The 71,750-nt window shown below is 46.4% G+C and overlaps 1 protein-coding gene across 1 annotated transcript; it reads left to right on the top strand.

Annotated features, from left to right (window-relative positions):
- The first annotated feature begins 30,800 nt into the window (after positions 1 to 30,800).
- Positions 30,801 to 65,439, top strand: LOC117977952 (rhophilin-2-like). The gene is given in 11 exon segments (XM_055099354.2): positions 30,801 to 30,830; positions 31,665 to 31,789; positions 36,212 to 36,378; positions 41,675 to 41,862; positions 42,272 to 42,428; positions 44,996 to 45,115; positions 48,925 to 49,119; positions 51,099 to 51,186; positions 53,191 to 53,338; positions 54,476 to 54,631; positions 65,179 to 65,439. Coding segments are annotated over 11 exon segments (1,620 nt in total). The 5' UTR covers positions 30,801 to 30,815.
- The last annotated feature ends 6,311 nt before the right edge of the window (positions 65,440 to 71,750 follow it).

Genomic DNA, 71,750 nt, shown 5'->3' with positions numbered 1-71,750 from the left:
TGCGACCGAGCAAGACTCTGTCTCAAAAAAATAAAATAAGCCAGTAACATAGTTGTTCATTATCAAGTATTATATATTGTATGTAATTGTACATGCTATGCTTTTATAGAACTGGCAGCACAGATTTGTTTACACCTGCATCACCAGAAACACAGAAATGCATTACCCTAACATTACAATGGCTATGTCACTAAGCAATAGGAATTTTTCAGCTCCATAATCGTCTTATGGTACCACTGACTTACATGTGGTTTGTCATTGACTAAAATGTCATTATACAACACATGACTGCATATCCCAGGGCCCAATGCCTGGCACACACAAAGCTGAGTTTCACTGGTGTAATTCCCACCCTATCCATCCAAGAATCCTAAAAGTTTAATGAAAGGGGCTCTGCTCGCAAAACCCTGTGGTATAAGTAGCTGGGAGGAGTTCGCCCAACTTGGGGTTGCAAGGACTCTTTCTTCCCACCTCTTTGCTTTCCTTTCTCTCCCCCAAACTTCTCTGAAAACCCTAAAGTTGGCAGAAAAATGGAGAATGTTTTCCCTACTAACAAAAAGAATCTTCAAGAGTCTCTTGGGATTTGTAAATGGTTGCATTTACTAGTATGGTTTTTTGTTTTTTTGTTTTTGTTTTTGTTTTTGTTTTGAGATGGAGTCTTGCTCTGTCACCTAGACTGGAGTGCAGTGGCACGATCTCGGCTCACTACAACGTCCGCCTCCCAGATGCAAGCAATTATCTTGCCTCAGCCTCCTGAGTAGCTGGGATTAAAGGCACGCACCACCACGCCTGGCTATTTTTTTTATATTTTTAGTAGAGACAGGATTTCACCATGTTGGTCAGGCTGATCTCAAACTCCTGACCTCATGATCCACCTGCCTTGGCCTCCCAAAGTACTGGGATTACAGGCGTGAGCCACTGCACCCAGCCTTCTAGTTTGGTATTTTTCTTATTCAAGTAACAAGGAAAAAAACATAACTCCACCAAGAATAAAACAGAAAAAAGGAACAAAACTGATAGCATGACTGAAAAGGCCTGGGGTGGTACCTCACTTCAGGCATAGCTGGATACAGGCACTTATACAAGATAAGTCTCTCTAATCTCTCAGTGCTTGCTTCCCTTTGATTACTTCATTCTCATGCAATTCTTTCCACACAGTGGCCTGAGCAGCTCCTAAGTCACATCTGCGCAAGAAAGCAGAGGCTGTTCCCCAATAGTTCCAGCCAAAGTCCCAGGACTGACTTTCACTGGACCCGTTTGGGCCACATGCCCCTGCCTGAGCCAACCACCACATCCAGCCTGGCCAGACCTGGCTTTCATGAAGCCCCTTCAGGAAGCGGTTGGGGTCATCCCCTCCAGAAGGACATGGGGAAAACCAGAAAGTGGGAGGAGGGATGCTTCCTTCTGAAAAATAGGGATGCAATTACCACAGGAGGTATCAGATACAGGGCTGGCACAAACAAGAGCTATCCACGGCACCATCATGTAGGCATGCAGCAGGTCCACCATGAAGCAACCTGGCTGCTCCGCAAAATGGAATCACAGTTAATTCAGTCAATGAGAAATATCCCTCTACTTGGGTTCCCACCATTCACCCCAGGCCTGGCACGTCCCAAATTTCCTTGGTCAAAGGCAAGCAAATTACCCGCCTTTTATGCTGCACAAAAAGCTGAAAAGATTATCTTACTTCTCTGGCTCAAGAACTTTCTATGACTCCCTCTGGCTACTTATGTGGCTCCCCCACCCTTAATGATAGAAGCCAACATTCATGAATCCCCTACCACATGCCAGGTACCTTATGGACCTGCCTCCTCCAAACAGCATAGAAGAGGTTGGTACTCTTACCACACCCATTTTATAAATATGGAAACAAAGGCTCAGCAATTTGAGGTAATTTACCCAGAGCCAAAGTTAGGAAGTGCAGAGTTCAGATTAGCACAATATTGTTCCCGCCATTACCATCCCAGCTCCATTTGTTCATGTTTCAAAGTCCTACACCCACCTCTAGCTAGGGGCCAGTGGGAAGAGCTCCATGGCAGAAGAAGCCTCTAGGAACCCCTTCAGCTTCTGCAGTGGTGGGGCTGGGGAGTAGGTGCAAAAGATATTTAGCTTTACCATCCTCTCCCATAACATTTTTTTTTTTTTTGAGATGGAGTCTCATTCTGTCACACAAGCTGGAGTGCAGTGGTGCGATCTCAGCTCACTGCAACCTCTGCCTCCTAGGTTCAAGCAATTCTCATGCCACAGCCTCTGGAGTAGCTGGGATTACAGGTGCCCACCACCACACCTGGCTAATTTTCGTATTTTTAGTAAAGATGGGGTTTCACTGTGTTGTCCAGGCTAGTCTCAAACTCCAGACCTCAAGTGATCCACCCGCCTCAGCCTCCCAAAGTGCTGGGATTGCTAAGCAACCATGCCTGGCCCCATCTCCCATAACTTAATGGGGTAGGGAAAAGAATTCCTCCAAGATAAAATTAAAGTGACGTTAGGAAAGGAAGTAGATGTTTGGTAACCTTCAATCAGCAGCTGATTTCTCCCATTGGTGAGTCAATTAGTTTTCTATGGCTGCTGTAACAAATTACCATGAACTGATTGGCTTACAACAACACAGACTTAATATCTTATTGTTCTATAGTTCAGAAGCCTCAAATCAGTTTCACTTGGCTAAAGTCAAGTTGTAAAGGACTGATTCGTTCAGGAGGTTCTGAAGGGAAAACCCGTTTTCTTGCCTTTTTCTGCTTTTAGTGGTTACCTATATACCCTGGATTGTGGCCCTTTCCTCCATTTTTAAAGCATATCACTCCAATCTCTGCACAGTGCTATGGTTTGAATGTGTCCCCCAAAGTTCATGTGTTGGAAATTTAATCCCCAATGCAACAGTGTTGAGAGGTGGGACCTTTAAGAGGAGATTAGGTCATGAAAGACCTGCCCTCATTAATAGAGTAATAATGTTATCTCAGCAGAGGGTTAATTATCATGGGGATGGGTTCCTAATAAAAGTATTGAGTTCAGCCCCCTTTCTCTCTTGATGTGATAGCTTCCATCATGGGATGACACAGCAAGAAGACCCTCACCAGAAGCAGGCCCCTTGATCTTGACTTCCCAGCCTCCAGAACTCTAAGAAATAAACCTGTTCTTTATAAATTACCCAGCCTCAGATATTGCATAGCAATACAAAAAAGACTAAGACACTCAGGCATCATCGCATTGCCATCTCCCCTGACTGCTGAGTCCCTCTTAAAAGAGCACTGTAGGCTGGATGTGGTGGCTCACGCCTGTAATCCCAGCACTTTGGGATGCCAAGGTGGGCAGATCAGGAGGTCAGGAGTTTGAGACTAGCCTGGCCAACATGGTGAAACCCTGTCTCTACTGGAAAAACAAAAATTAGCTGGACATGTTGGCGAGCACCTGTAATCCAGCTGCTCGGAAGGCTGAGGCAAGAGAATCGCTTGAACCTTGGGAGGTGGAGTTACAGTGATCTGAGATTGCATCATTGCACTCCAGCCTGGGCACCAAGAGCAAAAATCTCCGTCTCAAAAAAAAAAAAAAAAAAAAAAAAAAGCACTGTGATGGGACACTGGGACCACAGGCAACATAGGATAAGTTCCCGTCTCAAGATGCTTGATCACATCTGCAAAGTCCCTTTTGTCATGGAAAGGAACATAGTCACAGATTCCGGGGATTAAGTTGAGGACACTTTGGAGGGGCCATTATTCAGCCTGCCATGGAAGATATCATGAGACTGAGTTAATACAAAATGCTCTGGAAACAGAGAAGGGCGGCCGGGCATGGTAGCTCATGCCTCTAATCCCAGTACTTTGGGAGGGAGGCGGGCGGATTGCCTGAGGTCAGGGGTTCAAGACCAGCCTGACCAATATGGTGAAACCCCATCTCTACTAAAAATACAAAAATTAGCTGGGCATGGTGGCAGGGGGCTGTAATCCCAGCTAGTCAGGAGGCTGAGTCAGGAGAATCGCTTGAACCCAGGAGGCGTAGGTTTCAGTGAGCTGAGATCGCACCATTGCACTCCAGCCTGGGTCACAAGCATAAGATGATTGTCACCTTCGTCTCGGTTAAAAAAAAAAAAAAGAAAAAAGAAACAGAGAAAAGCTGGCTAACTCTCCACAGTGGGAAAAATGTCCCAGGAAACCACAGCCTCCACACTAAATATTCAAATGAGCTAAAACCCATCTAATTGGCAATCTCAGTCTTATTCCTTTAAACGTGCAAACCACCTAAATTCCCAACACACCCCCTACTCCCGGCCAGCCAAGTCTCAGAATGCTTATATACCCTTCAATAGAAATTTTCAACCACCATCCCCATTTCCTAAGGAAATGGCTGTGTGCCCTCGAGCCTGCCTTGACTGAATCACCAGTGGCCTTTGAACCACGGCACTCAATTCATGGCATGGCCAGTGAGCTACAAAGTGTCCTAGCATCGACCAAGCAAAGTTATAAAAGCAGATTCAGTGGACAATAAGGAACATAAGTTTTAGAGTCAAAAAGAACTGGGTTGGGTCCCAGCTCTGCCATTTACCAGCTGCACAACATCAGAAAAGTTACCTTCATTCTCCAACTTTGGTTTCCTCACCTGTGACATGACAGTGGCTAGAGGACCTCATAGAATCACTGTGAGGACAAGAGCAGCCAAGGGTAAGTCTTCGCACAGGGCCTCCCCAGTCATTATTGGGTCATCAAGACATAACCGTGCCTTATCTCCACTTCCAAAACCCAAACAGCTCTCAAAAATGAGTCATTGTAGCTCATTTGGAAGAAAAGACTGATATGAATCAATATGCAACTACCTATAATCTTTCTCTATCCCTCTTACTGTGAATATTTGCTGTGGAAATATTAACATCTTTGGTCTCCACTGGGGTAGGACTCCACATGTGTAGGACTCCACTGGGGTGCTACAAATACACACAGTAGATATGCCTTACCACCTTCCTAAAATTGGGTAATTAAATTTCACAACTTATCTAGCCCAAAGGTTTCAGAGACTGTAGACCTGTATCTTCATGAGGGCAAGGATGAGAATATAACCTGGCCTGTTATTATGCACCAAGTTACCTGCTGTTCTCATGAAGATGTCAGCAGCCAGCCAGCCAGTCTCTACAAACTCCACCCCCAACCTCGCTATGCTCCTTTCCCTGGAACTTTCCAAGGGGCCCTTAGAATTTGCATTCAGCTCTCACAGGCTGAGACCAGGGTGACATCCTGGGAAACCTGCCTAGTGATAGCCAAGGTGTAGCTCCAGATGAAAGGCACACAACAACTTTAAATATAAAAAAGCCATTCAGGCTAGGCATAGTGGCTCACGTGTGTAATCCCAGCACTTTAAGAGACCGAGGCAGGCGGATCACCTGAGGTCAGAAGTTCAAGACCAGGCTGGCCAACATGGCAAAACCCTGTCTCTACAAAAAAATATAAAAATTAGCTTGGCATGGTGGCACATACCTGTAATCCCAGCTACTCAGGAGGCTGAGGCACGAGAATCGCTTGAACCTGGGAAGCAGAGGTTGCAGTGAGCCAAGCTTGCACCACTACACTTCAGGCTGGGCAACAGAGTGAGACTCCGTCTCAAATAAATAAATAATAAAGCCATTCAACTAAAGAACCGATTATCAAGCAGAAGCACAAAGCCCAGGTTCCATCAGGTTTTTAATTGTACATCAGTGACTGTGAAAAAGCAATTATTTCCATAATTAATATACAAACTATAAAAAAACAGACTCAAAGAAAAGAAAGATGACAGAGTGAAAGAAGGTACATTTCTTTCATGTTCAAACCACGGAGTTCACAACACAGCAGCACACACAGCCGGGCGCTTTGTGGTCTCGGCACCCTCGGCTTCCCCTTCAGGAGGCCGCTTTCAACTAGTAGAAGGCTGAAAATAAAGGAAAATGGAGAAATGTTCAAAAGAAAATCACTGGCTTCTTTAAGATTATCAAAGTTCCTCAATGTACTTCCAGTAAAGTGGGGGCATTTGATGTGAAATTCTAGTACCAAAAATTACTGGTTTTCATCATTGACAACTGAGTCCTCACCACAGCCCACAACTCAGACATGCTTATCTAATAGATATTTCTCTCCCTTATGGCTTCTGACCTCTGAATGATGTATACTGAAAGCAAGTAGCATAACCAACTTCCTCTTGATCATCCTTTTCTAAATATCAAGTTTAAAAGGACTACAATACCTCTCAGTTGAAGCCCCAAGTCTTGGTCTTTTGCGGGAAGACAACCTTTGTGCCTTAGTTGTTTTCCCATATACAAAATTGGGAGGAAGGCTGGGTGTGGTGACTCACACCTATAATTCAAGCACTTTGGGAAGCCGAGGTGGGTAGGTCACTTCAGGTCAAAAGTTCGAGACAAGCCTGACCAACATGGCAAAACCCCTTCTCACCTAAAAATACAAAAATTAACTGGGCACAGTGGCGGACACCTGTAGTCCCAGATACTCAGGAGACTGAGGCAGGAGAACTGCCTGAACCCAGGAGGCAGAGGTTGCAGTGAGCTGAGATTGCACCACTGAACTCTGGCCTGAGTGACAGACTAAGAGTCTGTCTCAAGAAAATAAAAATCAGGGGGGAGAAAACAGTTGGAAAAAGGACAGCTACCATTCAACAAAAACAACAACAAAAAAGCAGGACTGGAATTAACTTATACTCACAATGAACTTTAAAGAATAAAATTGTAATCAAGGAATCAACTACTGACCCAAATTTTAATTTTCCAACAAATTTATATTTGAGCCTCTAATAGAGTCTTTTGAAATTGCCTTGCAGGTGACCTTTTGGATGACAATCCCTAGCTGTGCTTATCTGTCTATTATGTGTTAGATATTAAACATAACCTGCATTTTTAAATCTAAGGGTGCTAGAGTGAATCAAGTTCAAACAGAGTTTCTACTACATTATAACTGAAACAATGTTAAGCAATTATTACTGAGGGAAATCTTGAATTTCATCTCTTTTCTTATCAGCTCCTTAAGCCTAGACTACATTTAGTGATCATCAGGAATACGAATACCTGGGCTAGAACCTGGGATAGACCTGTGGATTCATTTTCCTCAGACAGAAGATCTTGAAACTTTCTCTTCATGTCTTCATCCTGTGAGGGAATTAAAAACATAAGTAGCTGTGTCTGAAGGATAATAAACTAGAATGACAGGGCTAGCATGCCCCTGTGGAAAGAGGGAGGAAAAGATGTCCGTCCAAGAATCATCCCCTTGATGAAGCTCCCACAGCGAAGGCATGATGTGTTGCCCCCTTCTACCTTCTCAGAGGAGTCCAATTAGCAGTCAATGCTCCATCAATCCTGGCTGACTCACATCCACATGCCTAAAAGCTCTCAGTGGGTCAATCACAGCCTCTGGCAGTCAAGAGTTTCTGAATTAGCATCCCAGATCCTGAGAAAGGTGACAATCAGGGGGCCAGGGGCTGGGTCTGACTCTGTGCAGCTCCTCAAATCCTTCCAGGACCACTCTCCACCTGCTGCCCCTGCCATGAATGAGGCCAGTCACCCAGGCTGTCCTAACAACCAGCCTAGCACCCTAGGAAAATTCACCCAGCAGATGCCATACAAATTTTCAGAAGTACTTAAGGCCACAATATCCCAGAGCTCAGGTCTAGTGAGAAAGGGAGACAATAAACATAACAAAGCATTACAGCTGTTTCATGCTGCAGGAGCGGGAGATGAGGAGGGCACAGACAGTGTGTATACGAGTAGCTCCCACCTCTCTGGATGCTTACTTCTGCAGGGTTCAAGGATTTGCATTAGGAAACCCTGAGAGGTGATCTGATGCAGCTCTCCCCAACTTCAGCAAGGTGAAAGGAACATCTATAACTAGGAATGTGGCCTTTGAGTTCTGGCCAGAAGCCCAGCTCAGCCACTCACAGGTGGCATGTGCAGAATACAGACCCAGAGTTATCTGACTCCAATGCCTCGTGTACTTTCCCACCCAACTCCAGCCCCTCCTCCCACTGAGCCAAGCATACCACAGTGGGGAAAGAGAGAGGATACAGTAAAGTCCTCCACCATTTGGCAATTTGATGGATATGGAAATTTTACAACACTAGGTTGGGCATGGTGGCTCATGCCTATAATCCCAGCACTTTGGGAGGCCAAGGTGGGAGAATTGCTTAAGTCCAGGAATTTGAGACCAGCCTGGGCAACATACTGGGACTTTGTCACTACAAAAAAATGTAAAAATTAGGCCAGGCACAGAGGCTCACGTCTGTAATCCCAGCAGTTTGGGAGGCCAAGGCGGGCGAATCACCTGAGGTCGGAAGTTTGAGATCAGCCTGGCTAACATGGTGAAACCCCGTCTCTACTAAAAATACAAAATTAGCCAGGTGTGGTAGTGCATGCCTGTAATCCCGGCTACTCAGGAGGCTGAGGCAGGAGAATCACTTGAACTCGAGAGGTGGAGGTTGCAGTAAGACAGGATCACACCACTGCACTCCAGCCTGGGCAAAAGACTACGACTCTGTCTCAAAAAAAAAAAAAATTTAAATTAGCCAGACATGGTGGCATGCACCTGTAGTCTCAGCTACTTGGGAGGCTGGGGCAGGAGGATCACTTGAGCCTGAAAGTCATGGTGCAGTGATCATGCCACTGCACTCCAGCCTAGGTGAGACAGCAAGACCCTGAGGAAGGAAGAAAGGAAAGAAGGAAGGAAGGAAAAAGGGGGGGGGATGAAAGAGGGGAGGGGAAAGGAATGGAGGAGAGGGGAGGGGGAAGGAAGGAGGAAGAAAGAAAGAAGGAAAGAAGGACCAGGCACAGTGGCTCACACCTGTAATCCCAGCAATTTGGGAGGCCAAGGCAGATCACTTGAGGTCACTCTGTTTTGAGTTTCTCAGTGTATCTCTCCATTGCCATTTGACAGCAGCAAGCTCATCTGGATTCCTCTCCGCACCCTCTCACAGCCTTACTTAGGATCTCAATTATCTTGCAGTGTCACTCTCAAAAGTCCATCTCTTGGCAGCCCTTCAGTGAAGCCAAACAGAGTGGTCACAAGCCTAATCAGGCTTATATTTAAAACAAGTAATCAGGTCAGGCACAGTGGCTCATGCCTGGAATCCCAGCACTTTGGGAGGCCAAGGTGGGTGGATCACCTGAGGTCAAGAGTTCGAGACTAGTCAGACCAACATGGTGAAACCCCATCTCTACTAAAAATACAAAAATGAGCTGGGCATGTGGCAGGCACCTGTAATCCCAGCCACTTGGGAGTCTGATGCAGGAGAAGCACTTGAACTCAGAGGTGGAGGTCGCAGTGAGCTGAGATCACACCATTGCACTCCAGCCTGGTAGACAAAAGCAAGACTCCATCTCAAAAAAGGCAATAAACAAACATTGATTTTCTTCATGATGTCTACAATTATTCCAAAATATTAAATTAGCCAGGAACAGTGGCTCGTGCCTATTATCTAAGCACTTTGTGAGGCTGAGGTGGGAGGATCCCTTAAGTCCAGGAGGTCGAGGCTGCAGTGAGCTGTAATTGCACCAGTGCACTCCAGTTTAGGCAACAGAAGAAGTCCTTGTCTCCAACAATAAATAAAATAAAAATTAAATTATAATATCCCTTGAAAGCAAACAGAAGTAATCCTCTATTTCAGGCAGTAAATACGAGGCAGACAGTAGATGTAAGGGATGCTCCCAAAACTGGGCACTCTGTTAATGACAAAACAGAGACCAGAATCCACATTCCCAACACTCAGTCCAGCGCCAGAAACACAAAACCATTTGGTTTTTGCGAAAACACTGAATTTTCCCAAAATAAAACCCAAACTATCACTAACAGATGTTTTAGATGGTCAGTCTTCATCTTTGTCTTCATTCAATGCTCATTCCTCCTTTTACTGCAAAAACAAAAGGTGGCTAAAAGTGTATTCCAGGGAGATTCTGTGACGGAGTTGAACTTCACCTTCTCCTTTGTTGTTAATAAGTTTTCTTTGAGACAAAGAAGTACAAGAAAAATAGGCTATGCTTGCTCATAAATTTCAGGCAGATGCAAACCCTGTTCCCAGGCTCAACAGGCCAGCTCTGTTTTTTTGCTAGAGATGAACACAGCTCCTGTACCTCTGCATTTAGACCCAAGAGTTTCCCTATTAGGACACATGAAAAGAGCCAAAAGACATGTTTCTCTTTTTCATCAAAATTAAAATCCCCACATGCAAAGGCACCCTTTGTTTCCAAACCCCTTTCCTCTAGGGTCCTGCTGTTTCAAATCTGTGTGGTCTATTAAATGCTAAATCATCTGACAGATTTCTTCTGGGGAGACTATAGTTTCCAGGGTAACATCCAAAACACATATATGTGTCTTTTTTTTTTTTAAGTTTTTGTTGTTCTCAACCTGAGCTGGCCTGAGCAAAACTGTTAGGTGTAGAGGATTAGAACAGAGAATGGGGACAGTCTTCCCAGAGTCCCAGAAGTACGGGGCTGAGGCTGGATTGCACAAGGAGTTACTGGACCAGTAATCCCCAGAGAAACAGCATTTAGCTCAAGTAACAGCCTCTAGCTCAAGCTACCAGTTCTGTCCCCCATCTCCACAGAAAATGGATTGATACAGTTTGGCTTTGTGTCCCTATGCAAATCTCATCTCAAATTGTAATCCCCAGGTGTTGAGAAAGGGACCTGTTGAGAGGTGATTGTCTCATGGGGGCAGTTCCCCCCAGGCTATTCTCGTGATAGTGAGTGAGTTCTCACGAGATCTGACAGTTTCATAAGAGGCTCTTCACCCTTCACTTCCTTCACAGGCTCTCTCACCTGCTGCCATTAAGACATGCCTTCTTCCCCTTCCACCATGATTGCAAGTTTCCTGAGGCCTCCCCAGCCATGTGGAGCTGTGAGTCAGTTAAAGCTCTTTTCTCTATAAATTACCCAGTCTTGGGCAGTTCTTTATAGCAGTGTGAGAACAGACTAATACACAGACCAAAAGAAAATTAATAGAAAGGGGCATGGCTGTGCTGAATGGAAGTGCTCATTACAGAAGACCAGACATCTATCAGAAAAACCTGACCAATGCGGTAGCTAATTCCAAAACTAAAGATTAACCCAGAAAAGCCACAATGTACTTCCAACTCTTGGCGGTTCCAAATGAGGTCAGCATTTAATAATGGCAGCCCCTACCCCTAGCAGAAGCACAGCAGTAACACAGATGAAAGGTGCAGGTGACAGCCTTCACTAAGGACACATTTACTCATCTGAATGAACAAGCAGTGGGACCCTTTATACCCAGTCACTTGGGCTTGAGAAATAGCTGGATTCTCCCCAGGGAGGCTGCCCTCCTCCCCCACTTCCCTGATTTAAGGTTGAAGATGGCTGGAATGCACCCCACCTATGAAGAACAGTGGACATGGCTGGGGGTAGAGCCAGAACAAGCCCTCAAAAGAACACAGGCCAAACTGGAGACTCGGGGCAGCCAGGTGGAACCAGAACAGGACATAAAGTGAGCTTGTACATCCAACAGCCATGAGTAACATCAAAAAGGTTGTAGCCTGGCCAACACGGCGAAACCCCATCTCTACAAAAAATACAAAAAGTAGCTGGGCATGGTAGCATGCACCTTTAATCCCAGCTACTTGGGAGGCTGAGGCAGGAGAATCACTTGAACCCAGGGGGAAAAGGTTGCAGTGAGCTGAGATCATGCCACTGCACTCCAGCCAGGGTGACAGAATGAGAACTTGTCTCAAAAAAGAAAAAAAAAAAGACAGGTTGTAACCCATCCTCCAAGATACCCCCCATACATCTGAAACAATTGGATTAAACAGACTAAACATGTTTCTGTCCTCTGTCTCATGTCTCTCAGGCAGCAGGGATTCTCATGTATTTTATGCTAGCAGGCACTGTCCCACACCCACCTGAAACCATGGTGTCTTAAGGCTTCTTCTGTCATAAAACATGCCTTTGGATCCACTACCAACAACTTCTTGACAAGGTCCAGAGCTAAAGCAACAATTGGGCAAATCACAGTGAAAAGGATAAATATATTATCAGTAACAGTATGCCAGAATTAACAGGCCACCATCCAGAAAGAGCAGAGAGGGTCTGAGATCATCAGGGAGTCAGCAGACAGGGCCCCCTAATCTTCCTCATTCTCTGTATTCAGAGTACTGTGAGAAGACCAGGAATGACAATGACACTCCCTGTCTCCTGCTGCTGGGACATCAGTCACTACCTCTTCGTTGCCTGTTCCCTCTCTTGTTGCTAGACTCAAGGTCAAACTGATTAAAGCTAAACTTCTACCCAATTCTAAGATAACTGGGATGCACAGCAAACTCTCCCTGACATCTACAGATGGATGGGTGACAGTTACTCAGCCAGGGAGAGGCTCCCTGGAACTGCAGACTTGTCAGAAATAAAACTTGACTACTCCAGCAAGCAACAAATGCACGCTGGCCTGTATATTACAACATTATTATTCCTTAAATATTCTGACATTTAACACAATCACCTATGTTATGTTATTTGACATTTAATTTTCTACTTTCTCTTCAGGGAACTAAAGTTGCCAGGATAAATTATAAAATACAAGGTAACTAAAGACATCTAGTTTTTACACGCTTGCTTACTCAAAGGAAACCTTGTAACTAAAAAGTTACAAGTGCATTTATTTTGCTCATTAAAATAGGTACAAGGCACTTGTGTACATTATCCCTAACCCTCAAAAAACCTTTTAAGGTAGGGATTATTGAGGGTCCCTTTACACAGAAAGAAATTGGAGACAGAGGTTAAATAACTTGCCCAAGGCCACACAGCTAAGTAGTAGCAGACCCAGGACCTGAGTGCATGCTCTTAATAATTTCCAGTGCCTCTCAAATGGTGTGAAACTAACGATAGAAAATAAGAACAGAATTGACAGGAGAAAACACCATGGAATTTGGAGAGAAACTCCCACCACAGGACACACGCATTTTAGAATACCACAAATTCTTAACCCTTTCATATTCATACCTTTCTCTGAGACTTCTGCCCAGACTTTAGGAATGAAGTTGTGTTTTCCACTGGTGATCTGATTCTTCAGTGACACTTGAGTCCTATGCTCAGAGAAAGGTGGATACCCACTAAGGCTTAATAATGGTAGAGAGAGAAAGGAAAAGAAATCAAGTGGCATTCTCAGTGGCATTCAGATATAAAGATTTCTTTTTCAGCATAATGAAAAGTCTGATTTTTCTTTAAATCAATGGTCAAAAAGTGAGCTAGGCTGGGCACAATGGCTCATGCTTGTAATACCAGTACTTTGGGAGGCCGAGGCAAGAGGATCACTTGAGCCCAGGAATTCAAGACCAGCCTGGGCAACATGGCAAAACCCCATCACTACAAAAAATAGAAAAATTAGCTGGGCATGGTGGTGTGCACATGTAGTCCCAGCTACTCAGGAGGCTGAGGTGGGAGGACACTTGACCCAGGAGGCAGAGGCTACAGTTAGCCAAGATCAAGCCACTGCATGCCAGCCTGGACAACAGAGCAAGACACATTTGTGACTTCATCTAATCACCTCCTACCAGTCTGTGAAGCAATGAAAATATTTCTTACCAGATAAAAAGAATAACTCCTAAAACCCAGCAGTCCAACAGAAACAAGAACTTCAGGAGCCAAGCAGGTGGGGGTTCCACATAAGGTTCTCACGAGAGAGGTCTCTCCCAAAATCTTGGAGTGCCCAAAATCAGTAATCTAAAATTCAGTACAAAAGGGAATAATGTTGAACTTGTCATAAAATAAAAAGATTAACATAGTCTGCCAGTCCAAGAAGGCACGTAGGCTAGATCAATTTCTATTGTACAATTCACACCTGCCATTAATCTGGAATCTACAGATTCATGTCTTTGCAAGTTAAGACATTTAACTTTGCTTAAATTAAAATTCCTGAGCCTAGGAATCTCAACACTCAGGCTTTCCAACTTAACCTATGTCCTCTGTAATCTTACAAAAAGCTTATTACCTTTATCACAGACACTTCAGGATTCTAATTAGTTCTACATGGTTCTTAGACCCCACTGTCTCAAACATGGCTGCGCTATGGAATACCTGGGTAGCTTGGAAAAACATGCTTATACCTGAGTGCCACTCACAGCTTCTGAGGTAAAGCCTGGGTACCATAAATCCTAACAAGAGATTCTAAAGTGATGCCAGGCTTGATAAACAGGGAAAGGCAGGGCATGTGATTACACTCATTCATTCATTCACCTATTCTGCTCAAAGGGAGGCAGTGTCCCCAAGGTCTGTGCTGAGGAGAAAGCTGCTCTGCCTTCGAGATGTACCCCGGGTCTGTGCTGAGCAGAACGCAGCTCCGCCCTCGCGGTGCCCCCGGCCCGCCCGCCCGGGTCTGTGCGGAGGAAAACACTGCTCCGCCTTCGCTGTATCTCCGAAGTCTGTGCAGAGGAGAACTCAGCTCGCCCTCACGATGCAATCTGGGTCTGTGCTGAGGAGAACGCAGCTCCGCCCTCGCAAAGGCGCACAGCGCGGGCGCAGGCACAGAGAAGCACACAGGGCGGGCGCAGGCGAAGAGAGGCGCAGAGAGGCGCACAGGGCGGGCGCAGGCGCAGAGAGGCGCACAGCGCAGGCGCAGGCGCAGAGAGGCGCACATTTTATGAATAGCAAATCAATTTCTCCCTTTCCTCTTACATCGAGGCTGGACACACGTTTAAAGGGGATCAGTGTGAAGGGAAGTTGGTGAGGCTGCCTGGGAAGCCCCCTGCCTGCGTCTCCCAGTGGACTCCTTGGGAGCCCCCCCTCCCCCGCTCTGCCCAACAGCGCCTGAACTGTGGCCACTTGCACTCCTGTTGCCTCCCCAGTGGCTTGAACTCCAGAACTTGCCACCCTTCAGTGGAATTCCTGGAGGAGTGAGGAGCTCTGTGCTATGCTTGGCCACCGAACATGGGCCATTTCTCCTATTATGGTTTGAAATGTACCATAGTGTCTTGTTTGGTAATTGTATAATAATATGGAGAGACTGTGCGGGTGTCTGCTAGCTTGTCTGCTGGTTCTTACTCATGGTGCCTTCTTCCCTTTCAGACTTGGATATCTTTGTGTGCTTCTTGGGGCCCTTGGAAGGGTGTCTGTGGGGTTTCCGTGAGGCCAAAGACAGAGGTTCCTTCTCACGAGGATGGTGTTTGCTTTCACATGGACAGCCCAGACCACCTGGAACCAAGTGCACAGAAGCCCCACCATCCCCGGGCCTCCCAGGTGTGATGGGTGAGCGGTCCAAGTCCGCAGGAGGCCAGAAGCCCTCTGTGGTTGAATCTGTGAGTTTCCTTTCCTTTTTTCCTCCCACTCCTTTTAATGCTAATGAATTCCTTGTTTTGGGGCAGGGGCCAGGGTTATCTCTTCTTCTGTCTTCACCCAAGGTGAGGCCTTTCAGGCTCCCAGCTTGATATGGGGGTGAATCCCCTATCAGCCTCCTCATACCTTGACCTCTGTCTACCCCCCTACTCCCTCCAAGGTTGAAGCCCAACTTGCCAGGTTGGCAAATGCTCACAGGCAACAATGGCCCCAGTGCTCCTCCCTAGGTTCTTGATTTTCCCCTGAAACTTGGCCTGGAGGTTTCCCACTAGCTTAGCAGCCCTTTGATGCTTTTAACGTAATTTTGTTATTGTTTTATCCAAAATTCTTGCTTGTTTTCAGAGGGAAAGCAGGTCGGCCATTACTGCACAGAGAATCTGGGACAGTTATTATAACCATAGAAATTTATTTTCCATGGGCTGTCCCATCTTCTTGATGAGACAGATGTTTAACAGCTGGAGAACTGGACCCCGTATTTGTCCCCATCTTGCCTAGCAACAGAAGGTAGTCACTAATCAGGGATTTTCGAGCCCATTGCTTAAGGCCTTCGTTGACCCAAAGGATAGTGGGTCCCTGCTCCTCTTCCTGCAGAGAGGCCCAGGTGCCCAGAGGGCCCTCCTGGCTTGGCTGCCTACAGAGTGGCTGATGAAGTGTCCGCTGTGCGCACAGGACACCCAGGCAGCCCCTCAAACAGCTGTTCCTCTGCCTGCTTCGGCTGTGGACCTGAGGCTGAGAGGCTGAGCCATCGCCCTGAGCCGCATGCAGGGGAGTGGCAGGCCTGGACCCGGTGCCCAGACCTGGCTCACATGACCTTACTTTTTCCACTGTGCCTGCTTCTCCCTCCAAGGCTCTGTGACCTTGGGCAGCCATGGCCATCCTGTGCCCATTCCCAGCTGTAAAATGAGAGGCTGGGCTGGCTGATCTCAAATGTCCCCTGCCAACCTGAGATTCTGTGTTGTGTCCTGGGGTGTGACTGTGACATGCCTCCGAAGGCAGCTGCCAGTGCTCATGAGGGAGGCCTTTTTCCTGAGTTAAGGCAGGTGGGGGGACTGGGGGTGAGTTGAGGGACTGGGAGGTGGGGGAAGCACACAGACAGTCCTCCCCAGCTGAGCGCTCGTGGTGAATTACCTTCAGTCCCAGGCTCAGTGCTTTGGAAATGCTCTCAGGCCCAGCACCCAGGCCTGGAACCAGCCTCCAGGCCCCTGGCCCTCCCTTTCTCTACTGGAATCTTCCAGACCAAGGAAGGTCAGCTGAAAGTCACCGACTCTGCCTTCCACAAACTCATAGCTGACAGACCATTCCATGTCCCCTCCCAGCCCCGTCCCAGGAGCGGAACTCACTTTGCCTTCCCACCCTCCAGTCCGACTCACTGTCCGTCACTCTCTGGGTCCCACCCACTGTCCCACCAACTTCATTGGTCTAAAAATATGCTCTGGCATCTTCTTGGAAAGCAGCAGGAATGATGGGCCCTGCTGATAAGGTGAAGAAAGTGACCCAAGGGGGCAAACTTATGGACGGGACATACTTTGGCAAAATAACAAAACAGCGGGACCTGAAGGCTGGCTTCCCAAGCGTCCTCAAGGCCTTGTGCCAGGAAGAGGACCCTCAGGCTTAGGAAAGTGAAAACCAGGCTCAGGTCCCTCACCCAGACCCTTCTGCCCGCTTTGGGAGGGAGCCCAAGAAGTCAGCTAGGGAGGGACCTCCCGGTGGGACCTGAGTCCTGATTGGAACTTTCTGGGGGCTTTCTTGGCATTTTACGTGTGTTGTCACAACTCCTTGACGGGAGAATTAAGCATGGTCTGTGGGATTCCACTGGGAGAGGACCCCTAAAAGCCTGGGCCGGGCCTCCTCCCAATTTCACCCCATATGCCTTTGCCTTTGCTCATTATGCTTTGTGTCTTTTGCTGTAGTAAACCATAGCCATGACTTTTGCAAGTCCTCCTAGATTAACCCTGAACTTGGGGGTGGTTTTAGGGACCCTGACGTACCTATGGATGTCAACTTGCTTTAGCACTATTTGTTGAAACAATAAACTTTTCCACATTGAATTGATTTGGCACTTTTGTTCAAAATCAATTGTAAAGATTTGCTACATGAATGTAAACATTTATTCCTGGACTCTTTTGTTTTTTTTTTTCATGAGACGGAGTCTCGCTCTGTCACCCAGGCTGGAGTGCAGTGGTGCGATCTCAGCTCACTGCAAGCTCCGCCTCCTGGATTCACACCATTCTCCTGCCTCAGCCTCCTGAGTAGCTGGGACTACAGGTGCCCACCACCACACCCACCACCATGCTCTACTAAAAATACAATTTTTTTTTTGTATTTTTAGTAGAGATGGGGTTTCACCATGTCAGCCAGGATGGTCTCGATCTCCTGACCTCGTGATCCATCTGTCTTGGCCTCCCAAAGTCCTGGGATTACAGGCATGAGCTACCACACCTGGCCTATTCCTGGACTCTTATTCTGTTTAATTGCCTATCTTTATGTCAGTACCATGCTATCTTGATGACTATAGCTTCTTAGTAAGTTTATTTTTTATTTTTTATTCTTTCTGGGGATGGAGTTTCTCTCTTGTTGCCCAGGCTGGAGTGCAGTGGTGTGATCTTGGCTCACTGCAACCTCTGCCTTCCAGGTTCAAGTGATTCTCCTGCATCAGGCTCATGAGTAGCTGGAATTATAGGCGTCTGCCACCATACCTGGCTAATTTTTTGTATTTTTAGTAGAGATGGGGTTTCACTGTGTTGACTAGGCTGGTCTCGAACTCCTGACCTCAGGTGATCTACCCGCCTCAGCCTCCCAAAGTGCTAGGATTACAGACGTGAGCCACCATGCCCAGCCCAGCTTCTTAGTAAATTTTAAAATCAATATGTTTTCCAACTCTGTTCTTATTTTTCAAAATTATTTTGCCTATTGTAGGTTTTTTTTTTTTTGCATTTCCATTCAGCTTGCCGAGTTTTATTAAAAAGGTTACTGGGATTTTGATTGAGGTTGCATTGAATGAATGTACCAACTAAGGAGGCTTGACATCTTGACAATAATGAGCCTTCCCATCCGTAAACATGGAATAGCTCTTCTTTTAATATATCTCAGCATTGTTTTGTAGTTTTCAGTTTACATGTTTTGTGATTCTTTTGTTTATTCCTGAGTATTTTATTCTTTTTGATGCTATTGTGAATGGAATGGTTTTCTCAGTTTCAAGATTGTTCATTGCTATTATATAGAAATTGAATTGGCCAGGCACAGTGGCTCATGCCTGTAATCTCAGCACTTTGGGAGGCTGAGGCAGGAAGATTGCTTGAGCCCAGGATTTCTGGGCCAGCCTGGGCAACATAGTGAGACTCCATCTCTACAAAAAAAATACAAAAATCAGCCAGCGTGGTGGTGTGCACCTGTAGTTCCAGCTCCTTGGGAGGCTGAGGCTGGAGGATGGCTTCAGCCTGGGAATTTGAGGCTGTAGTAAGCCATAATGGTGACATTGCACTGCAGCCTAGGTGACAGAGTGATACCCTGCCAAAAAAAAAAAAATTGATTTTTGTATATTGATTATACCCTGTGACCTTGCTAAATTTATTAGTAATAATATTTATTTTATGGATGCCTTAGGATTTTCTATATATAAGATAATGCCATCTGTAAATAAAGACAGTTTTATTTTTTCCTTTCTAATCTGGATGCCTTTAATTTCTTTATTTGCCTCATTGATTAGAAATAGCAAAAGTGGGCATCTTTGCCTTGTTTGTGGTGAGAAGAGGAAAGCAGTCATTCACCACAAAGTGTGATGTTAACTGTGGGTTTTTATAGGTGTCTTTTATCAGATTTCATAAATTCTCTTTTATTCCTACTTTGTTGAGAATTTTTATTATGAATCTGTGATGGATTTTGTCATATAGTTTTTCCAATATCTGTTGAAGTCACCATGTGTTTTTTGTCCTTTATTCTGTTAATATAATATATTATATTGATTTTCAGATGTTAAACCAACCTTGCATTCCTGGGATAAATCCCACTTAGTTGTGGTGTATAATCCTATTTATATGTTGCTAGGCTTGGGTTGCTAATACTAGTTTACAGAATGAATTGGGAAGCATTACCTCTCCCTTCATTTTCTCATTCATTTATTTTATTTTACTATCATATATATATATATATATAATTTCATATTATCTTATTTTAGTTTTTAGAGACAGTGTCTTGCCCTGTCACCCAGGCTGGATTGCGGAGGTGTGATCATAGCTCACTGCAATATCAACCTCCTGGACTCAAGCGATCCTCCTGCCTGGGACTATAGGCATGCACCACCATGCCCAGCTAATCATCCATTTCTTTCTTTTTTTTAAAACAAATTTTATGTTTATTTATTTATTTATTTGGATTTCTCCTACCAAAAGGAATCATTCTTTTTTTTTTTTTTTTTTTTTTTTTGAGAGGGAGCCTTGCTCTGTTGCCCAGGCTGGAGTGCAGTGGCACAATCTCAGCTCACTGCAACCCCTATCTCCCAGGTTCAAGCCTCAGCCTTCTGCATAGCTGAGACTACAAGCATGAGCCACCACATCCAGCTAGTTTTTGTGTTTTTTATTAGAGACAGAGTTTCACTATATGTTGGCTAGGCTGGTCTCGAACTCCTGACCTCAGCTGATCCACCTGCTTCGGCCTCCCAAAGTGCTGGGATTACAGATGTGAACCACCACGCCTGACCGGAATCATTCATTTCTTTTCAAGTGGATATCTTACGGTATTTTAGGGCATGGCTAGGAGCAGTTTTGTTTTCTCTTCTCAAGACAGAGTTTTTGTAGGATGTCATAGAGTTCATGCCTGCAGCTCACAGTGTCATTGCCTGTGTCCCCAGCTTCACGTACTGGCAGGTGTGCTGCAAGCTGGGCAGGTGCTCTGTGTCCGTGGGATACCTTATCCGACACTCCCGGCCCTCCTCTGCAAGCCGTGCCCTGATCCTCCCTGCAGGGACTGGGGATTGGGTCTGCTCACCCAGAAGCTGGGATACCTGGCTGAGGGCACTTCTCTCCCTCTTCTCTTTGAACAGAGTGGCCGCAAACCCAAAGGTGCGGGAGCAAGTGCGGCTGGAGCTGAGCTTCATCAACTCAGACCTGCAGATGCTCAAGGAAGAGCTGGAGGGGCTGAACATCTCGGTGGGCGTCTATCAGAACACAGAGTAAATGGGAGCAGCACACCTTCCAGAAGCCTCTGAGCCAGAGATCCTTCATATATCCAGGGTATGAAGATGTACCTGGGTACGAACCCTATCTTCACAGAGGCTAGATAGGGTTCTAGACTGGGGTGTGGCAGCCTCAACTTTGGGAAGTGAGAGAACCATCAGGTTTGGGGTTGAGTGAGGTGCTAGACTGGAAGGGATGAGCCCATTTGTTGGGAAATATCTGCAGTGTTGGACAAAAAGGCATTTGTGAGGCCGGGCACAGTGGCTCATCCCATAATCCCAAAACTTTGGGAGGCTGAGGCATGTAGATCACCTGAGGTCAGGAGTTCGAGACCAGTCTGGCCAAATGGTGAAACCCCGTCTCTACTAAAAATAAAAAAAATAGCCGGACATGGTGGTGCACACTTGTAATCCTGGCTTCTCAGAGGCTGAGGCAGAATTGCTTGAACCCGGGAGCTGGACATTTCGGTGAGCCAGCCTGGCTGACAGAGCAAGACTCTGTCTCAAAACAAACAAACAGACCAAAAAAAAAAAAACAACAAATGAAGACAGTATAAAATCTAGTGTAAATATACGTGATGAACCAAGATAAGTTTAAAAGTTAGATGCCTTGGATTTTATAGTTAATTTTCAGTAATTCCGCATAGTCACATTTCATAGACATGCAAACATTAGCAATATATGTTATTAAATTCAACTGAACAGACATTGAGCAAGGATATTTTAGTGAGTCACCATAATTTTCCTAAGAAACATTAAAGGGACATTGTTAGGACAATACCTTTCCAATGTTGGCTAATTATTTTCTCATTTATTTGCCAAGGAACAAAAAGCATACGCAAATACTTCGGGATTAAGGCCAAAGGCCAAAATTGACCCTGTAAGGGGAGGCCACTATGCACATACAGAGATTCTGTGCACTGTACTTACGTTGGACTGCAGTCTGTTTCCTAGCTGGAGGTGACAAACTGAAACAGAAAAATCCAAATTAAAACAAAGTAACACACCAGTCTCCTTTTAAGGTTGTATTTCTTTTTTTTTTTTTTTTGACACAGAGTCTCCCTCTCTCACCCAGGTTGGAGTGCAGTGGCAAGTTCTCAGCTCACTGCAATCTCCACCTCCTGGGTTCAAGCGATTCTTGTGCCTCAGCCACCTGAGTAGCTGGGATTGCAGGTGTGCACCATCACACTTGGCTAATTATTATTATTATTATTATTATTATTATTATTTTTTTTGTAGAGACAGGGTTTCATCATTTTGGCCAGGCTGGTCTTGAACTCTTGGTCTCAAGTAATCTGCCTGCCTTGGCCTCCCAAAGTGCTGGGATTACAGATGTGAGCCACTGTGCCTGGCTCCTAGGTCAGTTTTGAAGGCACTTTATCATATCATTCTCCATAACTCAATTTTGGAATTGATTTCTGCAAGGTGAAAGCCAACAACACCATCCCTCAGAATTGCAATACATCTCCAAAAATGGAGATCTAACTATGAAAGAAATGCCCCTCTTGCCTCATGCCTGTAATCCCAGTCCCTCAGGAGGCTGAGGTGGGGGATCGCTTGAGCCCAGGAGTTCAAGCCCAGCCTGGGCAACTTAGTGAAACCCCATCTCTACAAAAAATAGGAAAATTAGCCGGGCATGGTGGTGCACACCTGTAGTCCCAGCTACTCAGAAGGCTGAGGTGGGAAGATAACTTGAGCCAGGGAGGTCGAGACTGCAGTAATGGCAACAGAAAGAAGTCCTGTCTCAAAAAACACAAAAACAAAACCAAACCCTAAGTGAAATGCTCTTTTTAAGGAGAAATAACTTTGAGACAGTTCAAAGAAGGGTTTACGTGCTTTTTCAGTGTGGGCATGAGACTTCTCAAAAAGTAGGTGGGCCCCAGGGGAAACTCAGTCGGAAAATAGCTCCCTGGATTTGGAAACCTTGAGTCACCTATGGAATGTGTGTTTCCTGGTGCTGGTCCTCCACAGGGCACCGGGGTGGTTTCAGAGCTGGAGGGGAAGCGTCAGAAGTGTCTGTCGTGGATATGCTTTGAAATTTAAAACTTAAATCCTCTTTTATTAATAGTGTATTTTTTTCTTAAATCATGTATCCAGTTTAGGTTATGTCTTTGGAAGAATAGCTAAAGTTTTTTCTCTAACATTTTATTATGAAAATTTCCAAACTTTTCAAAAAATTTTAAGAATTTTCTAGCAAACCCCTGTGTACTCACTTCTTCCAAGAACATACTGTCAACATTGCTTCCTGACATATTTGTCCATCTGTGTATTCTTGTGTCTGTTAGTTTGGTTTGAAGGTAATTGCAGTTTTTGCCATTGAAAGTAATGGCTAAAGGCTGGGCACAGTGGCTCATGCCTGTAATCCCAGCACTTTGGGAGGCTGAAGCAGGTGGATCACTTGAGCTCGGGAGTTGAAGACCAGGCTGGCTAAAATGGTAAAACCCCTGTCTCTACCAAACGTACAGAAATTAGCTGGACGTGGTGGTGCACACCTGTAATCCCAGTTACTGGAGAGGCTGAGGCAAGTGAATCATTCAAACCCGGGAGGTAGAGGTGGAGGTTGCAGGGAGCCAAGATCATGCCACTGCCCTCCAGCCTGGGCGACAGAGTGAGATCCCATCTCAAAAAAAAAAAAAATTAGCTGGGCATAGTGGCATTTGCCTGTAATCCCAGTTACTCGAGAGGCTGAGGCATGAGAGAGGCGCTTGAACCCAGGAGGCAGAGGATGCAGTGAGCTGAGATTGTGCCACTGCACTCCAGCCTGGGCAACAGTGAAACTGTCTCAAAAAAAAAAAAAGAGAATGAAATTAATGGCTAATATCAGTCTGTCTTATTTGTGATGCAATTTCAAAGGAAATCAAAGATGTCAATTCACTCCCATTAAATATTTGAATAACCAGAGTCTTTGCTTGTGTGTCCCCCGCCACATTCCTGGGTATCTGGACTCCTCTCCCATTTGGCAGATCCTCATAAGCCCACCTGTGCCTGGCACTGTGCTGGGTGCCAGAGGTGCCACAAGCCCTGCCTGCGGGGCCCTTGGGTCAGTGGGGGATTCAAGTGGGAAGTGGAAGGGGTGCTTCAATGGAGAACACAGGAGAGACTGTGCCCCGAGGCTGGGGCCAGGAGACTGTCCTGTGCCTGGAATACCCTCCTCTTCCTTCCCTCTTCAACTCCATCAATTTGAGTTTTTAACCAGTCGCCTCCAAATTCCATCAAGGAAGGGAAAGGGGATGAGGTGCAGGGTGGCCCAAGTTTGCATCATGCAGCCCAGGCATTGGTTATAGGAATTAATCCTAGCATCACGAAAATTGCTTTGAAGAAATATTTTATGTTCTTTTTTTTTTCTTTTTCTTTATTATTTTGAGACAGAGTCTCACTGTTTCACCCAGGCTGGCATGCAGTGGCATGATCTTGGCTCACTGCAACCCCTGCCTCCTGGGCTCAGTTGATCCTCCCACTTCAGCCTCCTGAGTAGCTGGTAATACAGGCGTGTGCCACCGTGCCTGGCTAATTGTTGCATTTTTCTTTCTTTTTTATTGAGATGGAGTTTAGCTCTTGTTGCCCAGGCTGGAGTGCAATGGCATGATCTCGGCTCACCGCAACCTCCACCTCCTGGGTTCAAGCGATTCTCCTGCCTCAGCCTTCTGAGTAGCTGGGATTACAGGCCTGTGCCACCATGCCTGGCTAATTATGTATTTTTAATAGAGACGAGGTTTCTCCATGTTGGTCAGGAGGGTCTCGAACTCCTGACCACAGGTGATCCACCTGCCTTGGCCTTCCAAAGTGCTGGGATTATAGGCGTGAGCCACCAAGCCCGGCCAATTTTTGTATTTTTCGTAGAGACAGAGTTTCCCACTGTTGCCCAGGCTGGTCTCAAACTCCTGGGTTCAAGCAGTCCTCCTGCCTCAGCCTCCCAAAGTGCTGGGATTATAGGCATGAGCCACTGTGCCTGGCTTATTTTACTTTCCATGATAATTCTCTTAGTTGGCTCATCTTGGACTACTTTTAGTTTAGAAAAGAAAACATCTTATGACATTTTGACTATTACTTTTTCTTTCTTTCTTTCTTTCTTTTTTTCTTTTTTTGAACTGGAGTTTCGCTCTTGTTGCCCAGGCTGGAGGGCAGTGACGGCCATCTCAGCTCACTGCAACCTCCACCTCCCAGGTTCAAGTGATTCTCCTGCCTCAGCCTCCTGAGTAGGTGGGATTACAGGCACCCACCATCATGCCTGGCTAATTTGTGTTTTTAGTAGAGATGGGGTTTCACTATGTTGGCCAGGCTGGTCTCGTACTCTATCCACCCGCCTCGGCCTCCCAAAGTGCTGGGATTACAGGTGTGAGCCACTGCTCCTGGCCAACTACTACTTTTAAAAGCAATTGGTTAATACTTTGGAAGCACTTGACCTTCATTCTCAGAGACGGTGAGTTGTTTGACATAAATAGAGGGCTTTTTGACTGCTGCCTTGTTTAAATCCTGTGAGTTTGGGGTTTATTTTGGGACTGGAGAAGGAAGTTGGTATTCTGAGTGTTTCAGGACTCAAATTTACCGGAAAGTTTATGTTCTGGGTAGAAAGCAATGAAAACAGTCCAGGAATTGCAGCTTTATGCCACACTGCCACAGCCTGTCTGAACTTTTACGTGAGACTTATGCCCAGATGCAATGGTTCACACCTATAATCTTAGCGCTTTGGGAGGCTGAGGCAAGAGGACAGCTTGAGGCCAGGAGTTGGAGACCAGCCTGGGCAACAGAGTGAGGCCTTCTCTCTCTCTCTCTCTCTTTTTTTTTTTTTTTTGAGACACAGTCTCACTGTGTTGCCCAGGCTGGAGTGCAATGGTGCGATCTCAGCTCACTGTAACCTCCACCTTCTGGGTTCAAGCAATTCTCCTTCCTCAGCCTCCTGAGCAGCTGGGACTACAGGCATGCACCACCATGGCCAACTAATTTTTGTGTGTATATATGTATATTTTTTGAGATGAAGCCTCGCTCTGTCACCCAGGCTGGAGTACAGTGGCGTGATCTCGGCTCACTGCAAACTCCACCTCCCAGGTTCAAGCAATTCTCTGCCTCAGCCTCCTGAGTAGCTGGGGTTTTTCAGGAACCCACCACCACACTGGCTAATTTTTATATTTTTAGTAGAGACAGAGTTTCACCATCCTGGCCAGGCTGGTCTTGAACTCCGGACCTCATGATCCACCTGCCTTGGCCTCTCAGAGTGCTGGGATTAGAGGTGTGAGCCACTGCACCAGGCTAATTTTTGTATTTTTAGTAGAGACAGGGTTTCACCATCCTGGCCAGGCTGGTCTTGAACTCCTGACCTCAGGTGATCTGCCCACCTTGGCCTTCCAAAGTACTGGGATTACAGGCGTCAGCCACCATGCACAGTCATCTCTTTCTCTCTCTCTTTTTTTTTTTTTTCTTTTTTAAGAGATGGGGTCTCCTCACTATGATGCCCAGGCTGGTCTTCAGCTCCTGGCCGCAAGCGATCTTCCTGCTTCCACCTCCAGCAAAAGTGCTGAGATTATAGATGTGAGCCACCACACCCAGCCCCATCTCTATTTTTATTTAAAATATATGTGTGTATATATAAATGCAAAAATAGATGTGACTTGCCACTGGTCTGTGGGACTCAAAACAATCCACCTGTTTGGAAATGTCTGTTGCTGCTATTGTAGAAGTTTCTTTATGATTTAATTTGTCTGTTGCTTGGTGCTGGGCTACAAGAATGTAAGCATTTTTTTTTGAGATGGAGTTTCACTCTTGTTGCCCAGGCTGGAGTCCAGTGGCATGATCTCAGCTCACTGCAGCCTCTGCCTCCTGGGTTCAAGTGATTCTCCTGCTTCAGTTTCACAAGTAGCTGGGATTACAGGCATGTGCCACCACACCCAGCTAATTTTTATTAGCAAAGACAGGGTTTCACCATGTTGGCCAGGCTGGTCTTGAACTCCTGACCTCAGATGATCCACCTGCCTCAACCTCCCAAAGTGCTGGGATTACAGGTGTGAGCCACTGCGTCCGGCCAAAAATGCAAGCATTTCAAAGGAAGAGTCTCTTGGAGAAACTTAGGAATTTTATAGGCATTTTTAAGGATTCAACTGGGTCATGTTCTGAATTCCACATTAAAGCAAATGAAAATATTCACATGTTGTGGACATGGCCATCTGCCATTCGGCACAAGCTTCCAACCATGTCATTTTAGCCTAAAAGAGACTCTACAAATGTCAGTCATATGAAAATGAGAACGTTTGAGGGACTTTCGGTTGTATTTTTTCCCTTCCATATTTGAGAGAAACACAGGTACAGCAGAAGTGGTTCAGCAGACTGAATTAGGGCAATTCCATTTCAAATGTGACTTGTGTGTCCGTGTGATTTTTTTAATAATCAGTGAAGCTTCACAGTGTGATTTTGTTTTATTTTATGTATTTATTTATTTAGAGAGGGAGTCTTGCTCTGAAGCCCAGGCCGGAGTGCAGTGGCACAGTCTTGGCTCACTGCAACCTCTGTCTCCCAGGTTCAAGCGATTCTCCTGCTTCAGCCTCCTGAGTACCTGGGATTACAGGCATCCACCGCCACACCCAGCTAATTTTTATATTTTTAGTAGAGACAGGGTTTCACCATGTTGGCCAGGCTGTTCTCGAACTCCTGACCTCAAGTGATCCACCCACCTCAGCTTCCCAAAGTGTTGGGATTACAGGCGTGAGCCACTGCAGCTGGCTGATTTTGTTTTATTTTGAGGAAATAGGGCCAGGGACAGTGGCTCACACCTTTAGTCCCAGCTACTTAGGAGGCTGAGGTGGCTTGCTTGAGCCCAAGAGGTCGAGGCTGCAGTCAGCTGTGATTGAGCCCCTGCAGTCCATCCTGGAAAACAGAATGATACCTTGTCTCATAAAAAAAAATAAAAAAAATTTCGAATCAATGAAAGAAAATGAAATCACATCTGTTCTTCAGTAAAGTTTAATAGTTTTCTGCTTAATCATATTAATTTTATCCCTAGAAATGTATTTTTGTTGCTATTGTGAAAGGTATTATTTCTCTGTTAGGTTTTGTTTGTTTGTTTGTTTGTTTTTGAGACAGAGTCTCACTGTGTCGCCCAGGCTGGAGTATAGTGGTGCAGTCTTGGCTCACTGCAACCTCTGCCCCCCAGGTCCAAGTGATTCTCCTGCCTCAGCCTCCTGGGTAGCTGGGATTAGAGGCACCTGCCACCATACCCACCTAATTTTTTGTATTTTTAGTAGAGACAGGGTTTCACCTTGCTGGCCAGGCTGGTTGCAAACTCCTGACCTCAAATGATCCGCCTAACTCAGCCTTGAAAACTGCTGGGATTACAGATGTGAGCCACCACACCTGGCTGTCTGTTAAGTTTTTCTAATTGGTTATTGCTTGTATAAGAAAGGAAAAATATTGACTTTTCTTTTTTACTATTGACTTTCATGTGTTAACTTCTTTGCCACTTTATTGAATTCTTATTAATTTAGTAATGTTTCAGTTGATGCTATTGGGTTTTATAAACATGCTGTTGTGTTGCAAAAAATTATTTTGTTTCTTTCCAAGATTTTATGTCTCTTATTTTTCTTAATGTGTGGGCTAGAGAATGTTTGGAATTAGGCTAAGTAATAACAGTGATGGTAGAAATTCTCGTTTTGTCTCTAATGTTTACAGTGGGTTTCAGTTAGGATTTTTTTTTTTTTTTAGATGAAGTCTCGCTCTGTCATCCAAGCTGGAGTGCAATGGCTCAATCTCAGCTCACTGCAACCTCCACATCCTGGGCTCAAGCTATTCTCCTGCCTCAGCCTCCTGAGTAGCTGGGATTACAGGCACCTGCCAGCATGCCTGGCTAATTTTTGGATTTTTAGTAGAGATGGGGTTTCACCAAGTTGGCCAGGCTGGTCTCGAACTCCTGGCCTCAAGTGATCCACCTGCCTCGGCCTCCCAAAGTGCTGAGATTACAGGGGTGAGCCACCGTGCCTGGCTAGTTAGATAATTTTTTTTATCCCACTAAGTACATTAATCTACCCTAGTTTACTAAGTTTCAAATTCAGGATCACATATATAATTTAATCAAAATCCTCTTTGACTTTTATGAGGTGAACATAAGATTGGAGTGCAGTGACGTGATCATGGCTCACTGCAGCCTCAACCTCCTGGGCTCAAGTGATCCTCCTCCTGCCTCAGCACGCCTGGCTAATTTTTTTATTATTTGTAGAGATGGGGTTTCACTATGTTGTCCATGCTGGTCTCAAACTCCTGGTCTCAAGTGATTCTCCCACCTTGGCCTCCCAAAGTGCTGGGATCACAGGCATGAGTCACTACACCTGACCCCTTTTAACCACCATGCCCAGCTATTTTATTTTTTTATTTTTTTAATTTTTAATGAAGACAGGGTTTCACCATGTTGGCCAGGCTGGTCTGGAACACCTGACCTCAAGTGATCTACCTACCTCAGCCTCCCAAAGCGCTGGGATTACAGGTGTGAGCCACCATACCCAGCCCATGGCCAAGTTTAAAGAAAAGAGGCATAGTCAGCTGAGCGCAGTGGCTCATACCTGTAATTCCAACACTTTGGGAAGCTGAGGTGGGAGGATCACCTGAGGCCAGGAGTCCAAGACCAGCCTAGGCAACATAGGAAGACTCTGTCTTTATGAAAAATAACAATATTAGCTGAGTGTGATGGTGCACACCTATAGTCTCCTCTACTGGAGAAGCTGAAGTGGGAGGATGACTTGAGCCCAGGAGTTCAAGGCTGCAGTGAGCTATGATTGCACCATTGCACTCCACCCTGGACGACAAAGCGAGACCCTCATCTCTTAGAAAAAGAGGCACAGCAAAGTTGTATATTTAGTACAAATCCATTTTTGTAAGACAAGTGTTTGTCTGTGTGTCTGTACATTGAACACACAAAAACAGGAGGAGCTTTAATGTAGAAGTTGTGTAAAGAGGTTACACAGTCACTTGGGAAGACATAATTGAGCGATCTATGTGATCACCTTTCTTGCAGCTTGGGGGAGCCAGCACTTGTAGGGGCAGCAGTGGGGTGACGGGGCAAAACCCCATCTCTATTAAAAAATACAAAAATGAAATTAGCTTGTGGCACGTGCCTGTGGTCCCAGCTACTTGGGAGGCTGAAGTAGGAGGATTACTTGAGCCCAGAGAAGTCGAGGCTGCGGTGAGCCACGATCGCACCACTGCACTCCAGCCTAGGCAACCACGTGAGACCCTGCCTCAAAGATAAAATAAAATAAAATGCCTTTATAACATGGTTAAGGGTCTTCTTGGCAAAGGAAACCTGTATCTGGGGACTGTTATGACAGTCCTACCCTCAGGGTCTGTGCTGGGAAACTTGTCCGGGTCCTGAGGGAGGCCCAGAATTGCATGTCTGAGCCCCTGAATATCTGCAGTGTTTGCAGTATGGTTGAATGTATAGTCCATAGACTAGTCTCAAACTCCTGGGCTCAAGTGATTTACCTGCCCTGTCTTCACAAAGTGCTGGGATTACAGATGTGAGCCATGATGCTCAGACACAAAGACATTTTTAAGCAAAAAATTAACTTCAACTCTCACTTTTACTGAAGCAACACAGCATTTAAAAACACAGGCATGGGGTGCAGTGCTCACACCTGTAATCCCAGCACTTTGGGAGGCTAAGACAGATGGATTGCTTGAGCCCAGGAGTTTGAGACCAGCCTGGGCAATGTGGTGAAACTCCATCTCCACTAAAAATACAAAAATTAGCTGGGCATGGTGGCACATGCCTGTAATCCCAGCTACTTGGGAGGCTGAGGCACGAGAATCACTTGAGCCTGGGAGGTGGAGGTTGCAGTGACCCAAGATTGCAACATTGCATTCTAGCCTGGGCAACAGGAGTGAAACCCTGTTTAAAAAAAAAAAAAAATCTATGGCCGGACACGGTGGCTGACATCTGTAATCCCAGCACTTTGGGAGGGTGAGGTGGGTGGATCACCTGAGGTCAGAAGTACAACAATTAGCCAGACATTGTGGTGGGCACCTGTAACCCCAGCTCCTTGAGAGGCTGAGGAAGGAGAATTGCGTGAACCTGGGAGGCAGAGGTTGCAATGAGCCGAGATTGTGCCACTGCACTCCAGCCTGGGCTACAGAGCAAGACTCCATATAAAAAAAACTACATAAATTAAGAAAATAAATTCCCCCACTTTGAAAATCACTGTAAGTTTTTCTTTATTCTGCCTTTTTAGAAACAGGTTCACAACTGACATATTACTGTTATGCACATACATGGTTTTCAATCACATTTTATAGTATCTAACCTCATTTTTCTTTAAGGATTTTATCCTGGAACATTACAGTGAAGATGGCTATTTATATGAAGATGAAATCACAGATCTTATGGATCTGAGACAAGTAAGTTTTTGTGTGCAGCAGAGAGGGGAGGGTAGCTTTTCCAAGTTTTCAGGGAACCCCATTATTGCACGCTTCTGGTCTTAACAGAATCATGGGCAGATTGAGGTGATGGCTGGGGGCTGGAATCATCCATTCCATTTGCTGCATAAGAAAACTGTAGAAGGAGGCCGGGTGCGGTGGTTCACGCCTATGTAATCCCAGCACTTTGGGAGGCGGAGGCGGGAGAATCACCTGAGATCAGGAGTTCCAGACCATCCTGGCCAACATGGTGAAACCCCGTCTCTACTAAAAATTCAAAAATTAGCTGGGCATGGTGGTGCATGCTGGTAATTCCAGCACTTTGGGAGGCTGAAGCGGGTGGATCACCTGAGGTCAGAAGTTTGAGACCAGACTGGCTAACACCGCAAAACCCCGTTTCTACTAAAAATACAAAAACAAGCCGGGCATGGTGCTACACGCCTGTAATCCCAGCTACTAGGGAGGCTGAGGCAGGAGAATCACTTGAACCTGGTAGGTGGAAGTTACAGTGAGCCAAGATCGCACCACTGCACTCCAGCTTGGGTGACAGAGCGAGACTCCGTCTCAAAAAAAAAAAAAGGAAAACCATAGAAGGGGAGAGACCTGCCTCCTGGCAGGGCTGGGACTGGATTCCAGGATTTCTGACTTCCTCCCAGGTTCTTTCCACCCCTCCTAGAGTTGATGATGCCAGCAGTGAGGTCATCGTACTGCAGAAATAGTTACAGGCATCTGCTGGTATGTGCAGGGCACCTTCCGGGAAGGGCTGTCAGCTGTGTCCTCCTCTGCTCATGCCCTCTGGGGTTCTTTTCCTCGCAGGCTTGTCAGACGCCCAGCCGGGATGAGGCCAGGGTGGAACTGCTGATGACATACTTCATCCAGCTGGGCTTTGTTGAGAATCGATTCTTCCCACCCACAGGGCAGATGGGATTCCTGTTCACCTGGTAGGTGCTGGAGGTCTGTGCTGGCGCTTCATGTGTTATGGCAGCCACAGTTTCGGAGCCTCACCATCACAGACGCCCCTCTGCGGGCACCTCAGCCCCTTTTCCTATCTTGCATTTATCCGGGGTGCACCCCTGTGCACCTCAGCCCCCTTTCCTATCTTGCATTTATCCAGGGAAGTCTAGAAAGGTGTCAATACATTGGTATTTATTTATGAAGGTGATCCGAGGGAGATGGCCCCAACAGACTGTGGCCTCTTGCTTCTCAGAACAAGTGAGCCAAGGAGAGGAGACATTTTTCTTGCTTGTTGTATCACTGGGGAAGCACAGGGCTCTGAAGTGGAATTAGCCAGAAGCAAGATTCTTGTCTCAGATTGGACTGGGGCATGCGTGTGTATGTGTGAGTGAGTGAGAGAGAGAGAGAGAGAAAATCAGGTCTTGTCCAGTGAGACAAAAGCACCAAACAGAAATAGATCAGGTTTCTTTTGAAACGGGGTCTCACTGTGTTGCCCAGGCTAGTCTTGAATTCCTGGGCTCAGGTGATATTTCTGCCTCAGCCTCCTGAGTAGCTGGGACTACAGGCATGAGCTACACACTCAGCTTAGATCAGATTTAAAAAATGGAAGTAGAGGATTTGATTCTTCTCCACAATTGGTATTTTCAGACAAGATCAGGCATGTCAGGGTGGTATGGCTGTAGGCCCAATTGGTGTTTTCAAAGATTAGTATACTTTAAATACTTGGGAGGCTGGGTACAGTGGTTTTCATGCCTATATTGCCAACACTTTGGGAGGCTGAGGCAAGCAGATCACTTGAGCCCAGGAGTTTGAGACCAGCCTGGGCAATGTGGCAAAAACCCATATCTACAAACAATACAAAAATTTGCTGGGTACGATGGTATGCACCTGTAGTCCCAGGTACTCGTGAGGCTGAGGCAGGAGAATCACTTGAGCCTGGGAGGCAGAGGTTGCAGTGAGCCCAGATCACACCACCGCACTGCAGCCTGGGTGATAGGAGTGAAACCCTGTTTCAAAAAAGAAAAAAAAAAGGCTGAGTGCGGTGGTTCACACCTGTAATCCCAGCACTTTGGGAGGCCGAGGCAGGTGGATCATGAGGTCAGGAGTTCGAGACCAGCCTGTCCAATATGGTGAAACCCTGCTTCTACTAAAAAATACAAAAATTAGCTGGACATGGTTGTGCATGCCTGTAGTCCCAGCTACTTGGGAAGCTGAGGCAGGAGAATTGCTTGAACCTGGGAGGCAGAGGTTGCAGTGAGCCAAGATTGCACCGCTGAACTCCAGCCTGGGCGACAGAGTGAGAGTCTGTATCAAAAAAAAAAAAAAACACCAAAAACTTAAAAAAAAAGTACTTTGGAGATGCTGCACCCCTTCTCTGAGTGTCGTTAGGAGTGTCAGTGAAAGGAGAATACATCCTAGAAGGTGGGGGCGTATCAGAATTGAATGTTTCTATAGCCGATGGTTGGCTACTGATGCCTTCCTCATGGAAAGCAAAGGAAAGGGGGATGAATTTTCCTAACAATGCACCAGGCTGTCTGCATGGTGAAAGGTGGTTTCTCCTTAGTCATGAATTAGGGAGAAGCTGACTGCACACCCCTTGGTTCATGAGTAAACTTTAAAACAAGTCCTAGGGCCAGGTGCGGTGGCTCACACCTGTAATCCTAGCACTTTGGGAGGCCGAGGTGGGTGGATCACCTGAGGTTGGGAGTTCGAGACCAGCCTGACCAACATGTCTCTACTAAAAATACAAAAATTAGCCGGGTGTGGTGGCGGGCACCTGTAATCCCAGCTACTCAGGAGGCTGAGGCAGGACCATTGCTTGAACCCGGGAAGCAGAAGCTGCAGTGAGCCGAGATGGCGCCACTGCACTCCAGCCTGGGTGAAAGAGCAAAACTTTGTCTCAAAAAATAAAAATAAAAAATAAACAAATAAATAAAACAAGTCCTAGGCTGGGTGTGGTGGTTCACATCTGGAATCCCAGCATGTTGGGAGGCCAAGGTGGGTGGATCACTTGAGCCCAGGAGTTTGAGACCAGTCTAGGCAACACAGTGAGACCCCATCTCTACAAAACAATTAGAGAAAATGTGCCAGGCATGGGTGGCACATGCCTGTAGTCCCATCTACTTGGGAGGCTCAGATGAGAGGATCACTTCAGCCCAGGAGGTTGAGGCTGCAGTGAGTCATGATCATGCCACTGCACTCCAGCCTAGGCAACAGAGTGAGACTTGGTCTGAAAAAATAAAAAAGTAAAACAAATCCTGAGGTTTTAGATTTCAGAAAGAATTATGAGGGGTTAGTAATTGCCATATTTCATTTAGGAGAAGCCATATATATATATACACACACACACACATACACACACTTTTTTTTTTTTTTTGAGACGGAGTCTCACTCTGTCACCCAGGCTGGAGTGTGGTGGTGTGATCTCAGCTCATTTCAACCTCTGCCTCCCAGTATCAAACCATCTTCCCACCTTAGCCTCCCAAGTAGCTGGGCTTAAAGGCACATGCCACCACCATGTATTTTTGATAGAGAGGGGTTTCACTGTGTTGCCCAGGCTGGTCTCAAACTCCTGAGCTCAAGCCAGCCACCTGCCTTGGCCTCTAAAATGCTGGGATTACAAGTGTAAGCCACTGCACCCGGCCTTTTTTTTTTTTTTTTTGAGACAGATTCTCGCTCTGTTGCCCAGGCTGGAGGGCAGTGGCGTGATCTCGGCTCACTGCAACCTCCGCCTCCTGGGTTCAAGTGATTCTTCTGCCTCAGCTTCCTGAGTAGCTGGGATTACTGGTGTGCCCCACCACGCCTGGCTAATTTTTGTATTTTTAGTAGAGATGGGGTTTCACCACGTTGGCCAGGCTGGTCTCAGTCCCTGGCCTTGTGATCTGCCTGCCTCGGGCTCCCAAAGTGCTGGGATTACAGGTGTGAGCCATCGCACCCGGCGCATTTTTTTTTTTAATAATTGAGGAACTTACCTGACACATCATTATCACCCAGAGTCCATAGTTCCCATTAGGGTTCATTCTTGCACTTGTGTATTCTGTGGCTTTTGACCAACATAGAGTGACAGTGATCCATCTTTGCAGTGTCGTACAGAAGAGTTTCCCTGCTGGAAAAATCCTCCGTGTGCTCTGCCTGTTCCTCCCTCCCTCCCTCTAAGTCCTGGCAACCCCTGATCTTTCTTCTGTCTCCAGGGATTTTGGCTTTTCAGAATGTTGGACTCACACAGCGTGCTATACAGTAGGTAGCAATGTTCAGGTTGGCTCTTGGTAATGTTTCCTCTGCATCTTTTCAAGGCTTGCTTGAAAAGGCTCCATTTTTAGTACTGAGTAATAGTCCATTGTCTGGATGTCCCATGCTGTGTTTATAAAGTTACCCCATCAGATATTTTTGTGTGTGGCTGTGGTGGTCAGTGTGATTAGTCCTGTCATCTTGCTTGGAAACAAAAGCCTCAGTGCATGTGCATTCTTGAATTTTATTGAAGAAATGAGTTTGTTGTTGTTGTTATTGTTGCCCAGGCTGGAGCACAGTGGCACAATCTCGGCTCACTGTAACCTCTGCCTCTCGGGTTCAAGCGATTCTCCCGCCTCAGCCTCCTGAGTAGCTGGGATTACAGGTGCCCGCTACCATGCCTGGCTAATTTTTGTATTTTTAGTGGAGACTGGGTTTCACCATGTTGGCCAGGCTGGTCTCGAACTCCTGACCTCAGGTGATCCACCTGCCTTGGCCTCCCAAAGTGCTGGGATTACAGGTGTGAGCCACTGCACCCAGCCAACCCAGGAGTTTAACAGCAGTTTGGGTAACATAGTGAGACCCCATCTCTACAAAAATTAAAAAAAAAAAAAATTAGGCAGGTATGGTGGTGTGCACCTGTAATCCCAGCTTTCTCATGAGGCTGAGGTGGGAAGATCAATTGAGCCCTAAAGTTGGAGGCTGCAGTAAGCTATGATCACACCACTGCACTCCAGCCTGGGCAACAGAGTGAGATCCTGACTCTTAAAAAAATAATAACAGAGCCAGGCACAGTGGCTCACACCTGTAATCCCAGCACTTTGGGAGGCTGAGGTGGGTGGATCACGAGGTCAGGAGATCGAGACCATCCTGGCTAAAACAGTGAAACCCGGTCTCTACTAAAAATACAAAAAATTAGCTGAGCGTGGTGGCGGGTGCCTGTAGTCCCAGCTACTTGGGAAGCTGAGGCAGGAGAATGGCATGAACCTGGGAGACGGAGCTTGCAGTGAGCTGAGATCACTCCACTGGACTCCAGCCTGGGTGACAGAGTGAGACTGTGTCTCAAAAATAAATAAATAAATAAATAAAATAATAATAATAATAATTTTTCCACTTGCATCCAAAAGTAGCATTAACTAGCCAAGTAATCTGTATTCCCTGAATGCATTTCTTTCACATAGGTATGACTCCCTCACTGGGGTTCTGGTCAGCCAGCAGAACCTGCTGCTGGAGAAGGCCAGTGTCCTGTTCAACACTGGGGCCCTCTACACCCAGATTGGGACCCGGCGCTATCGGCACACGCAGGCTGGGCTGCAGAGTGCCATAGATGCCTTTCAGAGAGCTGCAGGTATGTCTCCTCCAGGGCTGACTGGACAGAGCCTTGGCCCCGCCCGGTGGCACCAGGTGACCCCCCACTGAAGAGGGTCTACAGGTCGTCCCCTGCAAGGGCCAGACCAGTCTTCAGCTCTGGTGTAACTTCCCATTAAGAAACTTGGTCCAGCCGGGTGCAGTGGCTCATGCCTGTAATCCCAGCACTTTGGGAGGCCGAGGCAGGTGGATCACGAAGGTCAGGAGATCGAGACCATCCTGGCTAACATGGTGAAACCTCATCTCTACTAAAAATACATAAAATTAGCTGGGCCTGGTGGCGGGCACCTGTATTCCCAGCTACTTGGGAGGCTGAGGCAGGAGAATAGCATGAACCCGGGAGGCAGAGCTTGCAGTGAGTGGAGATCGCACCACTGCACTCCAGCCTTGGTGACAGAGTCAGACTCCGTCTCAAAAAAAAAAGAAACTTGCTCGGTGGTTCAGACCTCAGTCTGGGATGGCTTGATGTACATGGTGAATCCTGTGGCTGATGATTGATCTTTTCCAGACAAGTGGCCCTGGGATGGCAGTGCGTAACTGTTTCTTTCAACACTGTCATGAAGAGCAGAATAACTTTTCCCAAATAGTGAAACCGTAGGCTTCTTTTTCTTGTATTAGGTGTACCCTATCTGTGCGTATTACTCTCCGTGCCTTTATTTATTTATTTATTTATTTATTTATTTATTTATTTATTTATGAGATGGAGTTTCGCCCTTGTCGCCCAGGCTGGAGTGCAGTGGCGCAATGTTGGCTCACTGCTTGAAACCTCCCGGTTTCAGGCGATTCTCCTGCCTCAGCCTCCTGAGTAGCTGGGATTACAGGCACCCACCGCCATGCCTGGTTAATTTTTGTATTTTTAGTAGAGATGGGGTCTCACCATCCTGGCCAGGCTGGTCTCGAATTCCTGACCTCATGTGTTCCGCCTGCCTCAGCCTCCCAAAATGCTGGGATTACAGGCACCCGCCACCACGCCCGGCTAATTTTTGTATTTTTAGTAGAGATGGGGTCTTACCATCCTGGCCAGGCTGGTCTCGAATTCCTGACCTCAGGTGTTCCGCCTGCCTCAGCCTCCCAAAATGCTGGGATTACAGGGTGAGCCACCGCACCCTGCCCCTCCATGCCTTTATGTCACCTGCATTCTGCCAACTTCTCCAGCATGAGGTGGGTGTTCTCAACCCTTTGTCAAGTGATGCATTCAAAGGATGTCTCATAGCTCAGTTCCCTTCTTCCAGGAACTGTCTTTTGTTATTTTATTTTATTTATTTGTTTATTTTGAGATAGAGTCTTGCTCTTGTCACCCAGCCTGGAGTGCAGTGGCACAATCTCTGCTCACTATGACCTCTGCCTGCTGGGTTCAAGCAACTCTTCTGCCTCAGCCTCCCAAGTAGCTGGGATTACAGGCGCCTGCCACCATGCCCGGCTAATTTTTGTATTTTTAGTAGAGATGAGGTTTTGCCCTGTTGGCCAGGCTGGTCTCAAACTCCTGACCTCAGGTAATCCTAGTATGAGAACGAGGTGTGGGGTCGAGGAGAAAAGCAGCCTAGTGCTTACACCTGTAGAGGACTGGGGTCACCAGACCCAGTGCTGTGGGTGAGCCTGGCATGGCTCACCCTTGCCTGCGGGTTCTGCCTTGCTCCCCCATAGCAGGGCCTGTGTCTGGGTCAGACTCCACGTGGGGATGGATGCAAGAGCAGGGCACAGTGTAGACCACAGTGTGTTCTCCACACTAGCTCTATAGTGTGTTGCCTTCTAGGTTGATCATCGACATTCTGCTTTGGGGTGTGATTCCCCTTCCACCCGTGTGGATCATTGTTTGATATCACTTTGCCCTGCAAGCTTGTGAAGAACCAGAACTTTGCCACTTCAACTCATTGTGAAATTTCTGATGTTACAATGATTGGTCCTGACAGCCTGGGCCACACAGGAAGACCCTGTCTCTACAGAATATTTAAAATTAGCCAAGCGTGGTGGTGTACACCCATAGTTCCAGCTACTCCAGAGGCTAAGATGGGAGGATCACTTAAGCCCAGGAGTTTGAGGCTGCAGTGAGCTAGGATTGCCAAAAAGAATTTTTTTTTAATTAAAGAAATAGGCCAGGCATGGTGGCTCATGCCTGTATTCCCAGCACTTTAGGAGGCTGAGGTGGGTGGATTGCTGGAGCTCAGGAATTTGAGATCAGCCTGGGCAACAAGGCAAAATTCTATCTCTACAAAAAGTACAAAAATTAGCTGGGCCTGGTGGTGCATGCCTGTAGTCTCAGCTACTTGGGAGGCTGAGATGGAAGGATCAGCCAAGGTTGTGGTAAGCCAAGATCGTGCCACTGCACTCCAGCCTGGGCGACAGAGCAAGAACCTGTCTCAAAAAATAATTAATTAATTAAAAAAATGAAAGATTGGTCTCTTAGGATGAAGTGATATGCTAAGATTCCAAGTATGAGTTGATTTCTTTTGTTGTAAATCTTTTTTCTGGACTCATCTTTCTGGGGAATCTTAGGCAGGCACTCTGTGTCCTGTCTCTGAGATTATAGCAATGGAGACAAATTATAGATGAAATGAAGCAAGTGGGAGAACAGTGGGGAGTGTGAGGGAACCCCCACGGAGCTCACAGCTCAAAACAGCAGGTGCCATCCCTCCGCAGGGCAGGGATTTTTTTTTTTTTTTTTTTTTTTTTTTTTTTTTTTTTGCTCAGCAACAAAACCAGAGGACCCAGTTGGCTGGGATTCATATGAGAGACTCTATTTCAGTTCCAGATTGATTGTCAGTTAGCGCTTTGGACAGCTAATTTTCTAAACTATAAAGAAGTCAGTGGAAGGCTGCAGCATGAAAATTTCCATTGGAGCAGGCGGATTGAGTTTTTTTTTTTTTTTTTTTTTTTTTGAGATGGAATCTCACTCTATCACCCAGGTTGGAGTGCAGTGGTGAGATCTCGGCTCATTGCAGCCTCTGCTTCCCAGGTTCAAGTGATTCTCCTACCTCAGCCTCCTGAGTAGCTGGGATTATAGGTGTGTACCATCATGCCTGGCTAATTTTTATAATTTTAGTAGAGGCAGGGTTTTGCCATGTTGGCCAGGCTAGTCTCGAACCTGACCTCAGGTGAACCACCCGCCTCGGCCTCCCAAAGTGCTGGGATTAGAGGCATGAGCCACTGTGCCTGGCCAGAATAGATCTGTCTTGAGGTCCAGGGGAAAAGCCCTGGACTGCTGAATGACTCAGATCTTATGTGTGAGCCTGGCCCCCTGTGAGCCCCTCAGTCCTTCTGCCTGCTCTCTGCTTGCATCTCCATACCTGTCGTGATGGAATTTTGTCCCAGGTGACACAGGAGTTGTGGGGAGCAGGCTGGTTTCTCTACTCAATAGAGATGTAAGTGTTTTGGAAGATAATCCAATTTTTAAAAATTGGGTTAAAAGGCTGGGTGGGGTGGCTCACACCTGTTATCCCAGCACTTTGGGTGGCCAAGGCAGGCAGATCACCTGAGGTCAGGAGTTCAAGACCAGTCTGGCCAACATGGTGAAACCCCGTCTGTAGTAAAAATACAAAAATTAGCTGGGTGTGGTGGTGAGCACCTGTAATCCCTGCTACTTGGGGGGCTGAGGCAGGGGGATCGCTTGAACCTGGGAGGCAGAGGTTTCAGTGAGCTGAAATCATGCCACTGCACTCCAGCCTGGGCATTTATTTATAAATAAATAAATAAATAAATAGTGTTAAAATATACATATATAACCTAAAATGTACTATTTTAGCCAGTTTTTTTATTACAGTAAAATAACACAACATAAAATTACCATTTTAATGATTATCTTAAATTTTTAAAATTTTAAAATTATCCTGGCAACCAGAAGCACATCTTAACCATTTTGAAGTGTGTAGTTCAATGGCATTAAGTGCATTTGTACATTCATAGTGTTGTGCAGCCATTACCACTAAACATCTCCAGAAGTTAAAAATTTTTTTTGTTGGTTAGGCAAGGTGGCTCACACCTGTAATCTCAGTACTTTGGGAGGCTGAGTCAGGAGGATCACTTGAATCCAAGAGTTGGAGACCAGTCTGGGCAACATAGGCACACCCCATCTGTACAAAAAATTTTAAAATTAGCTGGGTGTGGGGTAGTGCATGTCTGTAGTCCCAGCTCTTCAGGAGACTGAGGTGGTAGGACTGCTTGAGCCCAGGAGTTTAAGGCTGCAGTGAGTCATGATCATGCCACTGCACTCCAGTCTGGGCAACAGAGTGTGATCTTGTCTCAAAAATAAATAAAATAAATACATTTTTAAAAAGCATATATTTTTTAAGAGACAGGGGTCTCAGTATGTTGCCCAGGCTGGTCTTGAACTCTTAATATCAAGCAACCCTCCCACCTCAGCCTCCCTCGTAGCTGGGATTACAGGCAGCAGCCCCTGTGCCCAGCTATCTCCGGAACTTTTTCATCTGGATGATGGATAAGCAAAGCTCTGTACTCAGTTAAGCAATAACTTCCCATTGCCCCCTTTCCCAGCCCCAGCTAACCTCTGTTCTCCTTTCTGTTTCTGTGAATTTGACTATTCCGGGTACCTTATCTAAATGGAATCCTACAATATTGGTCCTTTTGTGACTGGCTTGTTTCACTTAGCATAATGCCCTTATTTACACTGTACCATGTGTCAGAATTTCATTCCTTTTTAAGGCTGAAAAATATTCCATTGTATGGATAGGCTGCTCATGGATGTCTGGGTGGTTTCCACTTTTCAGCTCTTGTAAATAATGTTGCTATTAACACGGGTGTTCAAGTATCATTTAAGCCCCCACTTTCAATTATTTGGGGATATATATCATAGGAGTGGAATTGCTGGACCATATAATTGAGAATCAAACTTTTTAATATGTTGTAGGACACCGGTTCTTTTTTTTTCCTCCTATCTTTCCTTTTTTTTTTTTTTTTTTTTTTTTGAGACGGAGTCTTGCTCTGTCACCCAGGCTGGAGTGCAGTGGTGAGATCTCAGCTCACTGCAACCTCTGCCTCCTGGGCTCAAGCAATCCTCCTGCCTCAGCCTCCAGAGGAGCTGAGACTATAGGTGCATGCCATCACACCCAGCTAATTTTTGTATTTTTTGTAGAGACAGGGTTTCACCATGTTGCCCACACTGGTCTTAAATTCCTGACGCAAGTGATCTGCTCGCTTTGACCTCCCAATGTGTTGGGATTATGGGCATGAGCCACCACACCTGGCCTCCTATCTTTCTCTACAGCAACGTGATGAAGTAAATATAAACCCGAACTAATGGGCAAAACATTTTCCACTTTTAGGGGTTTTAAACTACCTGAAAGAGACATTTACCCATACTCCAAGTTATGATATGATCCCTGCCATGCTCAGCGTGCTTGTCAAAATGATGCTTGCACAAACCCAAGAAAGCATGTTTGAGAAAATCAGCCTTCCTGGGATCTGGAATGAATTCTTCATGCTGGTGAAGGTGGCTCAGGAGGCTGCCAAGGTAAGACTCCCTGGTTCCTGTGACTTTGGGGAGTGGGCAGGAAATGCTGGCACAGGAGCACTGGAAGTAGTGGGGCCTTCCCACGGGAGCTTGCCTGTGACCTGGGCATTGTGCCAGCTCCGGCCAGTACTGCTGGCTTGAGTTTTCTTGGCAAGTGTTGGTGTTTCAGATACAGATCACTGATTCCATCTGCAGCTTAACCTAAAAACCAGCATAATGACAGCAGCCTGATCCCCCTGTTAACTGTGACAATGACAGAACGAGGGGTTGCTTGGAGTTGCTCCCAGATTCTGGAGCAGCCCCTGGCAGGGGCTGTTGCACGAGAAGAAGAAAGGGCTCTTTCTCTGCAAATGGGTTCATGAGGGCCCTTGTGCCGGGCTGCCCCTTCCCAATGCCCCTTCTATTTCAGGTGGGAGAGGTCTGCCAACAGCTACACGCAGCCATGAGCCAGGCGCCGGTGAAAGAGAACATCCCCTACTCCTGGGCCAGCTTGGCCTGCGTGAAGGCCCACCACTACGCGGCCTTGGCCCACTACTTCACTGCCATCCTCCTCATCGACCACCAGGGTAAGGCCTGTGGGGTTCGGAGGTTTGGCCAGGGCTGTGGTCCAGCTGCCCCAGGGGCGATTCTGAGCTGAGTGAGAGCTAACTGCCTTCCCTGGAGATGCTCACAGGCTGAAGGCAGAGGATGAGAATGACCCATGACTGAGGCAGCTGCTGCACAGGCCATGGTGGGGTTAGGGGTTATAAGCTTCTTTAGAGGGAGGAAGAGGAGGCACCTTTAATTCTGCCTGTGTGCAAGAGGATGAATTTTCACCTGGAATCTAGAATCTAAGGGAATGCCAAAAATGCTGGCATCAAGATAAATAACATTTTAAGGTAATATTTTAAAAGAATCAAAATTAATGCAGGCCGGGTACAGTGGCTCAAGCCTGTAATCCCAGCACTTTGGAAGGCCAAAGCAGGCAGATCATTTGAGGTCAGGAGTTTGAGACCAGCCCGGCCAACATGGTGAAACCCTGTCTCTACTGAAAATACAAAAATTAGCCGGGCATGGTGCGTGCCTCTAATCCCAGCTACTCCGGTGACTGAGGCAGGAGGATGGCTTGGGCCGGGGAGGTGGAGGTTGCAGTGAGCCGAGATTGTGCCACCACACTCCAGCCTGGGCAGCAGAGCAAGACTCCATCTCAAAAAAACTAATAATAATAAAATAAAAATTAATGCAAAAAAAACTGTGATGATCGGAATTTAATTTTATTTAATTTTATTTATTTTTAGAGATGGGGCTGGAGTGCAGTGGTATGATCATGGCTCACTGCCTTCTTGAACTCCTGGGCTCAAGCAATCCTCCCACTTCAGCCTCCTGAATACCTGGGACTACAGGCACATGCCACTACACCAGTTAATTGAAAAAAATTTTTTCGTAGAGATGGAGTCTCACTATGTTGCCTAGGTTGGTTTCAAATTCCTGGCCTCAAGCAATTGTCCTGCCTTGGCCTCCCCAAAGTGTTGGGATTACAGGCATGAGCCATGGTGCCTGGCCAGGGATTTTTGATCTAATAAGTACTAATCCAGGCAGCCTCCCGAGGAATTAAAAAGACAGCCTCTGGAGCCAGACTTCCTGGGTTCATATCTCAGCTCTGCCATGAATGAGCTGTATTACCTTGGGCAAGTTACTTAGCTGTCCTCTGCCTCGATTTTCTCATCTGTAAAATGGGTATATGGAGAGAATCTACCTCACAGGCTGTCATGAAAATTAAGGGCCTGTATGCAAAGCTCAATAATGCTTTATATGCTGTAGGTTCTCTGAAAGTGTAAGCCACCACTCCTAGTACTATATAGTCTATTAGGCGAGACAAGATGTTGAAACAAATAGAAATACCATATAGTGCCTTGGTGATTGCTGCAGAGACACAAATGCAGCAGCAGGTGGACTCCATGGTGCAGTCATTGATGGCTTCTCAGAGGCGGTGACATTTGAGTTCAGCTTTTCCATCTGCACAGGAGGGAAGGGTCAGCCTAGAGGGAGTAAAGTGTCTGAGCACAGGAACAGAGGCCGAGGGTGCTGGGGAAGTGGAGAGTGGTTTTGTGAGGTTTGAGAGCAGGATATGCACCAGGGAGGGTGTGGTTGAAGCAGGAAGGGGCTCTGCTGCAGGTATGCAGGCCTGCAGAGGGGTGCAGGCCAGGCATGACAGGGTCTGGGCTGTGCTGGGAGGTTCTGTGTGGTGGGTGAGTCAGAGGAGGTAGTGTTTGGGGGCTCAGGGTCAAATTATGAACCTCACCGGGTGTGGTGGTTCACGCCTACAATCCCAGCACTTTGGGAGGCCGAGATGGGTGGATCATGAGGTCAGGAGTTCGAGACCAGCCTGGCCAAGATGCTGAAACCCTGTCTCTACTAAAAATAGAAAATTAGCTGGGCATGGTGGCACATGCCTGTAATCCCAGCTACTCGGGAGGCTGAGGCAGGAGAATCACTTGAACCCGGGAGGTGGAGGTTGCAGTGAGCCAAGATCACACCACTGCACCCAAGCCTGGGCGACAGAGCGAAACTCCATCTCAAAAAAAAAAAAAAAAATTCTGAACCTCTGAACCTCTGGAGCATGACTGGTTCCAGTGAGCAAGAGCTTCGGGGTAGCCAGGCATGGTGGCTCACACATTTGATCCCAGCACTTTGGGAGGCTAAGGCAGGAGGATCGTTTGAACCTAGGGGTTTGAGACCAGCCTGGGCAATGTAGCAAGACCTTATCTTTACAAAAAAATTTAAAAATTAGCCTGGCGTGTGGTGGTGCATGTCTGTAGTCCTAACTACTCAGGAGGCTGAGGTGGGAGGATCACTTGAGCCCAGGAGTTCAAGGCTGCAGTGAAATATGATTGTGCCATTGCACTCCAGCCTGGTGACAGAGTGAGACCACACTCTAACCTGAGTGACAGAGTGAGACCGTCTCAAAGAAAAAAAAAGCTTGAGGGTCAGACTGCCTGGGGTGTGTCCAGGGGCAGAAAGGAGAGCCATGATCCCAAATGCCTTGTGAAACTGCAGAAGAAAGGAAACTAGAGACATGGTAGAAAGAGAAATCTCTATGTGGGTCTGTGGCCAGGTCCATGAGAGGGGATTTAACCTGTGGTTCTCTTTGCAGTGAAGCCAGGCACGGATCTGGACCACAAGGAGAAGTGCCTGTCCCAGCTCTACGACCACATGCCAGAGGGGCTGACACCCTTGGCCACACTGAAGAATGATCAGCAGCGCCGACAGCTGGGTGCATGTCCCTCTGCACCCAGATGTGGGTCCCACTTGGTGCCCAGCTGGTCCTGCTCACAGACAGCCACAGAGAGGTCCCTGAAGAGGACCCGGGAGAGGGGGGTGTTCCAAGTCATCGTGGCCACTTTGGGTTCGGAAGTCATGAGGCACAGTCCTGAGCCTCAGAGGGCTTCCCAGGCTGTGTTCTCATGGGTTCCATAGCACCCAGCCCTCCCCCTGTGGAGCCAGGACTTTAAACATCTCCCTTGGGGTCCACAGGGTGGCCTGTATCATGCTAACAGGGAAGGAGACGTTTGTTGATTTCCTTATGCATGGCTGAATTCCCAAGAACACCTAATGACTGGTAATGAAGTGTCCTGGTTTGGTCTCTGCCATGTCTCAGTGTGAATATCTCTTCCCATGTGCAGACCTCACCTCCACCACCCTAATCTGCCCCCATGCACACATACGCAGCTTCCCCGTCTCAGTGATGGCAACTTCCACCCCTCTAGGTGCTCAGGCCAGAAACCTTGGACTCACTCTCCACTCTTCTTTTCTTTCCTCCTCTTTCCCCTCCCCTCCCCTCTGCTCCCCTCTCCTCTCTTCCCCTCTGCTCCCCTCCCCTCCTCTCCCGTTCTCTCCCCTCCTCTTCCCTCCCCTCTGTTACCCTCCTCTCCCCTCCTCTCCCCTTCTCTCCCCTCCTCTCTTCTCCCCTCCCCTCCCCTCCTCTCTTCTCCCCTCCCCTCCTCTCCCCTTCTCTCCCCTCCTCTCTTCTCCCCTCCCCTCCTCTCTCTGCCATCCTCCCTCTCCTCTCTCCTCTGTCCTCCCTCCCCTCCCCTCCTCCCTCTCCTCCCTTCCCCTCCTCCCTCTCCTCCCCTCCCTTCCCTTTCTCCCCTCCCCTCCCTTCCCATCCTTCCCCTCCTCTCCTCTCCTCCCCTCTCCCACCTCCCCTTCACTCCCCTTTCTCCTCCTCTCCCCTCCCCTCTCCTCTCATCCTTCCTCCTCTCCCCTCACCCTTCCCCTCTCCCCTCCCCTCTCCTCTCCTTTTCTTTTTCCTTGTTGCTTTCCTTTTCTTTCCCTTTCCTTTCCTCTCTCTCTTTAATTCTTTCTTTCTTTCCTTTCTCTCTTTCTCTCCTCCCCATCTACCCTTCCTCCCTCCTTTCCTCTTTCCTTTTCTTTCATTTGCTTTCTTTGACAGCATCTTGCTGTCCCCCAGGCTGCAGTGCAGTAGTGCAATCACAGCTCAGTGCAGCCTCAAACTCCTGGCTTCAAGTGATCCTCCTGCCTCAGCCTGCTGAGTAGCTGGGACTATAGGCATGCACCACCATGCCCGGCTAATATTATAAAAAGGGTTTTTTAGAGATGCGGTCTCACTATGTTGCCCGGGCTGGTTTTGAACTCCTAGCTTCAAGTGATCCTCCTGCCTTAGCCTGCTGAGTAGCTGGGACTATAGGCATGCACCACCATGCCCGGCTAATATTGTAAAAAGGTTTTTGTAGAGATGCGGTCTCACTATGTTGCCCGGGCTGGTTTTGAACTACTGGCCTCCAGCGATCCTCCTTCCTCTGTCTCCCAAAGTGCTGGGATTACAGGCACGAGCCACCACACCTAACCTCTTGTCTTACTTTCTCACCCTACATTTGATTAGCAAATCCCTTTGGCTGTACCTAGAAGACACACTCAAATCTGGCCACTTTAACCCTGCTGCCCTGGTGGAAGCCACATGTGTACAGTGCTTATGTAAGAAACATTTACTCACTTAAACCCCACACAACACTATGAGGTGGGTCTCATGGCATCCCCATTTTACAGCTGAGGAAACAGACCCAGAGCGGTCACGTGGCTTGCCCTGCTCATAGCTGGTTTTCTTGCTGCCCCTTCAGAGTCTGCTCATGCAGGCCAGATCACATCAGTCCCCTGCTCACACCCCAGTGGGCTCCCATCTCACGCAGAACAGGAGTGAGAGCCCTCATCTCGCACGCATGAGATCCGCCATGATCTGGCCAGTCCCCTGCTCACACCCCAGTGGGCTCCCATCTCATGCAGAACAGGAGTGAGAGCCCTCATCTCGCACGCATGAGATCCGCCATGATCTAGCCTTGTTCCTTCCCTGCACTCATTCTCTCCCGCCTTCAGGCACACCTTAGCTCCTCCTTGCCCTTGAACACCTGTGCGTGCCCCTGCTCCAGGGCCCTCGCACCTGCTGCTCTTTCACATCCATCAGGGCTCTGCTCAAAAAGGACCATATCACAAAGCCTTCCTTGGCTGGGTGTGGTGGCTCATGCCTGCAATCCCAGCACTTTGGGAGGCTGAGGTGGGAGGATGGCTTGAAGTCAGGAGTTTGAGACCAGTCTGGGCAACATGGAGAAACCCCATCTCTACCAAAAATACAAAAACTTAGCCAGATGTGGTGGTGTGTGCCTGTAGTCCCAGCTACTTGGGAGGCTGAGGTGGGAGAATCGCTTGAACCTGGGAGGCAGAGGTTGCAGTGAGCCGAGATCGTGCCACTGCATTCCAGCCTGGGTGACAGAGTGAGACTCCGTCTCAAGAAAAAAAAAAAAGCCTTTCTTGGTCACCCATCATTGGACAACCCCATTCCCAGTCTTCTCTTACCATCTCTGCTTACCCTGCTTTATTTTTCTCTATAACCTCATCACCACCCCATCCATTACATATTTCTTGTCTTGTTAGTTATCTGTCTTCAACCACTACATGTAAACTCCATGAATGTGGGGGCAGTTTGTTTACTCATTGCTTTATCTCTAGTGCCCAGCACATTTGGTAAATATTTGTTGAGTGAACATCTTATGGACACAAGTGAGCTTATTACATATGCATTTAAGGGAGGCTTGGGCTGGGCGCAGTGACTCACGCCTGTCATCCCAGCACTCTGGGAGGCTAAGGCAGGCAGATTGCTTGAGGCCAGGAGTTTGAGACCAGCCTGGGCAACATAGCAATGATAATGAAATGATAATGATAATGAAAACATTATCCAAGTGTGGTGGTGCATGCCTGTGGTCCCAGCTACTCAAGAGTCAGAAGCGGGAATTTCAGTTGAGCCCAGGAGTTTGAGGCTACGGTAAGCCATGATTGCACCACTGTATTCCAGCATGCGAGACAAAGTGAGACCCTGTCTCTAAATATAAAATATAAAATGAAATAAAATAATATTTTAATAAAAGGCTTGTTGTAACCAAGTGAATTGTAGAGAAATGCCACACTTGGAGACTAATTCAGGATTCGTTTATTAGCCAGTGACCGAGAGATGGATAATGCTCGAAATTGTCTCAGGCCTGAAGAAGGGGCTAGATTTTCTTTTATACTGTGGTCTAAATAGGGGAGGAGGGTTTAACTGAAGCAATTTTACAGAATCAGAATAGGCAAAAAGTTAAAAAAGTAATTGGTTATAGAAGCAGTTACAAAAAATAAACAGTTCCAGGTGCAGGTGCTTAAACTATCACTAAGAGATAAATTCAGGGGCTTTAGATACCTGCCACTGAGCACATCCCCAGGAGCTGCTGGTACAGCCTGCCTCAGTATCTTATCAGCAGTTTGCATTCCTGGGTGTGCTTGGAGTCAGCTTACACTAGTTATTCCCTTAAGGGGGATAAAGGGGGCTGCAAGTGAAGAAACTAAAATGTAGTCTGTCTGTCTCTCTCTGCTAGGAGAGAGTCACTCAGGTTAAAACAAGGTAGGGTATCACGGGCTCTAGCTATCCAGGCAGATCCTTTAGAAAAGAGAACGTCCAACCTCTTGGGCTGCCCTTTGGGCCCTTATGCTCTGTTTGGTGGATCTCCAAGTCACGTGGGTGCTGGCTTCCGTCTGCAGGGAAGTCCCACCTGCGCAGAGCCATGGCTCATCACGAGGAGTCAGTGCAGGAGGCCAGCCTCTGCAAGAAGCTGCGGAGCATTGAGGTGCTACAGAAGGTGCTGTGTGCAGCACAGGAACGCTCCCAACTCACATACGCCCAGCACCAGGAGGATGATGACCTGCTGAACCTGATCGATGCCCCCAGTGTTGTTGGTGAGTAACCTAGACTGTGTTCCCCCTGTGGGGGTGCCTGTGCCGCGGAAAGAGTACGCCTGGCCTGTGGGGTTGAGCAAGCCCTTGCTGTGTGCTTGGCACAAGGAGGGCTGCACAGGGCAGGGACCGAGGTGCTTATTTTGCCCTGGAGTTCTCTTTTCTTTTTGAGATGGAGTCTCGCTCTGTTGCCCAGGCTGGAGTGCAGTGGCATGATCTCGGCTCACTGCAACCTCTGCTTCCCGGGTTCAAGTGATTCTTCTGCCTCATCCTCCCGAGGAGCTGGGATTACAAGTGCCCACCACCACACCCAGCTGATTTTTGGATTTTTAGTAGAGATGGGGTTTCACCATGTTGGCCAGGTTGGTCTCGAACTCCTGACCTCAAGTGATCCACCTGCCTTGTCCTCCCAAAGTGCTTGGATTACCAGAGTAAGCCACCACACCTGGCCTAGATACACTTTTTATGCTGTTTGTAGAATCAGCCTGCCCTGGGATCCTTTGTTAGAAATTGACCAGCCTTATGTTAAGGGTAGTCCGAGCCTGCTGTGAAGATGCTGGTGGGGGTATGTAGCTGTCAATGGTTATGACTTGCCAAACCTCCTTTTCACTGGGAAATCCTCATACCACATTAATAATGAAAAGGTCAAGCACGGTGGCCCAAAACTCTAATCTCAGCACTTTGGGAGGCCGAGGCAGGAGGATTACTTGAGCTCAGGAGTTTGAGACCAGCCTGGGCAACATAGTGAGACCCCATCTCTACAAAAAATTTAAAAAAAATTCATCAGGTATGGTGGTGCATACCTATAGTTCCAGCTACTCGGGAGGCTGAGGCAGGAGAATCATTTGAGTCCAGGAGGTCAAGCTGCAAGAGAGCTGTGATCGCACCACTGCACTCCAGCTTGGGCGACAGAGCGACACCCTGTCTCAAAATAATAATAATGTTGAAAACAGAAAGCTCAGTATCCCAGGACTGTGTCCAGTGAGGCATGGAACTTCCATAACAATAACACTTGAAACATAGATGACTTCTCAATAGGTTTTTTGTTTGTTTGTTTGTTTGTTTGTATGTTTGTTTTTGAGAGGTCGTTTCACTCTTGTCACCCAAGTTGGAGTGCAGTGGTGTGATCTCAGCTCACTGCAAACTCTGCCTCCCTGGTTCAAGCCTCAGCCTCCCAAGTAGCTGGGACTACAGGCGCATGCCACCACGCCTGGCTAATTTTTTGTATTTTTAGTAGAGATGGGGTTTCATCATGTTGGCCAGGCTGGTCTTGAACTCTTGACCTCAGATGATCCTCCCACTGCGGCCTCCCAAAGTGCTGGGATTACAAGCATTAGCCACCATGCCCAGCCTCCTCATTAGGGTTTTATGAGTGCCAGAGAAGCCCACTAAGCCCCTTAAATATCAGGAAACCCCATGGGAATGTGTCTGGTTATCACTCCTTGGTCCCAGCTCAGGAATGAGTTATACCTCCTATGGCTCACATGAGCTACCCAAATGGAAGGTAGAGTTCAACCTAGGTCGGGGTTTGAGCTGTGTTCCATCTTCTTGTACTACTTGTCTAAACCGAGGGGAAGGATGTGTGACTAAGAGAAAGTTCTGTACTGTCTCATTCCCAAGGATCACTTTCTTTTTTTTTCCCCCCCTGGAGTCTTACTCTGTAACCAGGCTGGAGTGCAGTGGCAAGACTTCAACTCACTGCAACCTCTGCCTCCTGGGTTCAAGTGATTCTCCTGCCTCAGCCTCCCAAGTAACTCAGATTACAGTCGCCTACCACCATACCTGGCTAATTTTTGTATTTTTAATAGAGACGGGGTTTCACCATGCTGGCCAGACTGGTCTTGAACTTCTGGCCTCATTGATCCACCTGCCTCGGCCTTCCAAAGTGCTGGGATTACAGGCGAGAGCCACAACACCGGGCTATAAGGATCACTTTCAATTACAGAAACATTTATCCTCCCATTTCTAATCCTCTATTCTAGCTAAAACTGAGCAAGAGGTTGACATTATATTACCCCAGTTCTCCAAGCTGACAGTCACGGACTTCTTCTAGAAGCTGGTATGTTGAAAGCTCTCTACATAAATGACCGAAGGGGACAGCTCTTCACTTTGGTGAGTATGGCGTCTTAGTCCATGTGGGCTACTATAACAAAATGCCTCAAACTGGGTGGCTTATGAACAGCAGAAATATATTTCTCAGTTTTGGAGGCTGGGAAGTCCAAGACCAAGGTATGGGCAGATTTGGTATCTGCTGAAGGCCCATGTTCTGGTTTATAGGTAAGGCCTTCTACCTGTGTCCTCATGGCAGAAAAGGTGATGAGCTCCCTTGGGCCTGTTTTAAAAGCATGTATCCCATTCTTGAGGGCTCAACCCCAAGACTGAATCACCTCTCAAGAGGCCCCACTTCCTAATAATTACATAGATGATTTTAATATACATTTTAAATTTTAATAAATATTAATAAAATTTTAATATTTTAATATACAAACTTTGGGAGGGTACAAACATTCAGACCATAGCATATTTTATTTTATGCACTTATTTTTATTTATTTGTTTTTTGAGACAGAGTCTCACTCTGTTGCCCAGGCTGGAGTGCAGTGGTGCAATCTCAGCTCAGTGCAGCCTCCACCTCCCAGGTTCAAGTGATTCTCCAGCTTCAGCCTCCCGAGTAGTCGAGATTACAGGCCTTTGCCACTACGCTCAGCTAATTTTGTATTTTTAGTAGAGACAGGGTTTCACCATGTTGGCCAGGCTGATCTTGAACTCCTGGGCTCCAGTGATCCCCTCACCTCGGCCTCCCAAAGTGCTGGGATTAGAGGCCTGAGCCACTGTGCCCAGCCCCACAGCATATTTTAAAAGTAGTTTTTAGGTATTGTCTATTTAAAATTTTTTAAAATATTTTTTAACTTTTTTTAGAGATGTGGTCTCACTGTGTCACCTAGGCTGGATTACAGTGGCATGATCATAGCTCACTGCAGCCTGAACCTTCTGGGCTCAAGTGATCCTCCTGCCTTAGCTACCCTAGTAGATGGGACTACAGGCACACACCACCACGTCCAACTAATTTTTATTTCTTGTAGAGATGGGGTCTTGCTATGTTGCCTAGGCTGGTCTCAAACGCTGGGTTCCAACCATCCTCCTGCCTAGGCATCCCAGAGTGCTGGGATTACAGGTATGAGCCACTATGCCTGACCTGAGATTTTTTTTCCTTTTTTTTTTTTTTTTTTTAGACAGGGTCTAACTCTGTTTTCACCCAGGCTGGAGTGCAGTGGCACAATCAGTTCACTGCAGCCTCGAACTGCTGGGCTCAAGAAGTCCTCCTGCCTCAGCAGCCTGAGTAGATGGAACCATAGGCGTGCACCACCATGCCTGGCTAATTCTTTTATGTTTTTAGTAGAGAATGGTTCCCGCTATGTTGCCCAGGCTGGTCTCAAACCCCTGGCCTCAAGCAATCCTTCTGCCTTGGTCACACAAAGTGCTTAGGATTACAGGCAAGACATATCTGGTCTTAAATTGTTTATATTAGAGATTTTATTTAAGATAATTTTGGCTGGGTGCGGTGGCTCACACCTTTAATCCCAGCACTTTGGGAGGCTGAGGCAGGCGGATCACCTGAGGTCAGGAGTTTGAGACCAGCCTGGCCAACATGGTGAAACCCCATCTCTGCTAAAAATACAAAAATTAGCCAGGCGTGGTGGTTCGCACCTGTAATTCCAGCTACTCAGGAGAATTGCTTGAACCCGGGAGGCAGAGGCTGCGGTGAGCCGAGATTACACCACCACACTCTAGCCTGGGTGATAGAGCGAGACAATGTCTCAAAAAAAAAGAAAAGAAAAAGATAATTAATACAATGTCTAAAAGATAATTTTATTGTAAATATATTGGGTATGTTTGAGAAGATGGCTTTCCAGGTTCTCGCATGACTGCTGTAGCATGTATGCCCCCAGATGTGTCATTTGTCCCTGAACAAGGCCAAGTGAGATCTTCAAGGACAGCAGGCAAAATTCCCTTTAGCTTTCAAGTGTCTGATCCAGCCTTCAAATCCTACACCTAATGATGTTCTCTTCCAAAGGGCTCCTTATCTGGTGTTTTTGGCTAACAAGCAGTGGACACCTCCTCGAAGCATCTGCTTCACTGCAGAAGAAGGGGACTTGGGGTTCACCTTAAGAGGGAATGCCCCCATTGAAGTTCGCTTCCTGGATCCTTACTGCTCTGCCTCGGTAAGCACATGCTTTTCTTGGTTGGCAGCAAACACAGATATCTGGGTGATTGAATTTAGGGTGGGTTCACCCATGTCAAAGGCCTGACTTGATGTGAAAGGCCTCATGGGTGCTACAGTCCCTAAAAGAAAAGGATTAATTTTTACTGTCTTTTTTTTGTTTTTAGTTTTTTTTAGACGTTGGGAGGTGGAGGCTGCAGTGAGTCGTGATTGTGCAGTGGCACAATCTCAGGGCTCAGTGCAGCTTCTGCTTCCTGGGTTCTAGTGATTCTCCTGTCTCAGCTTCCTGAGTAGCTGGGATTACAGGCACGTGCCACCACACTTAGCTAATTTTAGTTTTTGTTTTTGTTTTTTGAGACACATTTTTGCTCTGTCGCCCAGGCTGGAGTGCAGTGGCGCGATCTTGGTTCACTGCAACCTCCACCTCCTGGGTTCAAGTAATTCTTCTGCCTCCGCCTGCTGAGTAGCTGGGATTACAGGTGTGTGCCACCATGCCCAGCTAATTTTTTGTGTGTTTTTAGTAGAGACGGGGTTTCACCGTGTTAGCCAGGATGGTCTTGATCTCCTGATCTTGTGATCTGCCCACCTCGGCCTCCCAAAGTGCTGGGATTACAAGTGTGAGCTACCTGGCCCGGCCTAATTTTTGTATTTTTAGTAGAAAAGGGGTTTTGCCATGTTGGCCAGGCTGGTCTCGAACTCCTGGCCTCAAATATTCTGTCTGCCTTGGCCTCCCAGAGTGCTAGGATTATAGGCGTGAGCCACTGTGCCTGGCCAATTTTGACTTTTTTTTTTTTAATTGCACCCAGGCTGGAGGGCAGTGGCACGATCTCGGCTTACTGCAATGTCTGCCTCCCGGGTTCAAGCAATTCTCCTGCCTCAGCCTCCCAGGTAGCTAGGACTACAGGTGCCCACCACCACACCTGGCTGATTATTGTATTTTTAGTAGAGATGGGTTTCACCGTGTTGTTCAGGCTGGTCTTGAACTACTGACCTCAAGTGATCTACCCGTCTCAGCCACCCAACGTGAATTTCTGCTTTCTTGATGTGAACTTATGCAAATACCTATTTTGTTAATGGGGACTGATTCAAGGATTTGAGTGAACAAAACATTGACTTATTTTCAACAATACTTTTTCAGGTGGCAGGAGCCCGGGAAGGAGATTATATTGTCTCCATTCAGCTTGTGGATTGTAAGTGGCTGACGGTGAGTGAGGTTATGAAGCTGCTGAAGAGCTTTGGTGAGGACAAGATCGAGATGAAAGCCGTGAGCCTCCTGGACTCCACATCATCTGTGGTGAGCACTGACACCTCCCTGGGCAGTCAGTAGTGGTGTGGAGTGAAATCTACATGAGTTCAGCCCCAGGGGTATTTACCAGACCCTCTGTCTCCTGCCTGTGTAACATGGTATAAATGACTGGACTCTCAGGCTTGTAATCACTGTAATGTGCTCACCTTGGGTCAAAGAGAAAATTGGCAAACTTTTTCTTTTTAAAGACAGGGTCTTGCCCTATTGCCCAGGCTGGTTTGCAGTGGTATGATCATGGCTTACTGCAGCCTCTATCTCCTCGGTTTAAGTGATCCTCCCACTTCAGCCACACAAGCAGCTGGAATTATAGGCACCCACTACCACCCCTGGCTCATTCTTTATTTATTTATTTATTCATTTTTTATTTTATTTTTTTTTGAGATGGAGTCTCGCACTGTCGCCCAGGCTGGAGTGCAGTTGTGCAATCTTGGCTCACTGCAAGCTCTGCCTCCTAGGTTCACGCCATTCTTCTGCCTCAGCCTCCCAAGTAGCTGGGACTACAGGTGCCTGCCAACGCGCCTGGCTAATTTTTTGTATTTTTAGTAGAGATGGGGTCTCACCGTGTTAGCCAGATGGTCTCGATCTCCTGACCTCGTGATCCACCCACCTCGGCCTCCCAGAGTGCCGGGATTACAGGTGTGAGCCACCATGCCCAGCCCATTCTTTATTTTTTGTAGAGACAGGTTCTCGCTGTGTTGCCAAGACTGGTCTTGAACTCCTGGGCTCAAGCCATCCTCTGACCTTGGCCTCCCAAAGTGCTGGGATTACAGGTGTGAGCCACTGCACCCTGCTAGCAAACTTTTAAAAATATCCTGTGGATAAAATAATCAACTGATCTATTTTTCTGATCAAATTGTTTAATTACAAAAGTAATACATACTCATAGTGAAAAAAACAAAAAACAAAAAAAAAATTCTAATGGTACAGAAGAGCTTAAGACAACCAGTGAAAGTTAAGACAATCCCTCTGTATGCCCTAGAGGCAGTGTCAGCTATGTTCTGGGAGATTTGGGAAGCATTTGAGTCTCTCAAGTTTACCTGCACAGTTACCACCTTTAATTTTCCTCACGTGAGGCCGGGCACGGTGCTCATGTTTGTAATCTGAGTACTTTTGGAGGCTGAGGTGTGTGGATTGCTTGAAGTCAGGAGTTCAAGACCAGCCTGACCAACAAGGCAAACCCTGTCTCTACTGAAAATATAAAAATTAGCTGGGCATGGTGGTGCACGCCTGTAACCCCAGCTACTCAGGAGGATGAGGCAGGAGAATAGTTTGGGAGGTGGAGGTTGCAGTGAGTGGAGATTGCACCATTGCACTCCAGCCTGGGCAACAGAGTGAGACTCTGTCTGCAAAAAAACCCTAAAATTTTCCCCAAGTGCTAGGGTTCATGCCACACTTAATGACGTTCTCCTCTGCACTTTGCCACACTTAATGACGTACCAACACTCATTTATTCATTCAACAAATATTGATTGAGGATCAATTGGGTGCCAGACACTCTCTTAGGTGTCAGAGCTCCAGTTTACATTACACAGGTAAGGTCCCTGCCCCTCCCCAAGAAGCTGGCACTAAGTCAGTAAATAAATGGTCAGGATTTTGATAAGTGTTGTAAAGGAAAAAAGACCTGTAATGGGGTGGAATGACTGGAGAGGAGGCGAGGCTCTATCTAGGCAGGGCTGGAACAGACATGAGAGTGACCAGGAGGTTCGAGCCAGTTGCAGAGAGACAAGAAAGGCCTTCTGGGCAGGGGCACCTACAGGTACAGGGCCCCTGCAGCAGAATAAGCTTCTCCTACCAGAGAGACAAAAGGAAGGCCTTTTGGCAAGAGCACCAGGACAAGGAAGGGAGCCGTGGGAAGTGAGGTAGGAAGGAGGCCTTGGCGGCAGTGGTGGGAGCTTGGAAGCCACTGGGCATTTTCAGAAGGGGAACGGCGTGGTGTGATGTTTGTTTTAGAAGGGCGTCTGCTGCCGGAGACTGGCCATGGCAGTTGTCCAGGCTGGTGACGTTAGTGGCTGAGGTGATGGGGGTGGCTGTAGAGTTGGAGAGACATGAGTGTCCCTGGGACATAGTTTGGAGGTAGAGCTGATGGGGGATTTGTGGATGATTTGTGTAAAGGAGACAGTGAACAGGGAGGTGAGGCCTCAGTTTTTGGCTTGATCATTCTCATGGGTAGTGGTTATTTTTCTACCTTTAATTTTGTTTTTCTCTTGTGTTTTTTTGTTTGTTTTTTGTTTTGTCTTGTTTTGTTTTGTTTTTGAGACAGGGTCTCACTCTGTTGCTTGGCTGGAATGCAGTGGTGCAATCATAGCTCACTATAGCCTTGACTTCCTGGGCTGAGGCAATCCTTTTGCCTCAGCCTCCCGAGTAGCTGGAACTACAGGTGTGTACCACTATGCCTGGCTAATTTGTTTATTTACCTATTGTAATTTTTTTTGGTAGAGATGGGGCCTTGATACATTGCCAAGATTGGCCTCAAACTCCTGGCCTTAAGCTATCCTTCCACCTCTGCCTCCCAAAATGTTGGGATTAGAGGCATTAGCCACCATGCCCGGCCTGGTTATTTTTCATAATGATGGGTAATGGGTGTGAGGGAGATGAAGGAGAGAGAAATCAAGAGTCATGTTTTGAATGTTTCAGATGCTATTAGCAGTCAGACATAAGCATAAAGGAGGAGACTGGATGTGAAGTCTTCAGTTCAAGGAAGAAATCAGAGCTAGAAATAAATATTTGAGAATCATTGCACACGGATGATATTTGAGGCTGTGAGACAAAATGCAGCTCCCTGCAAGGGGGCTAGGGCTGAGTGCTAAACATTTAGAGGTCAGTTGGAAGAGAAGCAAGTGCAAAGAAAATGCAGGAGAGTTCAGAGATGTCGGAGGAAAGGAGCTTCTCAAATTAAGAGGAGAAAGCTCTGCAGGAGAGAGTGATGGGTTGCATTGAATGCAGTTGAGAGGTGGAGAATGAGGTTGGCTTAGCTGTGCCTATTGTATTGGGCAGCAGGATGAAAAGACACTTTGGTGGAGAGGTGGCAACAGAAGTCAGTTGAGAGAGGGCCAGAGAGCCAATGGATTTTGAGTCCGTGGATATGAAATGCTTAGCATAGGCAAATCCAGAGACAGAAAGTAGATGGTGCTGGGGCTGGGCAATGGGAGTGGGGAGGGACTGCTGAAGGGTCATAAGGTAGAAGGTTTCTTTTTGGGGGGATGGAAATATTCTGAAATTAGGTAGTAGTGATGGTCACCTAACTTTGTGAATATACTAAAAAATCACTGATGTTTTGGCATACTGGCTCACACCTGTAATTCCAGCACTTTGAGAGGCTGAGGCAGTATGTTCGCTTGAGCCCAGGAGTTCGAGACCAGCCTGGGCAACATGGCGAGACCGTGTCTCTACAAAAAATAAAAAAAATTAGTGTGGCATGGTGGCACACACCTGTAGTCCCAGCTGCTTGGGGGGCTGAGGCCGGAGGATCACTTGAGCCCAGGGAGGTTGGGGCTGCAGGGAGCTATGATTGTACCACTGCACTCCAGCCTGGGTGTCAGAGCAAGACCCTGTCTCAAAAATAATAAATAAAAGCCACAGAAGGGTATTAAAATGGTGAATTTTATGCATGTATGTGAATTATATCACAAAAAAAATTTTTTTTTTGAGATGGAGTCTCGCACTATCGCCCAGGCTGGAGTGCAGTGGCGTGATCTTGGCTCACTGCAACCTCTGCCTCCAGGATTCAAGTGAATCTCCTGCCTCAGCTTCCCGAGTGGCTGGGATTATAGGCGGGCACCGCTATGCCTGGCTAATTTTTGTATTTTTAGTGGAGACAGGGTTTCGCCATATTGGTCAGGCTGGTCTCGAACTCCTGACCTCGTGATCCATCCACCTCGGCCTCCCGAAGTACTGGGATTATAGGCGTGAGCCACCGCACCTGATATACTTTAAATTTTAAAAGAAGATAAAGTCAAGGGACGCAGAGCATCTTGGGAGAAGGGATCATAAGAAATTATATTTTTAGGGACAAAATGCATGGAGTTTATGGACAAGTGATTAAGGTCCGCAGCAGAAACAGAAAAGAAGTTTGTCCAAAAGGAGGTTAGAGAAAAGAGCCGAGCCACATACTGAAGGTTGGAGTAGGGACCCCGTCAGCAGAGGCCTGAGTTTATGGGGCATGCCCTGCCCCCTGTGAGAGGTGCAAAGGCTTGATTTTCAAGTCTGTGACATCTTTACACCAGGCCAAGGAAGGGGCTGCTGTAGTAGCTGAAAGCAAGGGTTCTGCACTGAGGCAGTCTAGATGTGTATCCTGGCTTTCCACCACCATTGTGTGGCCTTCAGCAAGTCAGTGAATAGCTGTGAGCCTCAGGATAAACTGAGTTTACATAAAGCCCTTCCAAGAGGGCCAAACATGAGCTACATTTCAATTCACAATAGGCATTATAATGATGATAACCATGATCATGATGTTTATTCTTTTCACCCAGCAGGATGTCTTTAATTTTTTTAAAAATAATGTTTTTAGGCCGGGCGCAGTGGCTCACGCCTGCAATCCCAGCACTTTGGGAGGCTGAGACGGGTGGATCATGAGGTCAGGAGATCGAAACCATCCTGGCTAACACGGTGAAACCCCATCTCTACTAAAAATACAAAAAATTAGCTGGGCGTGGTGGCAGGTGCCTGTAGTCCCAGCTCCTTGGGAGGCTGAGGCAGGAGAATGGCATGAAACCAGGAGATGGAGCTTGCAGTGAGCTGAGATCGCGCCACTGCACTCCAGCCTGAGTGACAGAGCGAGACTCAGTCTCAAAAAAAAAAATGTTTTTAGGCTGGGCACAGTGGTTCACTCCTATAATCCTAGCACTTTGGGAGGCCGAGGCAGGCGGATCACTTGAAGCCAGGAGTTCGAGACCATCCTGGCCAACATGGCAAAACCCTGTCTCTACTAAAAATACGATAATTAGCGGGATGTGGTGGTGCATACCTGCAATCCCAGCTACGTGGGAGGCTGAGGCATAAGAATCGCTTGAGCTTGGGAGGCAGAGGTTGCAGTGAGCCGAGATCGTGCCGCTGTACTCCAGCTGGGGCGACAGAGTAAGACCCTGTCTAGAAAAAAAAGTTTGTTTTTTGTTTTGAGACAGGGTCTCGCTCTCATTGCCCTGGCACGATCTTGGCTCACTGTGGCCTTTACTCTTGGGCTTAAGTAATCCCCCCACCTCCGCTTCCTGAGTAGCTAGGACTACAGGCATGCAACACCATACTCAGCTAATTTTTCATATTTTTTGTAGAGATGGGGCTTCACCGTGTTGCCCTAGCTGTTCTCTAACTTCTAAGCTCAAGCAATCCACCTACCTTGCCTCCCAAAGTGCTGGGATTACAGGCATGAGCCAGCATGCCCGGCCAAATAATTTCTTTTGTTGTTGTTTTTTGTTTTGTTTTGTTTGTTTTGAGACAGGGTCTCACTCAGTTGCCCAGGCTGGAGGACAATAGTGCAATCATAGTTCACTACAGCCTCGAATTCTAGGGCTCAAAAGATCCTCCCTTCTCATCATCTGAGGTCAGGAATTCTAGACCAGCCTGGTCAACATGGTGAAACCCTGGGTGTGGAGGTGGTGGGTGCCTGTAATCCCAGCTACTTGGGCAGCCAAGGCAGGAGAATTGCTTGAACCCAGGAGGCAGAGGTTGCAGTGAGCTGAGATCATGCCACTGCACTCCAGCCTGGGCAAGAGAGGGAGACTCCATCTCAAAAAAAAAAAAAAAAAAGATCCTCCCAAGTAGCTGGGACTACAGGTGTGCACCACTATACCCAGCTAATTTTTAATTTTTTTTGTAGTGACAGTCTCATTTTGTTGCCCAGCCTGGTCCCAGACTCCTGGGCTTAAGCAATGTTCCTGCCTCCGCCTCCCAAAGTGTTAGGATTACAGGAATGAGCCAGTGCACCAGGCCAAAAGTAATTTCCTTTTGTCTTTTATTTAACTAATTTTGTAGTGATGGGGTCTAACTGAGTTATCCAAGCTGATCTTGAATTCCTAGCCTCAAGAGACCCTCTTGAATCAGCCTCCCGAATAGTTGGGATTACAGGTGTGAGACACTGTACCTGGCTCTTTTTTTTTTTTTTTTTTTGGAGATAGAGTCTTGCTCTTGTCATCCAGGCTGGAGTGCAGTGGTACAATCTTGGCTCACTGCAACCTCCGCTTCCCGGGTTCAAGCAATTCTCCTGCCTCAGCCTCCCGAGTAGCGGGGATTACAGGCACCCACCATGATGCCTGGCTAATTTTTGTATTTTTAGTAGAGATGGAGTTTCACCACATTGGCCAGGCTGATCTTGAATTCCTGGCTTCTGGTGATCAGCCTGCCTTGGCCTCCCTAAAGTGCTGGGATTACAGGAGTGAGCCACCATGCCCAGCCCCTGGCTTTTTAAAAATAATTTTTAAAAAGTAATTTATTTTTGTCTATTAATTTTTATGATAAGGATTTTAGATAATGACAGCCAAGCACTGTTTTTAGTGACTGAACATTTCAAACAAAATCAAATAAAGAGAGCATTTATCCTAGCACTCTGGCTGAACCGATGACCTGCTGCCCTTGGCTACCCTCTTGACTACAGTGGGGATCCCTAGATGAACAAATCTAAGCTTGGAATCAAGCTCTGGAATTAGGCCCTGACTGCCGTTCACAAGCTGTGTTACCTTCAGCACATTCATACCCTCCCTGGGCCTCGGTTTTCTCATCCAGAGGATGGAAGAGTTAGGCCTACACAGTGGTTTTAAACTGTGCTCTATAAAGTCCTAAGAGTTCTAGAGGGATACCCCAGTGGATTTGAGTGAGGAGTGGGTGGCGTGGAAAGAAATAGTAAATGGAGCTGGGCACAGTGGCTCAAGCCTGTAATCCCAGCACTTTGGGAGGCTGAGGCAGGTGGATCTTGAGGCCAGAAGTTGAAGACCAACCTGGCCAACATGGTGAAACCCTGACTCTACTAAAAATACAAAAATTATCTGGGCATGGTGGCATGTGCCTGTAATCCCAGCTACTTGGGAGGCTGAGGCAGGAAAATCACTTGAACCCGGAGGTGGAGGTTGCAGTGAGCCAAGATTGGGCCACTGCACTCCAGCCTGGTGACAGCAAGACTCTGTCTCAAAAAAAAAAAGGCTTTTCAAAGAAAGTAGTGGTACACATTGCAGGAGTGAGAGAGAGTGTATGTGGGTATGATACTGGGGTGGACCTGGAGGGGAATAGGGTCAAGAAAGGCTTTACTTTTTTTTTTTTTGAGACAGAGTCTCACCCTTTCACCCAGGCTGGAATGCAGTGAGTGGCACTATCTCAGCTCACTGCAAGCTTCACCTCCTGGTTCACGCCATTCTCCTGCCTCAGCCTCCTGAGTAGCTGGGACTACAGGTGCCCGCCACCACACCCGGCTATTTTTTTGTATTTTTAGTAGAGGCGGGTTTCACTGTGTTAGCCAGGATGGTCTCAATCTCGTGACCTTATGATCCGCCCGCCTTGGCTTCCCAAAGTGCTGGGATTACAGGCGTGAGCCACTGCGCCTGGTCAAGAAAGGCTTTTCAAAGAATGTGATGGTACGCATTGCAGGAGTGTGTGTGTGTGTTTGTGTGTAGAGAGAGGGGTGTGTGTGTGTGTGTGTAGAGAGGGGTGCGTGTAGAGAGAGGGGTGTGTGTGTGTGTGTGTGTGTAGAGAGGGGTGTGTGTGTGTGTAGAGAGAGGAGTGTGTGTGTGTGTAGAGAGAGGGGTGTGTGTGTATGTGTGTGTGTGTGTGTAGAGATCTGGGAGGCAAGGGTGCCTGGAGGACAGAGGGAATGGGATCCAGGCACACAGAAGGGCTTGGTCTTGGGGGACGGATGCCATGAAGTATACGGCAGGGATTTCAGGAGGGTGCGTGAGTGGCTTCAGGAGGAGAGTGAAGATAAGAAACAAGAATACAGGAGAAAAGGAAATGAAATTACTAGGGACACACAAGAGTGCCAGGAAATGGGTGCCTATTAGAGGTTTGGGGTCAGGTTAGAATTCCAAGGGAAGCCTTGGTGAGTGTCCTCCAGCAATGAACAACCTTTCAGATACAGGCCCTAGGGGAGGCAGAGGGTGGAGATGAGCGAGTTAGCATTGCTGGGGGCAGATGGAAGAGAACTGAGGGTATTTATAAGGCAGTGGTTTTGATACACAATGGACTTTGAGTAGCTGAGGGTTGGGAAATGCTTTCAGGCCTCACATCTGTCTCCAGGATTATTCGTTTTATTATTGTTTTAAATGACATTGTGTAAAACATGGTGGAGTTAGTGGTCAGTTTTCCAGAAAAGGAAGAGGCATCTCCATCCTTAGGGGCTCAAAGTACCCCCTACTTTATTGCTGCATAACTCAGATTCCTGAGGGTTTATTTTATTTATTTATTCATTATTTATTTATTTTTGGCGATAGAGTCTCACTCCATCACCCAGGCTGGAGTGCAGTGATGTGATCTTGGCTCACTGCAACCTCTGCCTCCTGGGTTCAAGTGATTCTTCTGCCTCAGCTCCTGAGTAGCTGGGATTGCAGGTGTGTGTCACCACACCCGGCTAATTTTTGTATTTTTAGTAGAGATGGAGTTTCACCATGTTGGCCACCATGGTCTGGAACCCCTGGCCTCAAGTGATCCACCCACCTCAGCCTCCCAAAGTATTGGGATTACAGGTGTAAGACACTGTGCCCGGCCCCTCTTAAGGTTTATATTAGGAACAATGTCCTCAACTATTGCAGCGATATATTGTATGCCTAATTTTAGTGCCAGAACATAGTAGACCATCAATAAACATGTGGCGAACTAAACAATCTCAATGTTAGGCAAACCTTAGAAGCTGGCGATAGCCCATGTGGAAGTCTTCAGAAAGCAAGCTTCCTTAGATTTCCAGTTTGAATCCTACATGATTCTTGGAAAGTTAATAGTAGAGAGTGTTTAATTGTACAAAGTTTCAGCTGAGAAAGATGAAAAAGTTTTAGAGATGGATGGTGGCAGTGGAGCATAATGATGTGAATGTAGTTAATGCCACTGAACTCTACACATGAAAATGATGAAAATGGCACTCCAGCCTGGGCGACAGAGCGAGACTCCATCTTAAAAAAAAAAAAAAGAAAAGGAAAAAAAAGAAAAAAGAAAATCAGGTGTAGAATAGTGTAGTTTATTCCTTTTAAGAAAATGAATGGTAATATACTTATGTACATACAAAAATACCTGTACATGCACATCATCTCTAGAAGTATAACATGGAGGGCCTAGAAGCCCAGGTGACAGGGAGACCTATTGCTCTCTGCATATTCTTTTTTTTTTTCCTTCCCTTCCCCTCTTCCCTTCCCTTCTCCTCTTCCCTTTCCTTTCCCCTCTTCCCTTCCCCCCTGCCCTTTTTTTTTTTTTGAGACAGAGGTCTCACTCTGTTGCCCAGGCTGGAGTGCAGTGGCACAGTCACAGCTCACTATACCCTCAACCTCCTGGGCTCAAGCAATCCTCCCCTCTAAGCCTCCCAGGTAGCTGGGACTGTAGTCATGAGCCACCGCACCCCACCCTGTACTTTCATATTCGTGACCATTAGTAATTATTACTTTCTCAAATAGAAGAAGAACCTTAAAATGTGAGTTGTGGCTCCTAAGCTTAAATTGTTACTATTGAGTACATTCCTTAAAAATTATCCTTGTTGGGCCGGGCGCAGTGGCTCACGCTTGTAATTCTAGCACTTTGGGAGGCCGAGGCAGGTGGATCACGAGGTCAGGAGATCAAGACCATGGTGAAACCCCTCTCTACTAAAAATACAAAAAATTAGCCAGGTGTGGTGGCGGGCGTCTGTAGTCCCAGCTACTCAGAGAGGCTGAGGCAGGAGAATGGCATTAACCCAGGAGGTGGAGCTTGCAGTGAGCCGAGATCATGCCACTGCACTCCAGCCTGGGTGACAGAGTGAGACTCCATCTTAAAAAAAAAACAAAAACAAAAAACAAACAAACAAAAAATTATCCTTGTTGCACCTGGTGGCACACACCTAGAGCCCCAGCTACTCAGGAGGCCAAGGCAGGAAGATCACTTGATCCCAGGAGTTCAAGACCAGTCTGGGCAACATAGCAAGACCCTGTCTCAAAAAAGAAAAACAGTTTGTCCTTGTTTTAAGAACCTAATTCTATATAAGCATTGGTCACCTGAGTTTCCGAATTATGTCTGTTTAATTTATTTTTTGGAGACAGAGTCCTGCTCTGTCGCCCAGGTTGGAGTGCAGTGGTGCGATCTCAGCTCACTGCAACCTCCACCTCCTGGGTTCAAGTGATTCTCGTGCCCAGCCTCGCAAGCAGCTGGGACTACAGACATATACCACCACACCTGGTTAATTTTTGTATTTTAGTAGCGATGGGGTTTCACCATGTTGGCCAGGCTGGTCTTGGACTCCTGACCTCAAGTGATCCACCTTCCTCGGCCTCCCAAAGTGTTGGGATTACATGTGTGAGCCACTGCGCCTGGCCAGACTTCATAGTTTGTATCAGCTATCTTGATGATGCCTGATGCCCTTTTTCTTTCTTTTCTATGTGCAGCATAATAAGAGTGCCACATACTCCGTGGGAATGCAGAAAACGTACTCCATGATCTGCTTAGCCATTGATGATGCTGACAAAACTGATAAAACCCAGAAAATCTCCAAGAAGCTTTCCTTCCTGAGTTGGGGCACCAGAAAGAACAGACAGAAGTCAGCCAGCACGTTGTGCCTCCCATCGGTCGGGGCTGCACGGCTTCAGGTCAAGAAGAAGCTGCCCTCCCCTTTCAGCCTTCTCAACTCAGACAGTTCTTCATACTAATATGAGGAAACAAACACGTTCAGGCCCCGAACATTTCCGGTGCTGACTCAGCCTTAAACATTTGTGCCATAATGGAAAATATCTATCTATTCTCAAATCCTGTTTTTCTCATGGTGTAAACTCACATTTGATGTGTTTTTATGAAGGAAAGTAACCAAGAAATCTCTAGGAATTAGTGAAAAAAGAATGTTTTCGAGGCCTGTTACTATATTGCTATAAGTTATTTATTATATAAAGTATTGTAAATAGAATAGTGTTGAAGATATGAAATACGGCTATTTTTAATGGTGACAATTATGACTTTTAGTCACTATTAAATTGGGGTTACCTGTAATAGTACAATTTGTAGTTGTTTCCAGGTTTGGCTAATAATCATTCCTTAACCTAGAATTCAGATGATCCTGGAATTAAGGCAGGTCAGAGGACTATAATGATAGAATTAAATTGGTGTCACTAAAAACTGTCCCAAAGTGCTGCTTCCTAATAGGAATTCATTAACCTAAAACAAGATGTTACTATTATATCGATATATTATGAATGCTATTTCTAGAAAAAGTCTAGTGCCAAATTTGTCTTATTAAATAAAAACAATGTAGGAGCAGCTTTTCTTCTAGTTTGATGTCATTTAAGAATTGCTAACACAGTGGCAGTGTTAGATGAAGATGCTGTCTACAAGGTAGATAATATACTGTTTGATACTCAAAACATTTTTCATTTTGTTTAAAGTAGAAGTTACATAATTCTATATTTTAAGTCTTGGGTAAAAAAGTAGTTTTACATTTTATAAAGTAAAGATGTAAATGATTCAGGTTTAAAGCTCTATTTGACTTTTTTGTTGTTGTTTGAGATAGAGTCTTGCTAGTGTCAATAGCAAAAGCCTTCTAGCTATCTGCCTTTCAGGTACATGGTGGGGCATACTTAACTGTTTTCTCTGATGTTGGGCATAGCATGGACCTACTTGGTTCAATATCTGACACTATTTGCATTTATTGACACTATCTGCGTTGATTTGTGCTATTTCCTGTGTGTGATTTGCACGTCTGCCATTGCTTTTTGTCTCTAGTTACTGCTTTCTTTTCCTGTTTGTTTTGTTCTTGTAGGACCCTTTCTGACTCTCTCAAGAGGGACCTTTTCAACCCCAACTCCCACTGGTCTAATCCTAACCAGCACCAGCTGGTTGGGAAGTAGAGCAGAAACTCTGGCTGCCCTAATCTACATGGTGCTCTCTGCTCCTGGGCAGGGGTGTGGATGTTTTTATATAGTATTCTCTTGAGTATGAAATGCCTGAACAAAGCAGTGATTTGGCAAGCCTGAAGTCACACACTGGGGCTCATAGTAACTTGCTTCTGCTAGCAACGTGAGCATTAGAAACATTTCCTGGCCAAGTAGCCTTGAATCAGCTAGGAGTAGGGGTGCAATGAGTCTGAGTTCACTTTGCTCAGGGTGACAAGGCTTTAGAGTATTGGTTAATTGTCAAACTCTTTTGTTTAAGAGACAAGGTAAACATTCATACATATATACATAGAGAAGCTTTCTAGGGTTACTTAGGCTTTATGTGATTAGTAGCAGAAATGTTTGTATTTGCAAGCAAAGCTTATAAATCACCTCTTAGATATCTTTGCAAAATGAAGCTAAAACATGGTTTAAAGAATCAAAAATATAAGATATTTACAATGATTTATAATTGAATCAGGAATGCATTTGGTATTTTTTAAAAGGAATAATTGGCTAAGATTTAAATTAATTTGCTTTCCTTTAAAACCCAGAGCCTAAACAATAGAAAGAAATAGGAACAGTTACACTGGGTGTGTGAGGGGTGGAGGGGGGGACCCAACTGGGACTGAAATTTCTTGGAGAAAATCTACAAAATCGGCCAAGCACACATGGATTGTGTGACTTCATTTAGTTGGAGGAGAACTGAGCAACCCGCTGATCTCAAATGTCTTTCCCCAGGAGAAATAATCTCTCTTGTCTTGGAATGGCTGTAGCACTGAAAGTCTGTTCCACCCTTGGCACTTAACTTAATCTATGTGGTAATATTATCTCTTTTAGAAATGTTTTTATCTCTTCATTATAACAATTATCTTTTTATGTGCCTGACTTACCTAGGATGCTCATTCATTCCAGGTGGCCTGGAACAGTTCTGATTTGCGCCCGTTGCCATGGTTTAATTAATAGTGCCCCCTTTCACTCTCAGAAGTGTCCTGGCTTGGATGATAAATTATAAGGTACCCATAGTCTTATCCCAACTAAACGGAAAGTTCCTGTGTTAGTCAAGATCCCAGAAAGAAACAGAATATTATGTGGGGATTTTTGAAGAGATAAAAGTCCCTTTAATAAAGGGACTATTTACAGAAGTGTGAGCAGAGTTAAGAGCATCAAAAAAGGATGTTGAGGCACCAGGCCTGAAAAGGTAAAGGGAAGAAATGATGCCATTGGAGCTTACCTGGGGGGCACAGCTTTTGAAGAGGGGCTGCCCTAGAGAAGCCATAGTCCTGGAAGGGCTCAAACACTACAGAATGGGCCAAGCAAGGGAAGACATTCCCTACCACTGTCCTCCCACCCATCTATTACCTATCTGTGCCTTCTATTGGTTGAACCCAAATGCAAGCCAGAAGGCAAAGGAGCCCTGGTGATAAAGTTGGAAGGTGTTCGTTTCCTTGGGAAGAAGAGCAGGGAAAGGCAGAGAATGAATTTGAAGGGGATCAGGGTATCTTGGGTCCTGGGGAAGTGGCAAACAGAAAATAAAGCTTCCTAAGGGGAGTCTCTTTGTCTTCAAGTCAATTAAAAACATGTGTGCACACACGTGCAAAACACTACAGGAAAGGCCATGATTGGCAAGACTTGGCAGCTATTTAAGGGAGATATTCTCTACAATGGGGAACAAGAAATAAACTTAAGGAAGTTAAATTGCAGACTGAAGGTAAATAGCAGACTACAACAATATTAAGCAGTATATGGTGATTGTCAGATTAATGGTGTAGGCGCTAGATGTTAAAGGAGTTTGAAGGATGAAAGATCACAATGGGCTGGAGCAATCTGAAAAAATAATTTATGGAAGAGGAGAGGCTTTCAGCAGCATTGAAATTAGAGCCAACTTATATGGGCAAGAAGGAGAGGTTGGTCTTCTTTGGGGCAATGGCATCAACAAGAGCACAGGTGTTAGCCTGAGACACATCTTCCCATGGGTGGAGGGCTGGTGTTGTTTCTGAGATTTTCAAAAATCTTACAAACATTCCAGGCAAATACCTATGGAAGGGGCTAAAGGACATTAAATGGGCTGTAAGAGGTATAGGTTGTGGGTGGCCATTGATTCATTCCTTCAATAAACATTTATAGAATGCTTGGTATTGGTCAAGCCACTGTTCTGAGAGCTGCTGATGCCAAGTAAAATAAGACATGGTTCTTTCCCTTGAAGAAAGGGAATGGAAAAGGTAACCAAGGGAGAAAATAATTATTTTGCCTTGTGTCCAGATGAGGTTTTTCACATTCTTGGCTGGTCTTTTCACTCACTGCTTAAACTCTTTGGAGAGCCTTTACTCCCTTCAGGGGAAAGGGTCGAGGCCCTTCCGATGTGGCCTTTTCTTGAGTCTCCAGCCCCATCTCTTACCACTCTTCCCAACACAGAGGTATGCACAGATGATATGCAAGCACACAGGAGATCATCTAAATGAGACTCGAGCAGAGAGTGATTAAGGAAGACTTCCTGGAGGAGGTAATGCAATCTGAATTCTGAAGTGTGAGCAGGGGCTTTGTAACGGTGTTTCCATTTATTTGTGTCTATCCTGATGCATTCTAAAAAGGAAGTAAGATGGTTGGCTTAAGAAATACACAGAGCAGGATAAAAAGAAAATCAGGTAAAACATAGGGTGAGCTTATTTGCCTTTTATGTACATTGCTGCATTTGATTTCAGAAAAGCTTTTTAAAGTTGCAGTTTTAATTTCATTTTCCAGATGAGGAAGCCAAGACCCAGTGGTTGAAGTACCTTGCCCAGAGCACACAGTCTTGACAGGCAGTGGAAGCAGAACAGAACCAAGCTGGTTTGGTACCAGTCTGTGAGTTTTCAGCTGTGTGCACTAGTATAAAAGATGTGCTTTACCAGTCTGTGAGTTTTCAGCTGTGTGCACTAGTATAAAAGATGTGCTTTACCAGTCTGTGAGTTTTCAGCTGTGTGCACTAGTATAAAAGATGTGCTTTACCAGTCTGTGAGTTTTCAGCTGTGTGCACTAGTATAAAAGATGTGCTTGTGACTTCCGTGGCTTACCTCCCTGCATAGAGCTCAAGGCCTGAAGGTGCTGCACGGGGCAGTAAAGGATGGCTGTGCACTTTGAAGACTGAAAAGTGAGTGAAGGGCATGTATTAGTCCATTCTCACACTGCTAATAAAGACATACCCGAGACTGGGTAATTTATAAAGGAAAGAAGTTAATTGACTCACAGTTCAGCATGGCTGAGGAGGCCTCAGGAAACTTACAATCATGGTGGAAGGGGAAGAAAACGTGTCCTTCACATGGTGGCAGCAAGGTGAAGTGCTAAGCAAAAGGGAGAGAAGCCCCTTATAAAACCATAAGATCTTGTGAGAACTCACATTCACTACCATGAGAATGGCAGCATGAGGGTAATCAACCCCATGACTCAATTACCTCCTACCAGGTCCCTCCCACAACATGTGGGGATTATGGGAACTACAATTCAAGATGAGATTTGGGTGGGGACACAGCCAAACCATATCAGAAGGGAACTGGGAAAGGCATTTCAGGCAGAAGAGTCAGCGTGTTCAAAGCAAGAGGGGTGTGAAGGAGCATGGCATGTTGGAAGGATAGTAATTAGCTCATGATGGTTGGGAGTGTTAAGAGCACTGCTGAGAGATGGGGCTGGAGACACAAGCAAGGGCCACATCTGAAGGGCTTCATATAGCCCTTGGCCTGAAGGGAGTGAAAACTCTTGAAGGAGTTTAAGCAGTGAGTGACAAGACTGAGAATGTTAAAAACCTCACTTGTACAGCAATGTAAGCAAGTCTAGGTCGGGAGAAGCCTGGAGGCCGAGAGGCCAGTTACAGGGCTTGCTGCAGTCATAGAAAAACAAGATGGTAGAAATGATAAGGAGGGTGTTAGAGTTTGGGAGCTATTATGGAGAAACATTAGACAGAGGTGGGCCCTTGGATTGGGGATGGGTAAAGGTAACAAATTCTCACTTGGGCAGCCAGCGAGGTGATGCCATTCATGAGGCAGGGATGGTGGGGAAGAACCAGCTTGGTGCTTGAAGGTGATGAGTAGAGACGATGATGGTTATAAACAACTAATAAAGAAAATGAGCTTCACTTTTTTACCTTCTGTTCTGTCTAGTTGTTTAGTTTATTGAGGCCTTAGAAAAAATATGACAGCCCCAGAGAAAATACTGTCAATAAAAGTTAAATGTATTTATTTTGATAAGACATTGTTTTTATTGCAAAAGTAATATATACACAGACAATTTAGAAATTACAGACAAACCAAAGAAAATGTTGTTACACAAATGCAATGTTACAATAACTTGTAACACTTTGGTGTGTATCCTTTTTTTTCTAAGCACATATGTGTAAATATATGCATTTTTAAATGATTTCAGTAATGTTCTCATGATTAAATATATCATGCACATCCTTCTTTCTTTTCTTTCTTGCTTTTTTTTTTTTTTTTGAGACATGGTCTAGCTCTGTCACCTGGGCTTGAATGTAGTGCAATTCTGGCTCACTTCAACCCCCATCTCTTGAGTTCAAGTGATCCTTCTGCCTCAGCCTCCCAAGTAGCTGGCACTACAGGTGTGTGCCACCATGCCCAGCTAATTTTTGTATTTTTTGTTGGGACAGGGTTTTGCCATGTTGCCTAGGCTTGTCTCAAACTGCTAGTCTCAAGTGATCCACCCACCTTGGCTTCCCAAAGTGTTGGGATTACAGGCATGAGCCACCATGCCTGGCACATGCACATCTTTCAATAACATTGGTAATTCTATAAGATCATTTTGGAGATTGCATGGTATTCCATTTATGAATGCACTGTCTCCTGTTCAACTATGTTTCTGCTGAGACATTTAGGTTGTTTCCATTTTTGTTTTTACTATTACAAACAAGTCTGCAGTAAAGTAATGAAAATTTAAATTTTCCAATTAACCTTTGGTTTTTAGTAGTGCAATTTAGTTTATGAAATTAAGTTTGGGCATGGTTTTTTTTTAAGTGGTTGTAGAAAGAAACAGATTTTTTTTTTTTTTTTGAGACGGAGTCTCACTCTGTCACCCAGGCTGGAGGGCAGTGGTGTAATCTCGGCTCACTGCAA

Source organism: Pan paniscus, chromosome 18 (genome assembly GCF_029289425.2).
Source record: "Pan paniscus chromosome 18, NHGRI_mPanPan1-v2.0_pri, whole genome shotgun sequence".
NCBI lineage: Eukaryota > Metazoa > Chordata > Mammalia > Primates > Hominidae > Pan > Pan paniscus.
The sequence above is the reverse complement of the archived record's forward strand: the minus strand, read 5'-3'. Positions and strand labels throughout refer to the sequence as shown.